The sequence below is a fragment of the Lycium ferocissimum genome, chromosome 7 (genome assembly GCF_029784015.1).
Source record: "Lycium ferocissimum isolate CSIRO_LF1 chromosome 7, AGI_CSIRO_Lferr_CH_V1, whole genome shotgun sequence".
NCBI classification, from domain to species: Eukaryota; Viridiplantae; Streptophyta; class Magnoliopsida; order Solanales; family Solanaceae; genus Lycium; species Lycium ferocissimum.
Genome location: NC_081348.1, coordinates 25,211,001 through 25,282,254, shown reverse-complemented (window position 1 = coordinate 25,282,254; position 71,254 = coordinate 25,211,001). Strand labels below are relative to the sequence as shown.

The window sequence follows — 71,254 nt, the reverse complement described above, 5'->3', positions numbered from 1 at the left end:
ACATGATTAACATGACAAGTTGGAATATCTATATGAGAACATGAAACAAATTAAGAATATATTATATTTCATATAAGACTAATAATATAATATTTCAAAATAAAAATAAGAGTTATAATATAATATTTTAAAATAAGTATTATAGTAATGAAAATTCTATACCTTTTGCATGAGAAACAAAAAGACCTCGATAGTATGAAAATGGAAATGCCAAAAATTGCACACTACATATATAAGAATAGATAACTAAAAATAAAGAGAAAAAATTTACAATATCTTTATTTTTTAAATATATGATTTAATTAGAAATTTTAAAAGTTAAACCAGTACGAATGTAATTTTTGTGTCATATGTGTAATCATATTTTAATGTGGAAAAAATATGCTATTTAAAAAAACTTGAATTTGAATAGAAAGATTAAATTACTTGAACTTTAATTTAAATTGAAAGAAAATATATTTGAATCGAGATTAAAAAGAATTTAGATTTGAAAAAGTGGCTTAATAAAAAGTATGGTTTATTTTTTTTGCCGCTTTTTAACCATGTTATATTTAATTGGGTATAAAATATGAATTTGGTTAAATGAGTTTGATGAGTTAAATATGTCTATTATTAAAATAAAAAAAGGGGGCTTTAGTGACATGGCATGCCAACTGGGAGAGAATGGAGCTTTTGAGGTGTTTAGGTACTTTTTGAGGAAAATAATGATACTTGAGTGACCTTATTGTCCTAAATGAAACAAAAGTGACTTTTGTAGAAAATTCTCTAAATTTGGGTGACCATCCAAGGAATTAACTCTTTAATAAATACATAAAGTAATAGTAGTCAAATTTAGATTTCCAAAGCATAATTAAGAAGGTTAGTTTTGTAAAATAAAAGCCTAATAATTACTTTCTTAAGAGGAATGCCAAATCAACATAAGCCAAGTGAAATGAAACGAAGGAGTATTTCATAAGCTTTTTACACCATCTTTATCAATTGGACAAAATTAATGATAAGAGCATATATGAGATCAAATTTAAAGAGGGGGTAAATTTGTTCAATTATTCATAGTTGAGGGACAAATCTAAACTAGTCCGCCAATAATAGGAGCATAATAGTAAACTTTAGAAAGTATCCTCTCTTTGTATTGAATTGTTTGGAAGCATCGTCATTGATAAGATCTAGACAAGGTGTATACAAAAATCTCAAGTAGAAAGAAGACAAACGCAAGTGCTCATACCGAGGGTATTTGCACCAGTGGAGCTTGGTCGGAAGAAGTTTGAAGAAAATCGTATGGTCCGATTTATCCGAGGATTACTTCTTGGCGTAATTGGTCCGGTTTCTTCGTAGTCGGGTTGATCATGGCCGTTGGTCCGGTTCATACATCGCTGAGCCAGTTGTGGCCGTTAGCCCGGTTTCTTCATGACCGTTATGATTGTGGCGAGAAAAAAATCGCTATTCAATCGCCACTTGTGAGATCGTTCGGTTTGGTTACGCCCCAACCTTATTCATATTAGGGCTTCCTTTATTCTAAAGGGCCCATGATGTAAAAGAAAAACTATAAATAGGGGCACTTCCTTACTTTTAGGGGTTGGTTTTTCAGATTCAAGAACATTGTATTTGAATATATATTGAAGCTTTCTCTCTCTCCCTCATTTTATCTGATTTTGGTCCGGTTTATAGCTTATATAATTCATTGAATCATATTATTCAAATATTGCACGGAATATACACAAAGATCTTAGCTCAAATCCATAATCCCAACACATTTATCCAATCATTAACATACAGATTCACACACATTTAAGTCATTTATAAGTATTCATATATTTTTTCTTCATTAACTAAAAATAGATTAGAGTACCCATGTATCCTATACCCCATTTACAAATCCAACTCATTACCCAATTTCGGGGTAAACAGTAGGGGTGTACAAAGCAAACCGACAAACCGATAATCCGAATCAAATCGAGAAAAAAACCCGATTAATGGTTTGGTTTGACTTGGTTTGGTTTTAAAAAGAAAAACCTGAATACTATTCGTTTGGTTTGATTTTAACTAAAAAAAGTCAAACCGAATCAAACCAACCCGACATTACATTTATAAAATTTCAAACATATTTTATACATAAAAATATTTATTTATAATGTAATTTATAAATGTTTCTTTAACCTTTTCATAGTTTTTGTCTTTTAACATATTATTTCAAGCTTGGAATTAGAATTTTGAATGGTCCAATAAGTTTTATAGCCCAATGATCTATATTAGTAACTCAAAAAAAATTCAACAAAAATCAAATCAATACTAATGCTAACAAAAGTAATTCCTATGTAACATGGAATGACAATAATGTTGATATCTATTTTTTAGTTTTATATTAGTTTAGAAAGTGAAAATACATATCTTAATTTTTTTTTCTTTAATATCTAGTCATGTAATTAATACTTATTAGCCATACTTATTTTAGCATGACTTAGTACTTTTACATTATGATCACTTTCTACATGCCTTATAAATTAGCCGTATTTAATGTAGCATGACTTAGTACTTTAGATTATGATCATTCTATTTTATGCAATTTCATTAATTTTTTTTCGTTGAATATTTTAATACAATGTCATCTCTCATCTCACGTCTTGTGTTATTTTCTTAATAAATATCTTAATTAGATAGTCATATCTTACAAGGACTAAAGAGATATTTGAAGTACAAGTTATATGTTTTGTATGAATACTTTATCGGGAAAAATCCGAGCAACCCGAAAAAATCGAGAAAACCCGAGGTTGAAAAATCCGACTTTTGTTGGTTTGATTTGGTTTATAGATTTAAAAACCCGATGCAATTGGTTTGATTTGGTCTTTAAAAAACCCGAACTAACCCGGTCCATGTACACCCCGACACTCAAGATATGAAGGGTTGGACATCAAAACCTTGGAGTGCCTCAAGAGGATGTGTAAGCTAAGCTTCAAGTTACTTTTCTATTTATTGGCCTAATTGTACTTTAAAGGCCTTATTAGTTGGTAATTTTGGTAATATTAGATACCAGGTCTAGATTTTGATGAATGAGTGTATTCTTTAGTGAGTGGTGAGGAAATGTCTCTTCTATCTCTTTAGTGAACTCATTTGAATTTTCCTTGTAATGGATCCATTATAAGTTCAATCACTTCTCCCTTGGATTTTATCCATCTTTCTTCTAAGTTTTGTTTTCCCTTTGTCTAATTTTTGTGCTATCCCCTTTATCTTGTCTTGTTTCTTTACTTGTCTATGTTATTTGTTTTCGCCTATTTGAGTTTGTATCAGTCATTGAGTATCCTTTATGATTAAACTGTCTTTTTGTCTCTTCTATCACACCTACAACATTCAAACTTGGATGTCATTTCACATGCATTAAGAATCAAACAAGACTGACGTTTATCCAAATAAGTAGCAGTAATGACGTAGTTTTCTTTTTTGAAGTGTAAATAAAAAAATGAAATGATCTCTTTTGTCTTTTCTTTTAACTTATTGAGTATATTAGTGAGAGTAGGTGGATGTTGGGCTTTCTGACTACTTATTGACATTTGCAAACTCATAATCATAACTCATAACAAGAAAGACCTAACTATAACATTTTTTTTTTTTTCCAAAAATAAATGTGGGAAAAGGTTGAACGTGGGTGAAAATTGACACAGACAGAAAATATGACCTTTCGTCAATTTTTCATTTGAAAAATGTAAAAGATTCAACTTTTATTGGAGAATCTGAATCAATATGTAAGCATTAGTATCACATTATTATTTAGCTTTCAATCGTCAAGTTCCAGTATGTTAGGTTCATAAAATCGAACTGAACCAATCAAATTGCGGTTCAATATTGATATATACAATCGAAAAATCTGAAAATCGAAACATCGAATCGAAGTTCATAAAAATCAAATGGAAGCACCGAACGCCCAACCGTACACAAAAGTTGCCAATGAATTCTAAGTTTTTTTTTTTTTTTTCCTGATACATTTCAAACTTCAGAAATTTTTTATCGAGTTTTAAGTTGACATGGTTCAAACTCCAAGACTTTTTTTGGAGCTTGAAATACTTTAGAATTTTTTTTTGGAGTTTGAACTTTATTGAACAAACACAAATTCAAATTATAAGATTTTCACCGAATTATAATATTTTTGAAATTTGACCAAAGGTGTGAAGAAGGAGAATCAAGTTTTTGCGGCTTTTTTCTGTTATAAATATTTTACTTATTTTGTTATTGGTGTCTATATTTTACCAAGCGATCCTAAAGGTGCCACTGAGGCTACTTGATACTCTGTCCATTTCATTTTCACATGCATTAATTTGATTAAGCATGGAATTTTAAAAAAGTATGAAATACTTTTGAATCTTATAGTCTATTAAAGATGTACGTAATTTATCCAAATACTTTGAATGGTGTAGTCTTAGAAATCTCAATTAAAATGTCAAAATCAAAGAATTACACTAAATTAGAATATGTTATTTAGTTAATATATTAAAGGAGAGTAAAGCACACGAATTGAAACACAAAAAAGCTTAATGTTTACGGCATCATACTTACCCAATTACTCTGAGTCTTGTAGCGTTAAAAACGTCAATTAAAATGTTAAAATTAAAGAATTACACTAAATATATAAAATATTTATAATATATTAAAGGAGAGTAAAACACACGAATTGAAACACAAAAAAGCTTAATGTTTACGGCATCATACATACCCAATTACTCTGAGTCTTGTAGCGTTAAAAACGTCAATTAAAATGTTAAAATTAAAGAATTACACTAAATATATAAAATATTAAAGGAGAGTAAAACACACGAATTGAAACACAAAAAAGCTTAATGTTTACAGCATCATACTTTGAATTGGCTTATTTTAGATGCTTTTAAGTCAAAATAACTTCTAAGCATTTTTATAGAGTTTGAATAAAATAAAAAATTACTTTTAAATTAAAATAACAAAAATAAATCAAAAGTCATAAACTAAAATTCCCAACTTCGTAAGCTCATCCAAGCGGGCTCTACGTGAAGATAGATCTACATAAGTCCAGATTAGGTTCGGTCCAGGAACCAGATCGATTAAATTAAAAAATTAATTGATTAATTAATCAAACGTGCAGAGCAAATTCTAATAATTCTTTACTGGTTAATGAAAACTGTAGAAATAATTTCATCCACCAATTAAATTTGGAAGCTTCAAAAAAAAAAAAAAAACCATGTATGGGTGATTGAAGGTATTTGTAATGACCGAATACATTTTCACAATAATTTATGTGTGGACAACAGCTTCTATTTCTAGATTTCTCTATGCATTTCTAGGGTTTTCTTCTGTTTCTTCAATTCAAAAGGTACAAAGTTTCTTCCTTTTTTTCACTCTTTCTATTGGTTGACATTTTTGTTCAATGCTTTCTTGATTTTATTGGGTTAATCACAGAATTTAGATTGTTCTTGAGTTGTATGCTACTTTTCTTTGCATTTTTTGAGCCCCATTTATTAAATATTTCATATGTTTAGAATTTAGATTGTTCTTGAGTTGTATGCTACTTTTCTTTGCATTTTTTTTTTGAGCCCCATTTGTTAAATCTTTCATATGTTTATTTTTCTTGCCTCTTTTCTGGTTTCCCATTGTAATTGGTAGCTGGATTTTTCATATTTTCTTTCTGGTTTTTGTGAATTGGAAATAAAAGTTGGTTTATTTTGTGAAAAGGTGAGATTTTTATGTGAGTGTTGACTTAACAAGCTGAAAAAGAAGAGATTGGATATAGAGATTCAAATAGCCGACTCGAAGTAATTTGGTATTGAGGTGTAGTTGAATGATGGACTTAATGTGAAAGTTTCATTCTTTGGAAGCTACTTAAGAGGAGATTTTACATGATCCGTTTTGAAACCCAAAGACAAGTATAAACTGGTATTTAGGTTCATGCATTTATCTAATTTGGTATATGTTGGCTGATTTAACTCTGAATTCCCTGTATTAGTGCGCATAACCTTGTCGTTTACTTCCTTCTCTTTTTAAAGTTTTTTGGCTTATTGTATCATTTTGTTTGTGTTTGTTGACGATTCAGGTTTTGGAACTTTGAATCTATCTATTGGATTACGCTTTGGTTGTGCCATGGAGACACGTATCGATTTTGTGGAATGGCTTGAAATTGACGTGTCTCTGAACATTATGATGCGTTTGAATGATCCAGCTGATGTGGTCCGTGCTGGATCTGTTTCACGCCTTTGGCGCCAATTTGGTAACCTAATCAAACTTTCGTTCTTCCTTAAAAGCAGTCTGTTACTGTTGTTTAGGATGTGAAACTGAACTGACATTCTTATTTTGTTTTCTTTATTATATTACATCATTTGTCGTGTTGTTAAGTTTCATAAACCGAAGAGTTTTCCTTGTTTCCATTACGCGACTCTTCCACTCTTGTTTGATATACTTGGTACACTTCATCCTGTTACATCATGTGATTACTGTGCATACAGACTCATACCTACTTTATTGGCATCTAGTATTATTACGCAATGAGGCTATATCAATTTGAATATGCCTTGATAAATTATCCGGAATGAGTACAAAATAAGTGAAGTCTCGGAAAGATGAAAGGTACAGCAAACCGAATCATAATTGCGCAGCAAACTGAATCATAATCAGATTTGTTTGATTTCAATAAAATGTCAAATACCAATCGCGCAAATGAAGTGATGTCTGAGACAAGAAACACTCTGTCTGATTTCTTGAGTTTCAAGTTTCAACAATTATGGTTAAGCTTTGACTGAAGTAATTGATATTTTAGGAACTTTAAAATCTTTCTCATAAGGTAAATTAGCTAAATTAAGGCTTTCTGCGAGAAATCTTGGCATGCTAGTTTATATCCTTGGAAGGTTTATTACCATTTGGAAGAACAAACAGGTGATGATTTACTTTATTTGCAGTGGTTAGCTACGGACTCTCTAAGCAACTGTGTGTGGGAAGGTTTCAGCAGCTTTCTAGGATTGCCCGTATAACAGAACTAGATCTGAGTGCAGCAGAAGCAAAAGATGTTGGGTCTAGCAATTCCGAGTGGGAGACTCTAAAAAGAGACCATGAAGTTTATGCTTCTCTACTTCAAGCTATTGAAACATCAAAGTCATGTCGAAATGATTGCATAGGCTATGCAGTCAGTGCTTCAAGCACGGACAATTATCCAGATGAAAGTATTGTCAATACTTTAATTCCAATGGACATATATCTAAATAGACCTTCATACTGGTCAAGTAAAGGACACAGTGATCCCAATGCCCCTGAGACACTAATTTACAAATTGAAAGCTGATCTATGTGTCATCACCCAAGTTTGTATGCAACCTTTCGAAGGTGCCCCCTCACATTTACAATCTGAATTTCACAGGCGTCTGAAGCTTTATTTGGTCCTCTTGACTAACACATAAGTTTTTCAATTCAGCTTTTTTCCAGCCCGGCAAGCCCATATATTCTGCAAAATCTGTTCGATTTCGATTAGGCTACCCCAAATCCTCAAAAGATGAGAGTGATATCCTGAAAATGCCCCAGCAACAGCCTGCTGATGACAAGTTTATATGGACATATACTTCTGAAGAATTCCCTATGACACAGGTCTTGTTTTTTTCAACTTTCTTTAGTTTTTTTCCAGAAAAATATTATCTTATTTACTCAGTTGTCTGTGTTTTTGGTGGAGTAGTAGTTGGCTTTGTTCTGTTTAAGTATTGTTGTAAGTAAAAACTAATCAAATTTTTTCTCTAAGTCTTTGAAGGGGCGTCATAGACTAATTTGCATGAGAAGGAGAATTAACAGATCAAACTTTAATGGCCAGGTAAAATGCTTTCAGCAGTTCGACCTTCCAGAACCTGTGCTTTGCATTGGTGGATATATGCAGATTCAACTTCTGGGCAGAGTTCAGAGACAAGAAATGGACAACTTGTTTTACATATGGTCTGTGTTCATCTTTTCTCTCGTTTGATTGAAAGGTCCGCTTCATATTCGCTGCTCTATCTATCAGCGAGTTGTTGTTGTGGACTTGTATGTGCACTACTAATAAAGCTCTTGATGCCTATAGTTACTAATTCATCAGGGGAAGAAGATGAAAGTGATATTTTGCTTTTCCATTACACATATATAATGAAATAATTGTTTTGAGAAAGGTAAGGTTTAGTTTTATTCATACTTTAGCACCTAGATAGTGCTTCTTTACATCATGTACGTGGCTTCACTAAAAGTTTCATTATTAGCTTCTTTAAGGAATTGATAAACTCAATCAATGCATCTGTATTCTATACTATTCACGGATCAGTTCTACACCCAAAAACTTTGTGAACAAGAAGATTTTTAATGAGTGCACTGATATTCTTGTCTTTGAAGAATTTGGTTCATTTCCCTTCCTAGCCCACATGATGCACAAAGGTATCACATGTCAAATGTCTTGTGGTTCCTAACGTCCTTTTTCATTTTCCTCATTTTCAAACTCCAAGAGCACTGCAAAATCAATCTGGCCATATTGTTGAGGTGCCACTATTGTTATACAGCCTTTATAGATTTTCATAGTTTGCGGAGGTAGGTAGGATACCACGGGGAGGATCATCCTTAAAATATTTTTTGGTGAAATCATATTATAATTTCTTAACCACAAGCCTTCTGGAAGTCAATATGGGAGTTGAAGGCTCCCAGGAACTTGTCGTTCTTCAGATGGCACAAAAGTTGAAAGACTTGATAATTTTATAGTAGTCACTGAATGTTCTCTTATTTCATTTGTTTCTTTGGTATAAACAGGAAATACCATTTCTCATAGATGGTTTATTTTTGGGATGCCAAGTACATATTTGTACTGTATTTACTATTTACCTATTCTGCTTGGTGTAGCAATGGAATTATTTGACTTATCAAATAGTTAATGTAACAACAACATACCCAGAGTAATTCCACAGGTGGGGTACGGGAGAGTACTGGGTAGTGTACGCAGACCTTACCCATATTGAAGATGTTTTATAAGAAGGCTGGTTGATTATAATCATATATATAATTTTGACGGTATTTCATTCTTATGTGCAGTGTTAGTCATGTGAAAGTTGTAGGGCGACCTCTCAGCCCTGCATTTGACGTAGAGGTCCTAGAGCTGTCTCAAGAATTTGTGTTGAAGTACAATCGAGATGTTGTCGGATGCATGTTGCAAAGCTTGTCTAATGGAGATCATCAAGACTCGAATATGCCTCCAACACTATCAGAGGAACTTGTGGTTGATGCAGGCCTTGTGGAGTTTTTTTTACAGAACCACCAGCCTGCTATCGAACACATGGGTTGGGACGACGACGGCGATGATGAAATGGATGAAGTCGGAATTTTTTAATTTAACATCGCGGTTTTCCTTTTTCACAAGTGATTGATGCATTTGGTGGTCCTTTAATAAGTAGTTTTGCAGTTCTTTGTGTACTATCAAAGTTTTAGAGCTGCATAAACCCTTGTAGATGAAACTGTATCTTTTTGGTATGATTTCTTGTACTTTGCTTTTGCATAGTTTTTCAATAACAAAGTGAAACATATAGTTCAGAGTAGAATGCAAGATCAACTTATAAATCAGTCAAGAGTTGCTCTCTTGCGCATGCAAATGACATTTACATTAGTGGGTTTCAACTATTTGTAAGAGATAGAGAAAAGACATCATTTGACCCTTAAACTTGGCACGAAAATTCAGTTTGACAACTAAATTTAACTTGTATTTATTTATCTCCCTTAACAACTTTTATCTTAATTAAATACAACCTCAAATGCTGACGTGGCAAAAAAAAAAAGTAAAAAAAAAATTAAGAGAGTGAAAAATATAAAAAGGTGGGCCCGCTGATATATATATATATATATATATATATATATATATATATATATATATATATATATATATAAAAAATATATATATATATATATAAAAAAAAAGATCAAAATGCACCCCCCACCCCCACGCGCTCCTCTCCACCCTACCCCACAGCTGGGGCTTCAAATCATCTAGCACGAATTCATTGTTATCAAGAAAACTCGGTTCATCGGAATAGCTGCTATGATTTGAGCTATCATCCCCACTGTTATTCGAATCATTTGGAAAGAATACAAATCAATCTGCATTTCTACTACCCGACATTGAATATGGTTGTAGTTTAATAACAAATGAAGGCTACTTATATAGTTGCAAAACCTCAAGTACCCTTGGGGTCCTCCTTATGACCCTACCTATTTACTTTATTATAAAAAATATTAATAGGATCACGGGGATTCATCTTCATCGGACATCTCACAGTCCGAATCCCACTTGGATCTGAATTTGACATCTTGTTGACCATATTCTACCCCGAGGTAACGTATTTTCATCGGATTGTTCTCTTCGCGAAAACGATTAAGAGCAAAATTGAACTCTTGTGGTGTGCCACGAGGCATTGACATAGCATGACTTTTTGGACGTTTGAGTCCGAGTGCCCTCAAGTTTGTTCTAGCATTTCAGCCTCCCTAACACCCCAATTCCACTCGGCTCTCATTGTATTATTGTATTCTTGATTGTATCTGTGGTTCGGGTTATTTGAGTATTTAAAATCATCCTCATTTAGTTCCCATGTCCTACCCATTGCTTCAAATATATTTGCTGGGGTAAAACATGTAATAGAACCAATATCAGAAAATTGGTTCCAAAATGCCATAATAACTTGTTATACTATGAATGCTAGTTGTTCATCATTCATGTTATATACTACTCTTTGATGTGACAACACCATGCTCAATTTCAGATGTTTTATATGACACACCTATATTGCACAACATTTATATGCGCAAATTATTGAGTTTTCATATACTTGATGTGACAACACCATGCTCAATTTCAGACGCTTTATATGACACACTTATATTGCGCAACATTTATATGCGCAAAATATTGAGTTTTCACATATTTGATGTGACAACACCATGCACAATTTCAGATGCTTTATATGACACACTTATATTGCGCAACATTTATATGCACAAAATATTGACATTTCAGATACTTGATGTGACAACACCATGCTCAATTTCAGACGCTTTATACACTTGATTTTCACATATTTTATGTGACAACACCATGCTCAATTTTAGACGCTTTATACACTTATATTGCGCAACATTTATATGCGCAAAATATGAGTTTTCACATATTTTATGTGACAACACCATGCTCAATTTTAGACGCTTTATATGACACACTTATATTGCACAACATTTATATGCGCAAAATATGAGTTTTCACATACTTGATGTGACAATACCATGCTCAATTTCATACGCTTTATGTGGCACACTTATATTGCGTAACATTTATATGCGCAAAATATGAGTTTTCACATACTTGATGTGACAACACCATGCTCAATTTCAGACTCTTTCAAACGCTCAAGTTTTTTCTATTTAATATGAATTTTGGATGAGGTAAACACTCATCCATTTCATAAATTTAAGTCATCTTTTTTCACATTCTTGAAAAAAAATAAAAACTCCAAAGTTCTTAAAAAAATGTCTTCTCCCCCTTCAACTATTAAGGTTTCTTTATTTTGGGATGGAGAGATTCTTTATATAACAATACCGTTCGTTATAGTAATAAACCCAAAAGCCCATGTTAAGTTTCCAACTAAGTTGGATTACCAAACATTACTCAATGCCTTACACAGAAGAATGAAAAGTAATCGTGAATGTGAAGTATCGCTATACCCAACCATTGCAGCACAAGGTTTAGTGCTTTATGTTGAGTGGACTATCGATGATGATGACTCTTTGAGGAACTATTTGATGGCGCCGGAAGAACAGTGGCGGATCCAGGATTTTTAATCAGGGTGTTCGAAAAAACAAATAAACCAATTTTTGCATTTGTTCAAGGTGTTCAAAAGTCAATATATGTACATGAACACATAAAATTGACCCTAAATATACACTTCAGAATTTTTTACCGAGGGTGTTCGGGTGAACACCCAGGGCCTTGACTGCATCCGCCCCTGCGGAAGAATATAGGGGGTTAGTTAACATCAATGTTCTTGAAATGTATATTGAAAGGATACCTCACAGTCGTTAGGAAGTCCCTCAAGTCCAGCCTACTCATGTTAACACTTATACGAACTTGAGTTCTTATGGAGACATTTTGAGTGGTCAAGTGCCGCTGGAAACTCTAAGGCAAATTAATCAAAATTACGGCGAAAATTGGTAAATATCCATTTTTAAATTATAATTTTGTGTAGTAGCCCATGTTTATTTTATTATACGTATGGTAATAGTAATGTTTTTTTTGTCTCTTTTTAGGGGTTATACCTGATATGAGTAATATTGGGTAATTCCCTCAGTTCGGTGAGCTGATTATTATCGGTAGGTATACTTTTTATTAATTAAATAATATATATTTTTTGATGTTTAGTATTTACAATACTTGAACTGTCTCTGTAGTGAAAATTACACACAAAACTCGCCAGTGATGTCACGCCCCGAACCATGGCCTGGGCGAAACACGGCACTCGGTGCCTTACATGCGTACGTGTGAGCAACCACATGGCTTGCTGAAGAGGCATAACATGAATAATGCATGATGAGCCTTTATAAAATGCAATAAGTCATAATACTTAATCAAAATACTTATTTAAACATGAATGCGGAAATAACATGAATGAGCCAAAGATGGCTAAACACCTTGCATGTCTAACATAACTAAACCGAAGTCTATGAAACCTCTAATCGTGAATCTTGGTGGAAAACGTAGGGACAAGGCCAAAAGATACCTTAGATGCGAACTAATCATAAAACAAAAGTTGACTAAACCCCGAATGAGATGGGGCTCACCATAGTGGCGATACGAATGCATTTGTCCCTCGGCGGTGTGTCGTCAACGTAAATCGATACACATCGTGAAATACGGGCCCCGGGTAATAAAAGGGGACGTCGGCACATTGAATGTCCGGGTATGTAAAGCAAGCGAAAGAAATAACATGGAACATGAAATAACATGGTAAGAAAAATTGAAACCTGGTGAACGCAGTAGTTAATATATATATAACATGGTAAAAATATCAATAGTAACTTATAACCGATCTCCCGCAAAGAACACTTTTTGCCGAAACATGAGATTTAATAAAATATGAAAGGATCCGGTCATTATGAGATATCGTCGGGACATGGGTGGAACGATCCTCATAGTTTCGGGCTATCGAAGCCTTCCTCGGTAATTAAAACAACTCCCAAAAACTTGAACATGTAAAATAAGTGGCACTTGCGTCCACGGTTTTCATGAATATATTGCTTGTATATGGATATCATGAATCATAGCTTACTTGCATGAACTTGTAAAACATGTATAGTATTTTCTTGAAAATAGCATAATATATCATAAACTACATGCATGAACCCATGGAATGAGATATATGGGTTTTCATGGATTACGAACGGATTCTCAATAATCATAAAGAAATATTAAGAACTCGATAACAATTCATACATAGTATAATCATGTTGGACTTATGGTATAGACCCTATTTTAGTAGAGAATCATAATTTATGTTATGAGGCAAGAAAACAATGATGTTCCCACACGTAGATAGTACTCTAAGGCAAATTAATCAAAAGATTTCCAAAATCTTGAATTCTTGAACCTTTGAGATGGGTTTTCTTGAAAACCCTTTTTAGGTAAATATCTTGTTTAGATTACATTTTAGAATTGACTTGGAATAATTAGAGTAACCTTGGTTTCTTGTGATGGGAGTAGCCCATGTGAAGTTATTTTATTATACATTTTACGCCTATTTTACGTCCCAAAAAGTTTTACGGACCGTATATGTTTTTCCGGTGATTTGGGCTTTACGGGCCAATTTTGCAGTCTCTTTTATCTGTGAGAACACTGTTTTAGTAAAATGGTTAACTTTTTGTACAGATGTCCGTTTTACCTCCATAATATACCGTTGGAAAGGTATTTCATCTACAACTTTCAAGAAGGAAATTTTTCCAAAATTCCTTACAGATTTTTCCGTAATTCGACTGGAAGGCGATATCAAAACTTATTCTATAGACTTTTAAACGCCTTACTATTAGCCATATTGAGACTTTTCCTTGCTCCGATTAATTAAATAATATATATTTTTTGATGTTTAGTATTTAATCAAAGAGTTATCCTTTAATGATGCAAAGTTGCGTCTCTTCAAACCTTCAGTTTTTTTCCGAAAAACTCTACACACTACCAAGTTCTAAGATACGAGGTGTTACAAGTGACACCAAATGTTGATTTCGGTGTAGTTGTTCTTTCTTCAAACCCTGACATTATTGAACAGTATCGGTAGGTTCATCACCATGATATTAAATAATCCATATATATTTTGATATTGGTATTTAAACTATGTTACCTATCTTTCGTGTAGCAAGAGCCCTTTTCTAGATGGTAATGATTATCCTAATTATATAGAAACATCATCGAGTGATAGCGATGATATACCGAATGCAGAGGAGTCCGACGATGATGAGGTTGATGTTAATCCTCATATGCAGGAACTGCAATTAGTAGAAATGATGCAAAGTTAGCCAAACCAGCAAGAACCGATGGCCGAAAGTCCAATTCACCAACAAGAACCGATGACCGAAAGCCCAATTCAGTGGCATTCTGACGTGATTTCATATCTTGACAATCTTCAAGGTTGTTCTGATGCCTTCGTCTACACCCAAGAAGATTATCCAGTTCGCCATAAATTGTGGAAAGAACCGGTCGATCTTGTAAATAATGAAATTCACCTTGCAAAAGACATGATGTTCGAATCCAAAAAGGCATTGCAAAAGGTCGTCAAAATTTATAGCTACTAGGGACTAAGGGAGTTTAAGGTTGATGATTCAACCCGAAAGATATTGAGACTGATTTGCAGACGACAGTATCAAGGTTGTCAATAGATGTTTCGTGGTATTGTTAAGCATGATAGTATGTGGATTATCACAAAATTCCACCCACATCACACTTGTGATATGGGAGAGAATCAAGCAGATCATTTTAATTTAGATACAAATGTGATTGCTCAAGTGTTAGTTGTTCACGTTGCCGAAACCCCAAGGTAAGCTATTTGACCAAGTTCATTATAATTTCGACATCAATTAAATTATCATATCATTGCTAAGTGTTGTTTGTTTAAGCTTATCCAGGTATCCCATCAAAGATTGCATTAGAAACGTTAAGGAAACATATCGTAAAATGATAAGTACGAGAAAGGGATATCTCGGGCGTAGGCGGGCTTTTGAGATGATTTATGGTACATGGGAGGGCTCTTTCCAACAGTTGCCGAGGCATATAACAACTCTACAGAAATTCAATCCTGGTACTGTTGTAGAGTGGAAGCTCATTGCCGGTAATATTTTCAATTTTGTGTTTTGGACATTCAAACCATGCATTGATGGTTTTGCTCATTGTCGGCCAGTCATATCCATAGATGGCACACATGTGTAAGGGGTATACGCCATCTAGCTACTGATTGCAGTAGGGATGGATGCCAATGGGTCGATATTCCCTCTTGCTTTCGCCATTGCCGCTAACGAGAGCAACGAGACATGGGTGATGTTTTTGACACATTTGAGGCGATATGTTATTAAGGATCGTATGGGCATATGCGCGCTATCTGATCGACATCAAGCCATATTACACAATATGTTTAATTTGCCGGGGTGGCAGCCTCCCTTTGCTTAACATCGATTTTGTTTAAGGCACATAAAGGCAAATTTCCAAACAAAATTTGAAAACAGCACACTAAACAAATTGATGTGGGCAGCTGCAATGGAACATCAACAAAAAAAGTTTCTTATACGGATGGAGATGATTACGACAGTGAATCCAATAGCATATAATTGGTTGAAAGATATCAACGTTGAGAAATGGACATTACATGCGGATGGAGGCAGGAGATGGGGGATGCTAACAATAGCTTGGAGTCATTCAATGGTTTGCTAAAATCTGCTCGGGGACTGCCCGTTACTGCAATAGTGAGAATGAATTTCAAGCAAGTTGTGGAGCTGTTTCCCACTAGAACAAGACATGCCAAAGCCATATTAGCATATGGTAGGAAATTGATGTCAAAACCTGCACAAAGGTTCGAGCTTCATAGGAAAAAATTTGAGCTACTCAAGATGGTAGAGTATAACTATGCTGAACGTGTGTATGAAGTCTGGACAGGTTATTACCAAGGTCGGGGAGGAAACCTTCATACCGTTTATGAGAGAACAAGAACGTAGTTGTAGTAAGTGGCAATCATACCACATGCCGTGTTCTCATGCCATCAAGTGTGTTGAGGCAATGGGAAAAACGTTATCGCTTATGTCGCATCCGAATACAACGTCGAAAATTATCTTAAAGCATATGTCAGAGGTTTCTCCCCACTTGATGATCAATCTTATTGGCCAAACGAGCCATTTTCAATGATTGCTAACAAGAAGTATATCCGTAAAATTCATGTTAACGCATGAACTCGGATTCCCAATCAAATGGATGTTCCGAATAGGACATACTCTCAAAGGTGCTCGACGTGTAAGGAGTTTGGCCATGATAAGCGTTTGTGTCACCTACGGGACCATGGTGGTGCAAGTACCTCTCGTAGTGGAAGAACCTCTCATAGTGGGAGAGCCTCTCGTGGTTGAAGATTGTCTTGAATTATGAATGTATTTTAATCCTTCTTGATGTATTAGAATTGCCTTGAATTATCAATGTATTTTAATTCTTCTTGATGTATTCGAATTGTCTTGAATTATGAACAGCAAAAAAAAAAAAAAAACTCGAAAAAAATATCGACATATCCTTAATAAAGTAATGCCTTGACTACATAATAAAACGCTTAAATCAAAACCTTATAAAATAAAATACTTAAACCTAAAGATAACAAGTTTCCAAACAAATAAAACTTACTTCGGGGCACTTTACAACCCATAAAACGTCGATGCAAAAGTTTACGTATACTTGATGTATTGAGCCTACAATATTGTTCGCAGAAAAAGATATCAGGTTCTATATAAAATATTGATATTCCGGCGTTTTAAAAGATGACTAATCTTTGTTCAAAGTATGAAAAAAACGTGAAATTTCAAAACTTTGAAATTACACAAGTTTTGGGAAAATGAAAATAACTCCTTTTGCGCACTAATTTAGTGCGCTATAGGATTAAACTGTAACATTACAGTTAAATCCTATTGCGCACTAAATTAATGCGCAAAAGGTATTTTGGTAACTTTTTTTTTTTTATGCGTTATTTTGGTCTCTAAACCCAATTTTTGGGTCATTTAAGTTGCGGACTCTACATATTACAGTGATTGCCTAGGCTAGGAACATTTTTTGTTTTTAGATACTCTTATCTAAAATTTTCTAGTCCATTTTATGTTTTATGTCGTATAAAATGCTGCAATACATAGATTCCCTTCGGCCTGTGCGTATTACTGATACAAAGTGTAGCAAAATTTATGTGGGTATTAGTGATACAATCTAAACCATATGTCGTGGTAGTTATTCAGAGGTCGTTTGGTAGCTAGTTAGGAGGCAAGTTATTCATGTTTCAAATTCTGTAAATGTAATACCATATTTGGTAGCTGGTTAGGAAGTAAGCTATTCATGTATAAAGTTAATACAGTGTTTGGTTTGCAACCTTCATAACTAATTCGCAGGGTAGAAAATGGAATAGCAAATACATAAACAACTAATACGTGAATAAGTAAACTCTACATAAATAATACGTTGATTCGCTCATAACTAATACTACATGCATAACTGTAACCAGCTACCAAACCACCAGAGTTCTGGAAAGCTAAACAATGTGCTATTAGGTATGCATAAATTAGGTTGGTAATGCAGAATTTTATGATCAGATGTAACATTAGTTACCGATTTTTTTATGTTGGGATTATATTATAGCTTATGTGGCCAACCAACCGACCTTTCCTTTTTTGAAATAGTCCTTCTTATGAATAATTCAATACTTATTAGTGTCTGACGATAAAACTACATTGTCCTAAGTCGCCTTTGTATCAGATTATTTCCTTTTGAGTTGACTGCACACTCGCCTATGCTTTTCTCCTCTTTCTTCATCTGGATTTTGCCTCTTAAAAATAAAAAACAAGCTACTGTATTAGTTTTCATCTACAAATTACCAAGTAAAGGAATTTCATTATTATACTTGTGAATATTTCCCTTTACTCCAATATTGATCAGTTTTTTGTTTCTTTTAACTTAAAAATTATAAAAAACAAGCTACTGTATTTTTACCCTCAAATAATTTTTTACCCACTAATAAAATTATTACAGCCCAAACTAATACGAAATTTTTTTTTTTTTTTTTTTTTTGTGAAAAATTATCCATATTATTTTTGGAAATTTTTTTTTTTTTTTTTGGGTCGGATTGAGTTATTTTATTAAAAAAATTATTTTGACTTGTGAATATTGATCCCATAGTATTACTCTCTCTCTCTCTCTCTAATATTGATCAACTTTTTTCAAAGTTTCTTTTAATTCCTACTGTCTTATAATGTTATAATTGAGAAATATGAAGTTGCTTAATTGTGGGAAGTGGGTAAAATTTTGCATATCCGAGTAGTGAGTTATAATGCTAATGGTTTAAAGTTTTGACTTTTTTGGCAAAATGTTATTTTAAAGGAGATAAAAAGAAATTAACAGTTTTTTCTGGACAGCTTCTAAAAGATTTTTTGTGGAGTTGTTTGCTAATTGATTACCCATTTGAGCAATTTTCTGATGTGCTGCTGGTTTGGTATGTACAACAACATACCCAGTTGGATCCCACAACGTGAGGTCTGGGGAGGGTAAAGTGTACGCAAACCTTACCCCCATCTTGGAAGGTAGGGAGGCTGTTTCCGAAAGACCCTCGGCTCAAAAGAAAACAAGGGAAACAAGGGAAAAGAGTCAGATACGGATAAGCAAATCAAAACCATGTGAAAATGAGAAATAGCAAGAGTAACGAAGTCATGATAAAATAACAGAGATAGACAAGACCAACACATAGAAGCAGGATAAAAATACTCCTAATACGAGAAAGGAAACCTCGCGGCTCCCCACTAACCCTCTACCCTGATACTCGACCTCCACCCTCTCCTATCATCGGTCATGTCCTCGGTAAGCCGAGTAATGCCATCCCGCCGAATCACTCTCCCTAGGCCTTCTTTGGCCTACCCTCCCTCTCTTCGAGCCCACCACAAACCTATCCTCTCACACCTCCTCACCGGCGCACGCCGCATCTCCGCTGCACGTGGCCGAATCACCTCAACCTCCCTTCCCGCATCTTATCCACCACAGGGGCCACACCCACCTTATCCCGAATCACTTCATTCCGAATCCTATCTCTCTTGGTATGCCCGCACATCCATCTCAGCATCCGCATCTCAGCCCACCTTCATCTTCCGGACACGCGCTTTCTTAATCGGCCGCATTCCGTCCCATCCAACATAGCGGGTCTAACCACCGCTTTGTAGAACTTTCCCTTTAGAATAAAGCGGCACCTTCTTATCACACAACACTCCCGATGCGAGCTTCCATTTCATCCATCCCGCTCCAATACGATGTGTGACATCATCGTCAATCTCGCCAGTCCCTTGGATGATCGACCCCAGGTACTTGAAACTTTCTTTCTTCGTGATGACCTGAGTATCCAGTTGCATGTCCTCGTCCTCTACTTGACTCCCATTACTAAACTTGCACTCTAAGTACTCTGTCTTATACTTGATTTGGTATGTAATATAACCAATAAATGGTTCATAGAGGTTAAAGTTTGTCTTTTTGACCTGGATTTATTGCTATATATAGTGACTTCTTCCTGCACTAGACAGCTACTTGTATAAATTTAGGGAAACGCTAGCATATCCAAGCATTAGTATCTTAAAAAGGAGAACTTTTTTCAATTCTAAATCCAGAAGAACTCTTACTTAAGTTGGTTGACCAACGAGGAGCTTAGCGTAATCAATTTAATTGCTCCCTTTCTTGTTATCAAAGAGGCCCAGAATTGTGATAGATCTGCAAGTTATAGGTCAGGCCCAGGAACAGTTTCCATCTTATGTATGATCAACTATGTTTCAGTCCCAAATTTGTTAAGATCAGTTATAAGAATCTTTTATATCCATTCTGCTCTATTTGCGTCCTTGTTATTTCCGTACTGGCTACTTGTCTTTTAAGTCAAACTAGGGGGCAGGGGCGGACTCACATGTGTCAGGTGGGTTCATATGAACCCACTTCGTTGAAAAATAGTACTGTATATACATGTATATTTAATCTATTTTTAAAATAGATACAGGTATATATTAAATTTGACTCCGCTTGTATAGAATGCAACACCTGCCCAGTGGCGAAGTGGGTTCACTTTTTGTCAAATGATCCGAGTTCGAAACCAGCCTACAACAATTGACTATCCTCTTTTCTTTTAAACATATCTAAACACGTCCTTTTGCAACTCTTTAAAATATTTAACACTTAGGAAAGTTTTGGGGGCAAACTAGAGTTTCTTTTATTTTTTATTTTTTTAAAAAAATAATAGAACTTAAAATAAAAAAGGATCCCATGTCCCAATCTAAAACAGCAAATAATCCCCAATTCCCATTTCCCAAGCCCTTACGTCGAGAAAAGGCCATAAATAGTCCCTTATCTATGGGAGTAGGTCTAAAATGGTCCCTCAACTATACACTTACCGGTTTTAGTCCTTTAATAATTCAAAAACTTATCAAATTTGGTCTCCATCTATTTTTTATACAAACAACGTACAAACCCATAAACCTCCGTGATATTAATGTTAAACCATTCTTCAAACCTGTCTCTCTCTCTCTCCCCGCTTCTTTTTCCTCGAGTTCCTCTTGTTAAAAAAAAAAAAAAAAAAGAGCATTCTGGCACTGGTGTCGCTCTCGAGTCTCTGAAATTCGAAAAGACAAACTCAGGCACACAATTTCTGTAACCATTCTTCTCAAACACTACTAAAAAACTGGCAAAAACCGACGGATGACGTCAGTTTTTTTTCTGCGTCGCGAGAAAAAATATAATTATTTTCTAAAATAAATCGATGGAGTCTGTCAGTTTTTTTTTTTTTAAATTTTTTTTATTAAAAAATCGACCGACTCCGTCGATTTTTAGAGCAAAAAAAAGTCTAAATTAAATCAATGTAAGTATATGAACAAAAAATATCAGTGATCTAGTGGTAAAGCCCTTTAATGCCAAGGAACATACCCGAGTTCTATTCTAAGTTCCTATATTTCATTCTTTAATTTTCAAAAAAAAAAAAAAAAAAAACCGACGGAGTCCGTCGGTTTTCTTAATTTTTTTTTTTTGTTTTACAAAACCGATGGACTCCGTAGTTTTAACCGACGCAGATCCGTCGGTTCTGCGAGAGAAACTTGAGGAAAAAAGTTGAGGTTAAAGAATGAACTTGAGGGAAAAGAAGCGGGGAGAGAGAGAGACAGATTTGAGGAATGGTTTAACATTAATCTCATGGAGGTTTATAAGTTTGTACGCTATTTATATAAAAAATAGATGAAGGCTAAATTTGATAAGTTTTTAAATAGTTAAAGGATTAAAATCGGTAAGTGTATAGTTAAGGGAGCATTTTAGACCTAATAGATAGGGTACTATTTATGGCCTTTTCTCCCCTTACGTCTCTGGTCTGTTTTGCTTAAATTCGAAACACAACCTTGCTCCATAAATCTTCCAGATTGCTGAAATTTCACCCACTCCGTTATCAATCAAGGTTTGCTCAATATCTTGTGGAGTTAATTTCCTTATGTCATGAAATATTAGTCTCACAAGGACCAAGCAACCACCTTTAATTCCCTTTTTTTCTAGTAAAGGATATCTCTTGTCTCTTTCCCTGTTGCATTAGATGGTGGCTTTTGGTTTTGTTCTCTTGTTTTCCTGGTTACTCCTAATTTTAAGTTCTTGTAATGGGATTTAGGTCTTTTTAAGTTGTACCTTTCACTGCTCTCTTGTGTAATTTTGTCAATAATATGAATTAAATTGGTACTTTCTAAAGAAAATGTTTAGATTGGTACTTTCTAAAGAAAATGTTTAGTTCTTTTGTAGTAGATGTGAGAGAAATTATTTATAAGATCTAAATATGGTTGAACTTTGAACATGTCAAAAAATAAAGTGAAAAATAGATTGCTTGACTAATTGAGAAATTTGGGACTCAGTAAGTAGTGTCGCTTCTCGGAGGCTGAAACCCATTACGTTATGCCTAGTATTGCTTTTACGATGAGTTACTATCGTGGACTTTAGTTTTTTTTTTTTTTTTTTTTGAACCCCCTTGCACGAAATCCTGGGTCCGCCACTGCTAGGGGGTTTCGAAAATAAGGTTCTTTAATGTAACACTTGTCCTAACGCTGGTGCACAAAGCTGTAGCCAGATTATAGAGACTTTTCTCAACTCAGTGGACCTCAGGATAATAAGAATAGCTAAACTTAAGTGATATCACCTATATGGATCCTTTGTTTCTTGTTTTGTTCTATTCTTAGCTAAATCTTCACTGATTCATATAGATTGCAAGTCTTCTAAGACAATTTTTTCCATATGATTTTAGGTCTACTTTGTCTTGTTTCAGCACATTCAATCATCATAGTTTTGCACCTACTCACCAATGCATTTGCATGTCTATGTAGGACATGGTTAAAACGATCACAGTCAATCATTTATCCTCTATGTGTGCAACTTGCATTTTCTTCCAGATGTGATCAATTATACACCAGTCTAACATTATGTGACTGCAATTCGATCTTAATATCAATATTTTGCGACACTATTCTTGTGGATATGTTGGGTCTTGGAGGCCTAGCATTTGCACTCATATAACATTGTAGGTCTCGATCACAATCCTTCTGTATTCTTGCATTTCAGTTTCGTAGGTATCTTATATCAACTTATTCTCATAATACGCTCATAATATCATATTTCAGTTCTATGTGGTATGTCTCCATCAATCATGTCTTTCTCTTGGAAGACACAACACCATAATCACGTCTAATTTCAATTTATTCTTTTTGTGGCATCTAAACTGAGAAGGCATTTATTATTACTTCTATTATTCTAAAATTTTACTCTCATTAGTGCTTCCCTATTGTTTAACTCTCCTGTTGGTTTTGTCAGGAAAAACAATATCTATCTACAAGTGGCATGTACGATAAAACCTCATGCTTGCTATTATTAGTTAACCATATGCTGTAATCCCACAGTTGCAAAGTGACTTCTCTACAGCGTCCTCAGTGCTAAGAGAAAAACTTAGAAATTAGTTTATCCATGAATATAGTTTTGAGGCTTCCAAAGTTTACAGGGTAATTTCAGCCATTGTGATGTCAAACCCACTTCTAGAATAGGGTGGAAACAGTGGCCATTTCTCTATCCCTATATGCATATTGTTCCATTCTCTAGGTTTTGTTCTGTTTCTTCAATCCAAAAGGTACAAAGTCCCTTCCTTTTCTACTCCCTGCTGGTCTTTGTTTAATTTTTTGGGTGAACGCCAGATGTGTAGGTTTTTTTTTTTTTTTTTTTTTGTTGAGTAAGATAACAATAATGTGTGGGCTATTCTTGGTTGCATGCTAATTTTCCTTCCTTTTATTAAAGCCCCAAACTGTTAATATCTTCCCTATGCTTATTTCTCTTGCCTCATTTTTGCTTTCTCATTTCATTGGTTAGATGGTTTTCTAGATTTTTGTTCTTGGTGTTTGTGAATTGGAAATTGGTCAATGTTATGAAGGATGAGAATTTTTATGCGAATATTGACTTGATGAGAAAGTTTCATTCCTTGAAAGCAGCTTAAGAGAAACCATTCTCGTGAGCCTTTCAATATCCCCATGCACAAACATATACTGGCTTCATTTTTATCTGTTTTACTTACTTCTCTGCCTTTTCCAAAATAATTTTTTTTGCTTATTGCGTGAATTATGTGTTTTGTGATGATTCAGAGTTTGGAACTTTGAGTAATTTGCTTTAGTATGGACACACGTGTTGATTTTGTGCAACGGCTTGGAGCTGATGTGTCTCTGAACATTCTGCGGCGTTTGAATGATCCAGCTGATGTGGTCCGTGCTGCTTCTGTTTCATGCCTTTGGCACCAATTTGGTCAGTCGTTCAAACCTTCAGCTTTTTCTTTAAAGCAGTTATTGCCTTGTTCAGTACTCTTATTTAGGCAGTGAGACTGAAGAACTGTTTTTTTTCTTCCTATCATCATAATACTACACTTTTAATGATGTTATGTTTCACAAATGATAAGTCATAGATTGCATTTTCCTATTTCCATTCTCTTCTGATCTTTTTCCTATGCTTGGTATATTTAATGTGCCTAAAAGCTCATAGTTGCTCTTTGTTTTCATTGTTGTAGATACTTAAGTAAAGAGCCTTTCTGCATTAATAACATTTTCTTTCTTTGCATCTACACTTACTACGAGCATTGACACTCATTGACACTCAATCTGCAATTTGAACATGCCTGGAATGAGTACAAATAAGTAGAGCCTCAGAAAGAAGAAGGATAATCCTTTTAAGGGTACAGCCAACCCAATCATAATCAAATTTCTTTGTTTTGTTCTCGAAATACCATGTGCAAATTATTTGACGCATGAGACAAAGAACATTGCATATGAGAATCTCCTGAGGTTAAAAATGTCAGGTTAGAGCTTGACCAAATTACCTGGTCTCTTTTGTTTATCCTGATATCTACAAATATCATGTGAAGTAAAATTTTACCGAAGTTGAAATACTGTAATATGTTTCCAACATCTCTGTTTCTTGTGTCTCTATTTCTCTTTTATATTTTTAGAAATTTTGCATTGATCTCTAGATTATTTTTTTCACAAGTCCTGCTTTTTTATGACTTGATGCCTAAGTGGCTAAGTTAGGAAATAATTGAGATAGATATTACATGAACACCAAATTAATCAGTCCTTGAACTTGAATGTTGCTCCTTTTCGCGGTTATAGTATCAACAGGGCTTTCAGATAAAAAACGGTTTGGTTTGTTTTCTTCTTTCCTTTTGGGGTTCTTTTTTTGTGGAGACATAGTGAGTGTTGGATTTGGTTGTAGAAGAACTGGTTTTGGGTTTGTTTTTGGGGAGAACTAACTCTAGAGCTCTAAAACTTTTTAACTCTAAAGGTCTAAAACTTTTTCAAACTTTCATATACTGTAATTAATAAAATTTAAACCGACTGGACTTGTTTTTTGAATAAAAGATTCTTTTTTGGTTGAAGAAAAAAGATTGTTCCGGGAAGAAAAAAAAAATGGAATCTTTTGGTGACAATGCAATTCTGCAAAAGCTGAAAGGGTAACCCCGCTTGACGTTCCATCTCAATTGACGTTCCATCTCAAAATATTTATATCCCATCTTTCAAATTCATTAAAATTTCATGTACCTATTCTTGAATGCTCGATATGGTAGAATATTCATGTGGGACTTTCTCAGATTTTACACGTGTGATACATGTTCCTTCTATTTCTCCAAGTAAAGCTCTTCGCATCGCAATGCCTATTGTGTCGGCTTGGCCTTTCATAAGTGGAGACAGAATTCCAGTTATCTAGAAACATTGATTTGTTTGCTTCGAAAACAAAAACAATTGATTTTACTTTGAAAACAAACATCATCATTTTTTGGTTTGCTAGTTGATCATTCTCTTAGAAGTATGATTGTGTGACAACACACTTGGTCTTTTTGCTTTCCTCAAATGTCGTCTGATCTATCTAGTTGAGTGTAGCTTTCCCAGTTGCTTGTTGTAAATTTGCCTCTGAGTTTGTATCCAGTAATTAATTAATCAATTGGTAGTTTTATTTAAACTCTTTTTGATAAATTACTAATTGGACACACTACACTACATATCATATTTTTCTTCTGTGAGTGGTGTGCAATCTTACTAATTTATTTTGAAGTTGGAAACTTAGTAATTGTACCTTGGACTGTTGGCGCTCCAATTTCATCACTTCTTCTGGCTTTATGACGTGCCATCAATTTCTTTGATACTTAAAGTGTATGCTATATTAAGCATTTATTCAAAAAATCTAGGGATGCCAATTTTTGCTACTTGAAGGTTTATTATCATTTGGGAGAACAAATGAGTTGAAGGTCCGCTTATTTGTTTGCAGTGGCTACTAGTGGAATTTCCAAGCAACTGTGTCTGAGAAAGTTTCCGCAGCTTTCTAGAATTGCACGTATAACAGAACCAGGTTTGAGAGTAGTAGAAAGAAAAGATGTCGAGTCTAGCAATTCCAGTTGGGAGACTCTAAAAAGAGACCATAATGTTTATGCTACTCTACTTCAAGATATTGAAATATCAAACTCTTGTACAAGTGATTGCATAGGTAATGCAGTTAGCGCTTCAAGTACGGACCATTATCCAGGTGAAAGTATTGTGAATACTCTAGTTCCTAGAGAGAGATTTCACAATATACCTGCATACTGGTCAAGTATAGGGCACAGTGATCCCAATGCTTCCGAGACGCTAATTTACAAATTGAAGGCTGATCTTTGTGTCATCACTGAAATTAACATACAACCTTTCAAAGGTGATTGTTCATTCTCTCTTATCATTACCTTGGGGCTCTAGATTCCCTCTCGATTATTCATGATCAGACTTCCAAACCTTTCTTTTGTGCTCTTTTGCTAATATGCAAACATTTCCAAATCAGTTTGTTTCCATCGAGGCAAGCCCATATACTCTGCAAACTCTGTTCGGTTTCGATTAGGACACCCCAAATCCTCTAGAGATAAGAGTGATCTCCTGCACTTGCCCCAGCAACAGCCTGCTGATGACAAGTTTATATGGACGTATACCTCGGAAGAATTCCCTATGAGACAGGTGCAGTTATTAACTTTACTTTTTACCAACACAGGTGATCTTATTTGCTGAGTTGTCTTTTTACTGGTGGAGGCATGAATAAGCTTTATTTTGGTCAAGGCGCAAAGTCTTGTCCCAAAGAGGTGGAATAGTTCTAAAAAAAAGTAGGTGGAATAGTTCTCCAATGATGGGGATCACTTGTAGGCGTTATTCTGGCCAAGGCTTCCAAGTCTTGTCATAAGTAAAAAGTATACTAGGTTAAACATCATTTACAGGCCTTTCAAAGGAGTGTCATAGAGTTATTTGCATAGGAGAATTAACAGATCAAACTTTGATGGCCAGGAAAATTGCTTGCAGCAATTCAAGCTACCAGAATCAGTGCTTTGCATTGGTGGATATCTGCAGATTGAACTGTTGGGCATAGCTGAGAGATGTGATATTGACGACTTGTTTTACATATGGTTAGTGTTCTACACTTTCCTCTCTTAATTGAAAGTTTTGTTTCGTATTTATTGGTCTCTCCATTAGCAAGATGATGTAGCTGACTTGTCTCTGCACTAAGGTTATATTATGCATTCTTCTGAATGGCAATTGGAAGAATGTGGATGAACTTTGATTTCCATAGTGACAATCAATATTCACTACCTTCCCAGTTTATTTACAACCCAAAGTAGTACTGAATTAAGAAGACTTTCAGATTAGGAAACATGAAGCAGACTAGGACGGGGAGAAAACAAGAAGTGCTCAGGTCATCACTCCAAGATACTAAAATCTTAAGATTAACACTGGAAAGCAAAAAAGCGGTCTTCATCAAGAAAAATGGAAATTATTCTATCGTGCTACCATTTAAGATTTACAGAAAAGGGAAAAAGAAGGGGAAACAGCAGGAACTTGTTCTCACTGGAAACTAAGATTATTTAAGATATAATATCAAATGTCAGATTTGGATTCATTTAAGGACTTTCTGGACGATTGATTTTTTTTTTTTTTTTTTAAATCTTCATAACTAGACAGATGTCATTGTTGTTGTTATTGAGGGTGTCAAATGAATGAGTTGGGCTGAAATTGGCTCAATGAAAATGGGTTAAGGTAATAAATGGGTTGGGCTAACATTGGCCCAAAAGTTAGCTGGGTTGAAACGGGCTGGGTCATGATCCGCCCAACTTAACCCAGTTTTTTTGAAGGGTCTATGTTTTCCAGAAGAATATTTTTGCAGATTTTTCGTGGAAAATATTTTTGAGGAAAACATTTTCCGTGGAAAATATTTTCGAGAAAAACATTTTTAGTGAAAAAATATTTCCCTTCATATCAAACACACTATAAACTTAAAAGATACCTGGTATAAGAAAAGTGTATACATAAAAAAATAAAGTAAATTTCAAGCAGTAAACCAAAATTTAAGTAAATCTTAAAAGGGGCTAATATTGGGCTAAGTTGGGATCACTTTAAAATGGGTTATATTGAGTTGGGCTAAAATCAGCCCAATATAAAACTATCTTGAGTCCAACTCATAAAATTTTGGGCGGGCCATCATCTTGTGGGCCATATTTGACACCCTTAGTGCTTGCTTCTTATCCATATGATCAGAATGCAGTTGATTCGTATGTGCAGCATTCGGCATGTGAAAGTTAGAGGGAGGCCACTCAGCCCTGCCTTTGGCGTACAGAACGTTGAACCGTCTGGAGACTTTGTGCTCGAGTACAAAAGAGAGGTTTTCTAATCCGTGTTGCAAATGGAATCCAAGATTCAAGTGTACCTCCAACTATATTCGAAGAAGTCGTGCTTGGACATGCTGGTTTATTGAAGTATTTAAAGAAATTTGGTGTGTTTGGTATGACAGAGAATGTTTCCAGGAAATAAGGAACGACTTTCTTAGCTTATTTTTTTCTCCATACCCCATTTGAAATAGTTTCTTTTGTGTGTGATAGGTGAAATGTTTTGATTTTAGAAAGTGTTGCATAGTGAGGCAAGGTTTCCACCATACCAAACACCCTTTGTAACTTAACGTTATGATTTTCTTTTCTTTTAGTTTTCTACATTACTTTCCAAGAAACACCCTTTATTCTCTCTGATGGTCCGTTACTACATAGTTTCGCACCACTTCTTTTTAGTTTTAAAGCTGCTGAAACCCTTTTGTAGATGAGTTTGTCATACTTGTGTATTTTATCAACTCACGCACATTGCATTTGTTTTATTATAATAGTCAGGTTTCATGTGTTTTTTGTTTCTATTTAACAACTATCAGGTTTCAATGGACTCTATCCAAGCTTTTACGGACTGTTAAATTCTTCTTCTCTCTTCCTGTTTTTGGTTTGTTTCCTGTTTTCATCAATATGATATCTGACCTCAGTATCAGGACTAGTTGAGAGTTCAAGCACTGGGTTTAGCGCATCATTTAAATGTAATACACTACTACTACATAATGTACAGTCAAACCTCTCTATAATGGTAGCGTTTATCCGAAAATTTCATGGCTTGCTATAGTGAGATGTTGTTATGTATGTATACTGGCATTTGATGTTTAGATCTCATTTAGTTGTTATAAATAAAAGTACGCAAACAATTATTTTTTTGTACTTTTTATGTTATAAACGAAAACAATATACTTGTTAATTTTAAAATCTCAATTGATTTTCATATCTCATTAATTAAAAATAGAAAAGATTAATAAATTACTAATTAATCCATAACATTGTACCATACCAATGAAGAATTAAAATTTAAGAAAAATATGCATTTAAAATTAATTGAGAAATTAAATATTTCAAGTTTTAAGTAAGAATTCTACAATTGTAGGTTGTTACGTAAATTCCAATCTCTTAGAGATAATATAATGCTTGAGTTGACAAAGAATTTTATCCAAATTTTCACTAAAAGGGAATTTAATAGCTTTCCTTTGAAGGCAGTCTAAGAGCTTAACAATTGATTCTTATATCTCACCCTAATATTTGAGTATGGTTGTTATAGAGAGGTAATTTTATAAAGAAAGATACCGTTATAATGAATGTCACTGCTATTATAGATAGAATGTTGTTATAGAGAAGTAAAATATAACATGAAAAATCGGATCCGGAGAAAATCAGGGTGTTCTAGTAAAATATTGTTATAACGAATGACAATTATAGAGAGGTTTGACTTATACTCTTATCTAAACTTTGTTAAATGATTTTATGTTTTACCTCGTATAAAATACTGCAATACATAGATTCCCTGTGGGTATTAGTGATACAAACTCTAATAGGATGAACCAAATGCCGCGGTTGTTATTCAGAGTTTTGTAACCAAACAAATGTATTATTAGGTTGGTAATGAAGAGTTCAATACTTATGTTGTATTTGGTACAAAGTAAAAAGGAAAACATTGGTTGGTCAGGAAAATGATGAAAGTTGGAAAAACAAGTTGCATAAGTAAAAATTCAAATTAATTGTCTCGTCTCCACCCACCCAACGCTCCCAACTCCATCCCGAACCCCCACACCTAACCCCATTCCACCTCCATAATATTTTGCTAGATTACATAGACATACTCTTATACTCTTGAGATAATTTTTTTGCTTACTTACCAAACACTAAAAAATAAATAAAAAACCGCTTTGTTTTCCAAAAAGGAAAATGTTAAGATACACCCCAACCTTTGCCTGAATTTGCTGTAACACACCTAACCTTTACGGGGGTCTTATTACCCCCGGATATACTTTTAAGGAATTTCTTTGGCATTTATAAATTGTGCTGGATAACAATTCAAACACGTGCTGAATAAAATGCTAAAAAACAAAGGAATCCATTCATTTTCAGGTCATTTCACTCTTCGAACAAAACAAAAAATTAGAATTCTCTCCTACACTTTTAATTTTTTCATGGAGAAAACAGTTGATTCTCTTGGAATATGATCTTGTGAATCACTATATTCTTTCATAATCGAGTCTTTGTTTTTGTCGCGTTGGGTTTTGGTTTGATTTTTCTAGATAAATGCCAAGAAATGCTTTAAAAATATATTCAGGGGGTAATAGGACCACCATATAGGTGTCACACCCCAACCTTGGGGGTGTGGCCGGCACCCGACACCCGAAGGGGCCGAGCGAACCAACTGTGATATCTAAACTCTATAACGTGAATCATAGGCCGATGAGGCCAGCCGAATAACAATAGTAAGAAGTATATCATAACAACTTTGCTTAAAAAAGGCCCAACAACACATATATGCATAACTAAGGCCGACAAGGCCACAACCAAGAAAGACAACTAGTCGGAAGGCCGGCAAGGCGTACACAATACGCCGTACGGCGATGATACCGCAAGCCTCTAAGAGCACTAATATGCATCAATTGGTCGGGACAGTACCAGTGGCCTCGATGTACCCATAGCCATACTCTCTCTATATATATGGATGCATCCTATTTAATGACTCTGACCAGCAACTCCGGAGAATGGAGTGCGAACATCCCTGCTAAACTTTGTACAACAATCCGTCTACTGTACCTGTGGGCATGATCACAATGCATAAAATGCGTCAGTACGAAAGATGTACCGAGTATGTAAGGCAGTAAGCATAAACATAACATAAGCATAAGAGACACAGATAACTTGGGAAAAGATGTAGAGACAACACAGAAACTACGAACGAGGCCAGAGGGCGACCATAATCATGACATAAATGTAAATGCATGCCCGTAAAATCATTCCTCACTGTGGAGGCATATATCATATCATATAATAATAATAAATCCATCTGTGGGGTGAGCTCATCATCATAACATCATCTATGCCCAACTGATCAGTGGCAATGCACAGCTACGTGCCTACTCGACCGCCTACAACACGGCTCGGTAAAGAAAGAAATACATTTAGGTGCATAGCTACGTGCCTACCTGGCCGCCTACAATACGGCTCGGTAAAGAAAGAAACATGTCTAGGTGCACATATAAGTGCCTATCCGGCCGACTATAGAGCGGCTCGGTAATGAAAATAAATACATATATATAAGTGCAATGAAAGACTGACCTCAGAAGAAATATCATGGAAAGAGTTGGAGTGACCTATCGTCGTTATCCTCCGACTATCATTATTGTCGCTACGTTTATCATTATTTGATCATTAGGCCAAAGAAGTAAAAGTACAAGGAAACATCTTGTTATGAATTATTCACGAAACCAAAGTTAGCCAAAATCTTATGAAATATGATTGACACAACTTTTATAGGAAAGAGTGTGCCAACGAGAGGTTCGTCACTTTGGAGCAATAGACAAGAAGATAAGGATTAACTCAATTAAAGGAAGTACAATCAACTCAACTTTGATGTGAAAAGTACCATAACTAATATCATTCTTCATTCGATAAATAAAAGGGATACGAAATGTGAAAGGTACTTCAATACAAGCTATTCATGAGAAAAGGGTAAGCTTAACCATTTTGGGACATAATCGACACAAGTTGAATGGAAAGTCTTTTAATCGATAGCCAAAAGGAGATGTGGACCATAATTTGGTACAAGGTATAGATGAGTATGTGTCAGCTCAATTATCATGGAACGCGATCGATCCAAGTTAGCGGAACAACTTTTCAGTGAAAGGTCGTTTGAAATCTAGTCACGCCACAAAGAGAATAAAAAGCCCTACATACCTCGTCGATGGAGTTATATAGTCCTCGACCGTCTTACGAATGATGTCCTACATAATATAGACTATTCAAGATCAAAACCAAGGTCGTAGCTTATAGAAATCTTCATTTAGACATTTAATCGAGCAACTTATGGGCATGAATTTACAGGCCCTTTTTGTAGCGAAATTTTCCCATATAACGCTACCAAATTCTACTTTTCTACTCCTCCTCGTCAATATGATCCAATCCATATCAACACAGCTCCAAACAACACGTTAAAACCACATAAAATAGCCCAACTATCAAGCCAAGTCCATAAGAGTTCACAAGAATTGTCAAAGCTTATTCTATGGGGGTTTTCACCAAATTTCTAGGTTTAATTACTTGTAGAAGTTCAAAGAGATCAAAAGGAAGTTAAAATATACCTTAGATGATCAAAATCACTCCAAACTCCAAGTTACTTCAAGGTGAAGTTCTTATCCGAGAAGCAAATTAGCGAAGAAATCACAATTCCATAATTGCCATGGTTTTCTCCATGTTAAAGTTATTTGATTTGCTTTCAGGAGTGTTTGTGATTGATGGGAGAAGGTTTGAGAATATTGCTTAGGGTTTGCTGGTCCTTTTATGGTGAAGAAATGAAGGAAATTTCGTCCAAGGCTATGTGTATATATAGGGGCAAGATAAAGCCACCGACTGTGTTCACTGTTCACGCAGCAGTTTGCGTCCTTGGACGAAAACGCGAATATCTCTCTACTACGAAGTCGTATTGATGAACAGTAAAATGCCCTGGAAACTAGACTCATAGACCTTCGATTTGATAGGTGGATCACCCCGTAACTCCAAGTATATTGAGAGAAAAGCTCCGTGACATATGACCCAAATTTCAGTGAAATTTACAAACTTAACTTGCGACGCCCTTTGTCGACTTTTGTATTACAACTCGTTTGACTTCCAAACTTAACAAACGACCATTATACGATTAAAAACTTCATATTATTATTTTCTTAGCATGTGAAGAACTCCTAATCTCACCCAAAAGTACAAGTTATCATTCTCCCAACTTGCCGACTTTTGACGAAACTCATGCTTCTTTGATTCATTCACCCTCTAAATCTTCCGCCACTTATTAATGTTATTTATAGACTCTTGTAACCATTTATATTAATAAGTTCAATCCCTTTTAAATTTAAGATAATTTCTTTTTGAACTTGCATCGACTAACTCATGATGCGACTTTAACGTGCGAAAGTCTGAGGTGTAACAACAGGTTAGATGTGTTACAGCAAATCCAGACAAAGGTTGAGGTGTGTTTTAGACATTTTCCCTTTCCAAAATTTCTTTTCATGAAAAACATTTTCTTTCATACAAAACGCACCCGCAATGTTTGACGAAAAAAATAAATTTTCCAGTCGCCTTCTGTATTAGATTCTTTGCTTTTGCGTAGATTGTAGACCCGCCTATCTCAAAGGTTAGCCTTTTCTCCGCTTTCTTCATCTGGGTTTTGCCTCTTAAAAGTAAAAATCTAAAAAGGCTACTCCGTTAGTTTTCACTTACAAATTACCGACTAAAGGAATTTCCCTTCACTCCAGTATAGGTTAGTTTATTCTTTCTTCTTTTCTTTTAATTTCTACTGTCTTACAATGTTACTACCGCTGCCTCAGTTTATGAGCATGATGAGTGTGTATATTCGAGAAATATGAAGTTGCTTAATTGTGGCAAGTGGGTAAAATTTTTCATGTCCATAACGTTTTGATTTTTGGATAATGATATTTTAAAAGACAATAAAAGAAACTAGGACAGCCATTGTAAAAAGTATCCCGCGTTAGAAAGGTCCGGTGAAGGACCGCACCCAAGGGCTGTTATATAGACAATAACAACATATCCCGTGTCCTACAAGTGGGGTTTGGGGAGTATAAGATGTATACAGACAATACCCTATCTTTGTGGGGTGGAGGCTGTTTTTGATAGACCCTCAAGAAGGGGTATGATTTAGACAGCCTACCCTAATACAAGTATTAGTGGCTGCTTTCATGACTCGAACTCATGACCTATAGATCACACGGAGACAACCTTATAGTTGCTCCAAGGTTCCCCATCGAGAATAAAAGAAACTAAAGGTTCTTTCTGGGCAGCTTCTAAAAGATTTCTAGTAAGTCGTGGAGTTTGTCTGCTAATTGATTTGTTTATTGCACATTTGAGCAATTTTCTGGGCTCTAGACACAGATGTCCTGCTGGTTTGGTATGTATAATAATAGCCAATAAATGGTTCATAGAGTTCGAAGATTGTCTTTTGACCATGATTGTTTGTCTTTTGACCATGATTATTGCAATATAATGACTTCTGTGAAAACTGAGTTGTAGGGGAATAAACCATAGTATAACTGTTCTTACTTCTATTTATTCTAAAACTTTTACTCTCCAGTGCTTCCCTATACCTATAGTTTAACTTTTGATTAACTCTCCTGTTAGTTTTGTCAAGTAACACAATATCTATCTACAAGTAGCATGTACCATAAAGCCTCATCCTCATTATCACTAGTGAACCATATGCTGTAAGCCCACAGTTGCAAAGTGTGATTCCTCAATGCTTATTGAAAAGCTCAGAAATTAGTTTATCCATGAACAAAATTTTGGGGGCATCCAAAGTTTGCAGGGGTAATTGCAGTCATTGTGATGGCAAACCTCCTCCTAAAATAGGGAGAAAACAGTGGCCATTTTTGTATCCTTGTAATGTATATTGTTTCGTTCTCTAGGTTCTTTTCATTTTCTTCAATCCAAAAGGTACCAAGCCCCTTGCTTTACTACTCTCTGCTGGTCTTTGTGTTCAATTGGCCTTCATTCTTTTTTTTTTTTTTGCATTTTTTTGGGTGAACTCCAGATGTGTAAGTTATTCTTGGTTGCATGCTAATTTTCCTTCCTTTTCTTAAAGCCCGAAACTTGTAGTATCTTTCCGTTTGTTTATTTTCTTGCCTAATTTTTGCTTTCTCATTTCATAGGTTAGATCGTAGCCCAGATTTTTCTTCTTTGGTGTTTGTGAATTTGAAAATTGGTTAATGTTATGAAGGATGAGATTCTTATGTGAGTATTGACTTGATGAGAAAGATTCGTTCTTTTAAAGCGCCTTAAGAGAAGCTATTTTCCTGAGCCTTTCAGTAACACCAAACTCAAATAAAACTGGCATTTAAATTCAACTTTTATCAAGTTTACTCACTTCCCTCTCTGTCTTTATTAAAATAAATGTTTTTTGTCATGAAGTATGTGTTTGTGATGATTCAGAGTTTGGGACTTTGAAAAAATGCGCTTTCGCCGAAAAAGACGCACAAAACTAGGAGAAGGAAGCAGCATCCAGCTCGATGAATCTGAAGCAGCAGATCTGCAAGTGGAGGCACGTGTTGATTTTGTGCTGTGGCTTGAAAATGACGTGTCTCTGAACATTCTAATGCGTTTGGATGATCCAACTGATGTGCTCTGTGCTGGCGCTGTTTCACGCCTTTGGCACCAATTTGGTGAGTTGTTCAAGCTTTCAATTTTTTCTTTGTATCCTTGTTTAGTACTCTTATTTTAGGGGTAAGGCTCCCCAGATCCCACTTTGTGTGATTTCACTGGGTATGTTGTTGTTGTATTTTAGGCAGTGAGACTGAAAAACTGTTATTTTTCTCTCTGATCATGATACTACAGTCCCTAATGATGCTAATTTTCACTAATGGTAAGTCATAGACTGCATTTTCCTATTTCTATTGTGAGACTCTTCTTCTTTTTCCTATGCTTGCTATAATTAATGATCCTAAAAGCTCATAGTTTCTCTTTCTTCATGTTCTTTCATCGTTATTGATACTTAAGTAGAGAGCCTTACCAATCAAAAAAAGTTAGAGAGCCTTTCTGCAGTAATGAGCAATGCCACTAAATCCACAATTTGAATATACCTGGAATGAGTACAAATAAGTGAAGCCTCAGAAAGAGGAAGGAGAATCCTCTTAAGGGTACAGCCAATCCAACCATAATCAAATTTCTTTGATTTTTTCTTACAATACCATGTGCAAATTAATTCACGCATGTGACAAGGAACACTGTATATGAGAAGCTCTTGAGGTTCAAAAAATAAGGTTAGACCTTGACCAAATTACCTGGTCATTCTTGTCCAAAAAGTAAGGTTAATCTGTGCATTTGAGAAGCTTGTCTCTTGTCCAGTAAAATTGAAAGAAGGAATATCTGTTTTCTCTAAGTAATTGTCAGAATAAAAGTTCTTCCCGTAAGCTGTATGGATTTGATGAAGATCTTTGGATATAATTGTTAAACTAGTATATGACTTCTACTTCATAGCATTGTTGTCCATTATCTTGTCTTCTCCAAGTATCAGAAATTCAAGCACAATGTGCTGGTATTAGAATCCTTTGATGGTCTAGGTGAATTTTCCTGAGAATTGCGTTAGAAGATGAAAGTACCAATTGATGAATTCTCATCCTCCTTGTTTGCTACTTTTCTGAAATCTGGTGTGAGTGATAGTATCGCAATGCTATAGAACGTAATTGTGTCTACTTGTTTTCCTAATCAAGTTTTGGTTCAAATTTCAGAAAGTTCAGGTCCTTATTAGTTATTGCCACTACTTACTACATGGTTTAAAGGTTAAATGGTCAATTTTCTTAACTTCAGATGAACTGATTGCCCTTTCTTTGTTCTTTCCCGGGTGAATTGACTCACACTAAGCCCCAGAGTAGCTCCTTAGACATGAAAATGATAGGGTAACAAATGTCTCTCTCTGTAAATTAGTCATAATGTGGTATTCTTTCTTCTTTTACGCGCTCCCAATTTGTGAGATGCATTAATTGCAAATGATCGGCTTTAACTATCAACCAATCAATTATGCCTTAACCCTAATTAATTTTGTCAACTACGGAATCCTTTGTATCCATTCTGCTGTATTCAGGTCTACTTCGTCCAATTCTCTACAATTCTCTCTTATAATTTAGAGGTTTTCTAAAAGTAGACTAGATATTCTATATATTTCATGCTTATCCTACAATTCTCTCTTATAATTTAGAGGTTTTCTAAAAGTAGACTAGATATTCTATATATTTCATGCTTATCCTACATGGGTCCTTTGCTTTATTATTTTCTATCCTTGGCTAAATCCATGTTGATTCTGTGAAGAACTATACTCCATGTAATTTAAAGAGTACCAACTACATCTCTTCTTCTGGCTATATGATGTGGCATCAATTTTTCAGAATTTCACAATTTCTTTCATACAAAATTGATGCTATATTAAGCATTTCTTCAAGAAATCTAGGGATGCCATTTTTTGCTACTTGAAGGTCATTGGGAGAACAAATGAGTTGATGGTCTACTTTTTGTTTGCAGTTGTTACTAATGGAATTTCCAAGCAACTCTGTCTGAGAAAGTTTCCGCAGCTTTCTACAATTGCACGTATAACAGAACCATATGTGAGAGTAGCAGAAAGAAAAGATGTCGAGTCTAGCAATTCCGGCTGGGAGACTCTAAACAGAGACCATAATGTGTATGCTTATCTACTTCATGATATTGGAAAATTAAACATTTGTACAAGTGATTGCATCGGTAATGCAGTTACCGATTCAATTAGGGACAATGATGATCTAGATGAAAGTATTTTCAATACTTTAATTCCAATGAACATGTATCGAAATAGACCTTCATACTGGTCAAGTAAAGGACACAGTGATCCCAATGCTCCCGAGATGCTAATTTACAAATTGAAAGCTGATCTTTGTGTCATCACTGAGATAAATATACAACCTTTTGAAGGTGATTGTTTAGCTTCTTTCAATTTTTCTTATCATCACCTTGGGCACTAAATGCCCTCTCCCGTATTCGCGATCAAACTTCCATTTTTTTGTTGCTCTTTTGCTAATATGAAACGTTTCCGAATCAGTTTGGTTCCATTCAGGCAAGCCCATACACTCCGCAAAATCTGTTCGATTTCGATTAGGCCACCTCAAGTCCTCAAGAGATAAGCGTGATCTCCTGCACTTGCCTGAGCAACAGCCTGCTGATGACGAGTTTGTTTGGACGTATACCTCGGAAGAATTCCCTATGAGACAGGTGTGGTATAAACTTTACTTTTTCCCAACTCAGACAATCTTATTAACTAAATTGTCTGCTTCTTTTTTTTTTCCTGCCTAGTCTCCCACTGGTGGAGGCACTAAGCTTTACTCTGGTCAAGGCGCAAAGTCTTGTCCTAAGTAGGTGGAATAGTTCTCCACTGAGGGGAGCACTGGTAGGCCTTATTCTGGCCAAGGCTTCAAACTCTTGTCTTAAGTAAAAGGTATACTAGGTTAAACATCGTCTCCAGATCTTCCAAAGGAGTGTCAGAGAAAATTAACAGATCAAACTTTGATGGCCAGGAGAACCGCTTGCAACAGTTCAAGCCACCAGAACCGGTGCTTTGCATTGGTGGGTATCTGCAGATTGAACTGTTGGGCAGCGCTCTGAGATGTGACATCGACGACTTATTTTACATACTGTCAGTGTTCAACACTTCTCTTTCTTAATTGAAAGTTATTTATTGGTCTAATCATTAGCAAGATGTTGTAGCTGACTTGTCTCTGTACTAATAAGGCTGGTTATAGTATGCAATCTTCTGAATGGCATTTTGGAGGAATGTAGATGAACGTTGGTTTCCATAGTGACAATCAATATTTACTACCATTCCAGTTTATTTACGACCCAAAGTTCTACCGAATTAAAAAAACTTTCCGATTAGGAAACATAAAGCAAACTAGGAGGGAAAAAAAGAAGAAGTGCTCCAGGTCATCACACCAAGGTACAAAAATCTTAAGATTGACACTGGAAAGCAAAAAAGCGGTCTTTACTAGAAACTGAGATTATTTAAGATCTAATATCAAATGTCAGATTTGGATTCACTAAAGAACTGTCTGGACAAACTTGATATAATAAAACAGATGTTATTGTTGTTATTATTATTATTTTTAAAAGCACATCCGAATACTCTATAAAGAGGGATGGTGCTTTTCCTTTCCTATATGATCTGAATGCAGTTGATTCATATGTGCAGCATTTGCCATGTGAAAGCTAGAGGGCGGCCACTTTATTCCTTTGGCGTAAAGAACATCAAACCGTCTGGAGACTTTGTGCTCGAGCACTAATTCTGAGCCATGTTGCAAAGCTTGTCTAAAGGAATTCATCCAAGATACGAGTGCTCCTGCAGTAACGTTTGAAGAAGTTGTGCTTGAACATGCAGGTCTATTCAAGTTTAGTAAAAGGATTACCTGCCGTGTTTTTGGACCCATGACGTGGAATGATGACGGCAATTAGATGGACCAGAAAGTAATTCGATGTATTTGATATGAAAGAGAATGTTCTCTGGTAGTTCATTTGAAATAGTTTCTAAATTTTAGAAAGTATTAGATGGTGAGAGAAAGTTTCTCCATATCAAACACCCTTTGTAGCTTAATGTCATGGTTTTCCCTTCTTTTAGTTCTCTACATCACTTTCCAAGTAAATTCCCTCCATTCTCTCTGATCATCTGTTACTAAGTTTTGCACCGGTGCTTTTTAGTTCTAGAGCTGCATAAATTCCTTTGTAGGTGATATTATGCTGCCTGTGTATTATTCTTTCTTTCATAGTTAAACCTAATTGTTCAGGTGGGGAATGCAAGATGAAAAATATATCAAGAAATAATTGGTTTCTCATTGAAAGTTCATCAGCGCTGGAGTAACACAAATATCTACTATGATTACTTCTGAGTTCAGGAATCCAAATAGGGATGCAGCATGGAGCTCAGGTTTGTTTGCGCTGTGTGTTCCTGCTAAATTGCACACATGTTAATCGTAGGAAGAATGGTTCTGAAAGTAAATTCGATTTGCTAGTTCAGGCTCAACCAGTGTTATTAAAGGCGAGCGCCTTCTCGCCTTTGGCGAGAGGCGAGGCAAGGCGTGGCTGCTGCGCCTTTCATGGCCATGGCGAGCAGACCTTCAAAAGGCGCGCCAATGGCGAGAAAGGCGAGGATGGCGCCATGGCGAGGCGAGCAGCTAGGGTTTTAAAAAAAAACAAATAAAAAAAGTGGAGGACTAAATAAAAATAGCAGCTAGGGTTTTTTGTTTGCCTCCTCCTCTCTTCTCCTTCAAGGTTTCAGGTATGTCTCTTTCTCCTTCTTCTTTTTCTTCAGTTCTTCTTCTTTCTTCCTCCTGTATTTTCGACTTCTGCTTCTTCATCTGTTCTTCTTCTTTCTTCTTCTTTTTTTCCGGCGACAACTGCCCTATTTCCGGCCACCTCTGGTTTTTTTTTTTTTTTTTTTGACTGATTCTATTCTCTTCTTCGTTTTCTGGTTTTTCTCCTCTGTTTTTTTACCCTCAGTTTTTTTCACCTCTGTTAATTGCTCTGTTTTTTTCTCCTCTGTTTCTTCCTCTGTTTTTTTTTTTTCTCTGTTTGGATATCAAGAATTTGGAAATCTTGAAGATCTTGAATTTGAATAGACTTTTAGTATTGCACTATTGCTTTAATTTTAGTATTGCTTGTCTTGTCACTTATGAATTATTGAGTCATTGACTCATTCAAGTTCTAGACTTTTAGTATCTACTATCTACTTTTAATTTTTGAATTGAAATATTTGCTAATATGTTATTGCTAGTGAGATTTTGATTATTTACATATGCAATTAAATATTTTAATTTTTTGGTATTTATTGGCGCCGCACTTCAAAAAGGCGAGCGCCTCGCCGCGCGCCGCGCCTTAAGGCGAGGCAGGCCCTTGTCGCCTTCGCCGCGCGCCGCGCCTTAAGGCGAGGCAGGCCCTTGTCGCCTTTAGTCACCGCGCGCCGTCCAAAACACTGGGCTCAACTCCTCGCTTTACGTTATTGGATCTACTTATATGTTAGTTTCGGGCTTTGCGAAAGCCCTCTTCTTTCTATATGGGACGATACAGGGCAGGGAAGAGAATGTGTCGAGGCGGCGGACAAAACAATTGCATTTTGGCTTTTCCTTGATGAGATCATCCCAGGGCATTACCAATGAATAAGAGAATTGAGCTGGCCTAAAAAGCGGGAACTAATTAAGCACTATTTCAAAACTTTTATGGGCTTTAACTTTGTTTTGGAAAAAGATTACTGTTGTTATAGGTTCTTCTAGATCCATGGAGTCAATACGCTTATCTCAGGAGATATTTTTCTTATTTAATACTCCATTAGGATAAAAAAAAAAAAAAGTTCACTTAGCCTTTTTTTTTGGGTTAAAAAGAGTGTACACTTATCAAATTAACAAAGAATTAATATGATTTTTTCAAATTTGCTTCTATTAAGTCTTATGTGATAAAGTCTTAATATCTATTTAATTAGAGACAGTTTAATCAAATTACTTTTTTTTTTGTACGAATTAATATTTTCTCAATGATTGCGCAAATAACTAAGTGAACACTCTTTTTTACGTTTGAGGGAGTACAAATCATGCGAACTTTAATGAACTCTTGAAAGGGGAAGTTGCGGCATTCAGCCTCTTGTAACTTCTGTCTAAATACAAATCTAGTCCACTATCTGAGAGATCCTCACCCCTAGTCCCACTAAAGACACTTGGATTTACTTTTGACTATGATCTGGACATGTTCTTGCAGTACAATATCTGGCCTTGAAATGTCATACCATTCAAATGTAGTAAATCCAAGACACTACATATCATTATTGAAGTTCTGTACCAAAATGAAAGATGCAGAAAACCAGGTAACATTTTCACTGCAACATGTAGACAAACTATTGACTCGGGTTATTTATGAATTGGGTCTAATATCTTATCACATATTTAGCTGAACCCCACATATCTCACATTATAATTCCAATTAGAAGAGAAACATTTTTAATCGTAAAGGATAATTCGGATTCAATCGGTGGAAGAAGGGTCGTTTTTAATCGGAGAATTGATGTTAGGGCCTGTAACTTAGGGGCTATAGGGGTTCAATAGGTGGAACGAGGACAAATTTACTTTTTTTGCGCGGATTGCCCTTCATTTGGGGTGGTCTTTAATTTTTACCCTTCGTCTAATACGGTTCGGGGTTCGCCCAGCTTAGTAAAAAAAAAAAAATGGAATTTTCGCAAAGCAGATGTTTGGATTCGCAAAATAGCAAAACTCTGTCTTGCGAATTTAAACTCTACCTTGCGAATTTTTTTTAAAATTTTCGACTGAGCGAAAATTCAAACTGAAAACCAAATTTTTTTTTGTGAAGGACAAAAATTAAAGGCCACCCCCAGCGAACGGCAATCCTGCAAATTGCCCACAAATTTAAATCATTTCAATAAGTGAGGGGCATTTTGGCCCTTTTCCATTCTGAAATGATAACTAGATAATCCCATTATTGTGATTATAATACATTGTGTTTGACAAAAAAATAATTACTCATAGTTAAATTATATTCTGAAATCGGCCCCTTTAGTGTCCTAGTGGCCTATGCATCAGATTATTTCCTTTTGAGTTGACCGTAGCCCTGCCCATCTCTAAGGTTGTTTTTTCTCCTATTTCTTCATCTATAAATTTTCATTCTTGTATGTGTGAATATTTCCCTTTACTCCAAATATTGTTTAAAGTTTTAATTTTTGGATAATGCTGTTTTTAAAGAGAAGAAAAGGAACTAACGGTTCTTTCTGGGCAGCTTCTAAATAATTTCTTGTAACTTGTGTGGAGTTGTCTGTACTAATAAATGGTTCATAGAGGTTGAAGTTTGTCTTTTAACCTGGATTTATAATGACTTCTTCTGTAGGAATAAACCATTTGTATTACTGTTCTTGCTGTGACTTTATATACATTTAGTGAAACACTAGCATATCCAAGCATTAATATCTTAAAAAGGATAAACTTTTTACAAATTCCAAATCCAGAAGAACTCTTATTTAAGTTCATTGACCTATGAGGAGCTATCCGTGATCATTTTTATTGCTTATTGTGCTAATGTTGTGTTCTTGTTATCAAGAACTTTGAACACACTTTTTTAAGACATGCCTAATTGGTGTGATAGATATGCAAGTTATAGGTTTTGCCCAGGAACCGTCTTGATCTTAACTATCAATCAACTACTTTTCAAAATCAGTTATAAGAATCTTTTGTATCCATTCTGGTCTATTTGAGTCCATTTATTTCCATACTAGATAATTGTCGTTTAAGTCAAAACAGAGAATTTCTAAAATAAGATTCTTTAATATAACCTTGTCCTAACACTGGTGCACAATGCTCTAGCCAGACTACAAAGGCTTTTGGAAAATCGCTGGACCTCAGGTTAATACGAATAGCTAAACTTTAGTTCTAACTAGGTGATATCGCCTATATGGATCCGCTGTTTCTAGTTCGTTCTATTCTTAGCTAAATCCTTAGATTATAAGTCTTTTAAGACAATTTCTTTCCATATGATTTTAGATGTACTTCATCTTCTTTCAGCAATTTCAATCATTATTGTGTTGCACCTACTCACCAATGCATTTGCATGTCTATGCGGGACATGGGAAAAACCATCTCACTCAATCATTTATCCTTTATTTGTGCTACTTGCACTCTATGTCGGATTTGATCAATCATACACTTGTCTAACATTATATGACTGCATTTCTATCTCAATAGCAGTATTTTTACGACACTCTTCTTGTGGATATGTTGGGTCTTAGAGGTCCAGTATTCACTCTCGTATAACATTGTTGGTCTCTCAATCCTTCTGTATGCTTGCATTTCAGTTTGTTAGGTATCTTATATCCGTCTATTCTCATAATACACTCATAATATCATATATCAATCATCAAATTTCAGTTCTATGTGTTGTGTCTCCGTCAATCATGTCATTCTCTTAGAAGACACAAAACCACAATGACTTCTAATTTCACTTCATTCTTTTTATGGAGTCTAACTTACGCCGCATTTGTTCTTACTTCTACTTATTCTAAAACTTTTAATCTCATTAGTGCTTCCCTATAGTTTAACTTTTGATTAACTCTCCTGTTAGTTTCGTCAAGTAACACAATATCGATCTACAAGTAGCATAAGATAAAACCTCATCCTCACCATTATTAGTTAACCATCTGTGTAATCCCGCAGTTGCAAAGTGACCCCTCTACAATGATTCCTCGGTGCTTATAGGAAAACTCAGAAATTAGTTTATCCATGATTGAAGTTTTGAGGCTTCCAATGTTTGCACGGATAGTTGCAGCCATTGGGATGTCAAACCTACTAACAGAATAGGGTGGAAACAGTGGCCATTTTGTATCCTTGTAATGCATATTGTTTCGTTCTCTAGGTTCTGTTCATTTTCTTCAATCCAAAAGGTACAAAGTCCGTTGCTTTACTACTCTCTGCTGGTCTTTGTGTTCAATTGGCCTTCATTCTTTTGTTGAATTTTTTTGGTGAACTCCAGATGTGTAGGTTTCTTGGTTGCATGCTAATTTTCCTTCCTTTTCTTAAAGCCCCAAATTGGTAGTATCTTCCGGTTGTTTATTTTTCTTGCCTCATGTTTGCTTTCTCATTTCATAGGTTAGATGGTATTCCAGAATTTTCTTCTTGGTGTTTATGAATTGGATAATTGGTTAATGTTATGAAGGATGAGATTTTTTATGTGAGTATTGACTTGATGAGAAAGTTTGTTCTTTTAAAGCGCCTTAAGAGAAGCCATTTTCGTGAGCCTTTCAGTAACACCAAAAGCAAACATAAACTGCCATTTAAATTCATTTTTATCAATTTACTTACTTCCCTCTCAGCGTTCCTCAAAAAAAATGTTTTTGTCATAAATTATGTGTTTGTGATGATTCAGAGTTTGAAACTTTGGGAAAATGCACTTTTGTGTGGAGACAGGTGTTGATTTTGTGCTGTGGCTTGAAACTGATGTGTCCCTGAACATTCTAATGCGTTTGGATGATCCAGCTGATGTGGTCTGTGCTGGTGCTGTTTCACGCCTCTGGCGCAAATTTGGTGAGTCGTTCAAGCTTTCGCCTTTTTCTTTATACAATTTCTCTCTCTCATCACTCCTAATGATGTTAATTTTCCACAAAAAGTAGTCATAGATTGCAATTTCCTATTTCTATTGTGAGACTCTTCTACTCATTTTCCATGCTTGCTATACTTATGAGCCTAAAAGCTCATTCTTGCTCTTTCTTTATATTCTTTCATCGTTATAGATACTTAAGTATAGAGTCTTACCGATCAAAAAAGTAAATTAAAGAGCCTTTGGCTTTCTGCAGTGATAACATATTCTTTGTTTACATCTAGACCTAGTATGAGCAATGCCACTAAATCCACCATATGAATATACCTGGAATGAGTACAAATAAGTGAAGCCTCAGAAAGAGGAAGGAGAATCCTCTTAAGGGTACAACCAACCGAATCATAATCAAATTTCTTTGCTTTCTTCTCAAATACCATGTGCAAATTAATTCACGTATGAGACAAATAACACTGTATATGAGAATCTCTCGAGGTTCAAAAAATAAGGTTAGACCTTGACCAAATTACCTGGTCCTTTTTGGTTTTCCCATGCGATATCAAGAACCTAAAATGTTATGTAAGTTGAAATATTGTAATATGTCTCCGACCTAGGCTGTGAAGAACCTCTAATATGCGTCCATCTCTTGTGTCCCTATTTCTCTTTTATATTTTAGAAACTTTTGAGTTGATCGTTGAAATTATACTTGACAAGTCCAGATTTCTAATGACTTGATTCCAAAGTGTCTAAGTTAGGAAAGAGCTGAGATGGATATTACATGAACGCCAGATTAATCGGTCCTTAAACTTGAATATTGTTCCTTTTCAAAATTTATGGTATCAACAGCAGATCACAAAACCTAGAATAAGCTGATTAGGATATGTTTCTGATCCTGGCAGGGTAAAGTTAATTACTATATGCCTCTTTCTCTGTTTCTCATATGTGCGCCGTGTACCTTATGGTTCTTCTGTGCATTTTAGAAGCTTGTCTCCTCATCCAGAAAAATTGAAAGAATGAAGATCTGCTTTCTCTAAGTAATTGTCAGAATAAAGTTCTTCCGATAAGCTGTATGGACTTGATGAAGATCTTTGGATTTAATTATTAGACTAGTGTATAACTTCTACTACATAGCATTGTTGTCTGTTATCTTGTCTTCTCCATGTTTCTTGGTTAATCCAAGTATCAGAAATTCAAGCACAATGTGCCGGTATTAGAATACTTTGATGGTCTAGGTGAATTCCTAGGAATTGGGTTAGAAGATGAAAGTACTAACTGATGAATTTTCATCCTCCTGGTTTGCTAGTTTTCTGAAATCTGTTGTGAGTGATTGTATCACAATGATGTAGATGTCTTGACGTAATTGTGTCTACTTGTTTTCCTATTCTAGTTCTGGTTCAAATTTCAAAAAGTTCAGATCCTTATTGCCACTATTTACATGCATGATTTAAAGGTTAAATGGTTAATTTTCTTAACTTCAGATGAACTGATTGCTCTTTCTTTGTTCTTTCCCGGGTGAATTTACTCACACTAAGCCCAGGAGTAGCTCCTTGCTTAGGCAGATTCATCTCCTTCCTTTTCTTGAGGGAATTGTTGTGGGAAATTCGCTGTTCTGATGGGGAAAACTATAGGGTAACATATATCTTTCTCTGTAAATTAGTAATAATGCATTAATGTGGTATTGTTTCTTCTTTTATGCACTCCCAATTTGTCAGATGTATTAATGCAAATGATCGGCTTTAACAATTAATCAATCAATTATGCCTTAACCCTAATTAATTTGTCAGCTATGGGAATCCTTTTTATCCATTCTGCTCTATTCAGGACTACTTCGTCTAATCATATATATATATATATAAAAGCAAGACAAAGGCCAGGTGACGTGGCGCAACTAAAATGCAGGAATCCTATTTATCTATTTTTGCAAATTTTTGACAATTAATTCCATTTTTCAAGGGCAAACATTTAGGCCCGCCAAACTAAAACACCTCTTCCCTGATTCGCAAAAGCTGCGACGATAAAAAACAACGCTTTACCAAATCTGCCTTCTTTCATTATCATCACCCTATTCTTTCTTCCTATTCTCCCTGTTTGCCAACATCATTCTGCTGAGAAATTTGAATCTCCTCTTTGAAATTCTTCTTCGCGGCACACCAAATCCCTCCAGGTCGCCCATGTATGGTGCTTTTCCATTCTAAAACACTTTGTTTTAGTTCTACCACATCAAATATTTCCAGATTTCCTCTGACTTTTTTCGTTTACTTACAATTAGACTCCCATATTTAATTCTTCTTCGCGACGTTCAAAATCCCTCCTGACTTTGATATTCTTCGTCACGGCACAGAAAATCCCTCCGGGCCGCCCAGGTAGGCTGTTTTTCCATTGTCAACCACTTTCTTTTACTACTGCCACATCAATTATCATGTAGATTTACTATGGTTCCTTTCATTTACTTATAGTTCGACTCTGTATGTTTTGAATAGAGAAAAAATCTGAACTCACAAGAACTTTAAGATTTCATGTCTGTTGGATAAATTGTTCTTTGCAAATTTGTAAGGAAAAGTGCATCCTTTTAGCTTTTCAAGGTTATCGATTTTGAAATCTGCCTTTTCGCTTTATATCCACTTCTGCCGAATACTTGCCCTCTCTTAAGGTGTGATTACTGATAGTACACATGCTGCGTCATGTTCGTTTCCCAACCAGTAATAGCAGATGTTGAACCATGCTCTATTTATTGGACAAAAACCTCTCATTTTGTTCCTCTGAATATTTGCCATTTGAACTGATTTATTATAACTAACCATTTCCGTTATTGTTTTCTTTGTCATATTTTTGCGTTTATTTGATTTATTTTATGCAGCCCAAAAATCATGTCTTCTGATGTTCATAACCCCATCATCGCACCCCTTTTAACGGGTTAAATCTGTTTCTAACCTTCTACTGCCATCCCTTTAAGATATTTTCGGTGTGTAATTTCTACTATGCATACGCCCCTTGGAGGTTCTAGAGTTTCTGGTACATATTTCAGTGTTTTTGATTTGAACGCCACATAGTACATGACAATTGCTTGTGTTCTCAACTATGTAACTATATTTCTGTCAGCTCTTAACTTCTAAAAAATTAGTGAATTTAGAGCATGTAGGAGTGAGTGTAGAAAAGAGGTTCCTTTTCTGGTGGCTGTAAAACTATGATTGTATTTATATTTGTAATCTGCATTATGATACATTTAGACTTTAGAGTGTATTACGACTTTAGGTATGCTTTGAAGAATTACAACTACTATTTTATTTGATAAAATGCTTCGTCATCTTCTAATTAAAGTTTTCGGCTTGCAAGGATATACATTTATCCCTCCCTCTGTTTCCATGAATATATTCATATACTATCTTTTTCCGACCAGTAATAGGAGATGGTGAACCATGCTCTCCTTCAAACAGTTTTTGGTAAAATCTTATTTGGGCAGGATTTCTCATTTTCTTCCTCTTAATATTTGCTTCACTCTTTTGTAACTACATCTATGATTCAAATATATATACGTAGTGAACTTTAGGTACGCTTCGAAGAATTACAACTATTAGGACCCAATTTCTCATTTTCTTCCTCTGAAATTTTTGTTTTACACGTTTAATACGTTACCATTTTCGTTCTGTCTCCAGACATCTTAAATTTGTTTAATGATTGATTATGTCAAACATGTTAAACTCCATTAATATGATAAAAATACTATGTTAGTCTATTAGACTTGGAACATGTGACCATATGCTTATGTTTAATGAGCTCTTCTTTCCCAGAATCATATGTTTAGTTCATCAAATCTCATAGACTTCACTTCATTACCTTAAAAAGATTAAATCCTCAAACCCCTTTTGGTCGATGGATATTAACAGTGAAAATCTTGCAAACAATGGACTAATCTGTAGGAGTTTGAAACACGATCATGAAGTAGTTGTAGTGATTGTCCCACTTCAAGCTCAAGGCCATTTCAGTAGGCTTCTCCAATTTGTCTGTCTAATTTCCTCATATGGTCTCTCTGTTTACGATGTCGGCTTAGCAAACTACGACGGGCCAGGGTTCGAGCTAACGCCTTAAATCCTTCGACATAGCCAATATCCACTTTCATGACCTCCCAAGTAGTCCTGATTTTGCCTCGGGCAAAATCCCGACGAACTGGAATGCTTGCGTACTTCTACGCGAGCCCATTGTTTCCTTCTTTCGAGGCATTTCTTCTAAAGCAAGACGATTTGTCGTTGTTCATGATTTTTTATTGCCCTGTAAGATATTGAACTACTATTTTATTTGATAAAATGCTTTGTCGCCTTCTAATTTAAGTTTGTCGTCGTCGTTGTATTATTCATGATTAGGATATTTTTTGAATGCGTCTCTATTAACAGTAAGACCTGCATCAACTAAAAAGGTGAGGCCTATGGATTTCTTGAACACTCTAGGTCTATGGGTGCTTAAGCACTCTCCCTCGCGATACTCTCTTTTCTGTATTTTTAGTTTTCCTCAAGGAAATTATATAACCACTGATGCACCTTGCTGCTTTCCTTCTCTCTTCGTATCCCATCTTTTTGAATCTGCCCGTGTTTCCACCTCTTTTACTGCTGCATTATAGGATGTGCTATGAACTTTACTGTGGGAAAGTTTCATAATTTTCCTTTAAGTAGTATCAGTTTGCATTCTGCCATTGTGCCAATATTTTGAAAATGAATGTGAAGGAGGCGTTGAATAAATGAATATTTTGCTGCTTGGTCATTATTTTAGTTTTTTATCGATGGTGGTTTCGCCTACTTACAAAGTCTACCCAATATAGCCAAGTGCAAGTTCTATCTTTACTTTTCTTGAGGCTGCATCATGTTTTGGGAAAGGAAAGAGCTGGATTTTACTAGGATTAAATCTGCTTAAATTAGAAGTTAAAACTTTATCCAGACTCCTAATCGGTGCTTTTCAACAACACATGAATGACTTCCTGTTCGTCCTTTCACTATTTTATTTTGTGTTTGAATTGAGCTGATACTTTTAAACCTTCTATTTGATGATTTATATGCATGTACGTAGTGAAAATCAACGATGCCTCTCCCTGCACTTTTCCTCTTCTTGATTGTTTATTTTTTCGGAGAATTTTTCCCTGAATTTCCTCAGAACTGGTATGGGCTGTCGCTAACTGCAATGGGAAGTCTGCAAATACTGAAATCTACAGTAACAGTGCATGGACTGTTTAAAACATAGGACAAGGAAGGAATTATTGAATCTTTCAGGACAAGTAGAGAACGCCAGCCATGATCACAAGGTTGGTAATATAGGAGATATTTTTCTGAGCAAATATGAAGACAAAGTTAGGAATGACATTACAAGATATGAGCTTCTACCTTGAGTAGTGTAGCAATTAGGCCATGTTGGCCAAAAGGTTTTGACGGGTTTTCCCTTTCTCTTGAGCTGTTAATTTTGACACTAGGTAATATTCACACTTTAATAAAAGAAGCAGTCTCAAGGATGGTTGTTGTCTTATAACGTTTCATATTCCATTAATTATAGACCGTTGCAACTTTTCAAGTTCCATATTTATGGAGGAAACAAGCATCCCTACGGTCTTCGTATTCAGTCATATTTTGATTATTTTTTTTAATGCCCGCGCGAAGCGCGGGCATGTACACTAGTTTAGAAATAATTTAACTTAAAACTTTCTCTTAATAAAATAATTTACAGCCATTTATGACTTATTTTAAATCACAAGCTTCAAAAGTCTTTCTTCCTTTTTTTTTAACTTTGTGCCTAGTTGAAATAATTTACGGCCATCCACGGCTTATTTTGAACACAAGCTTTATATTCTGACGCAATAGTCGAATGAGTCAGCAGGAGGAGGAAGAACATCTTATTCCTGCTTTGCATTAGACTTCAGCGCTGGGTTTTTATTACGGGTCCGAAAAAGGGTTCCCAGAGATCCAATTGGAGCTTGTACCCATGTTCACTTGTATACGACTTGTACGTTGCCGCTTCCTAATTCTTCCTTCACCTCTTTTCACATCCTTCATCTCTTCTTCTTTCCCTTCTTCAATGGAAAACACGGGTGGTTTCCACAAGCCTTCTTCATCCTCTGCCTTTTCTCATTCCAATCCAAGGTAAATAAAAAAAAATTCCTCTTTGTTGCCTATGGTTTCTCTGTGAAGTTTCAATCTTTAATTGGAATCAATGGCAGCGGTGGTAGAGGAAGAGGAAGAGGAGTGGACACGAGGGATAACAAGGAAAGATCAGGGGGCCGTGGCAGCTCCGGCAAAGATAAAATTGATGCTCTTGGTAGACTCTTGTATGTATTTCTCCATTTTCCCTTCAGGCTTATTTGATCTTTATTTATTATCTTGCCTATGCTAATCAATCCTATTAAACAACTACAAGCCTCAATTCGAAATTAGTTGTTAAACTATATGAATTCTATGTTTCCATTTAGCTCTTTTTTTTATGCTGCCACAACTCTCCAATTTTATGTGACCCATGATAGTAAAAAGAAAATGTAATCAATCAATCCCAATTAGTTGGCTTTGGCTTTATCAATCCGGTGTGCATATTTTACTTTATTTTAGGCCTTCATTGTTCAAACATTCATAATAATTCAAAGGTAGATTATTTTGCACTTTAACTTACACGAGCCTCGTCTTTTTATCCTGGTTTGGGACTGACAATGCTCATAGCTCATTTTGGGGTTAGTGGGAGTTAATAAATGAAAACATAATAATTAGAAAATAATTTCTAGCCATGATGATCACTAGAAGTGATTAGTTCCAGGCTTCTAGGTAGTAGGGGTATGTACGTATTGAAGTGTTTGGAGATATAGTTCGTCGAGAACCAAGTGTCACTTGCCTTAAACTTTCTAAAGTTATAAAACCCCAAACTTTTTCTAAACTAAAATGATTCTCACGAATATTCGGTAATGTTTTTTTATCCTCAGGACACGCATTTTGCGGCACATGGCCTCTGAGCTAAACTTGAATATGAGGAATGATGGGTATGTGAAGGTGCAAGATCTGTTAAAGTTAAACTTGAAAACATTTGCGAACGTCCCATTGAGGTCTCACACAATTGATGATGTCAAAGAGGTTAGTTATGTGAAGCTTCATGCTCCTCTAATTTGTTGCCTCTGTTCTTGTATGATGTTGATGAAAAGTCTGATTTGCTTCTTGTTTGGATTACAAAAGGTTTTCGAATTAATTTAGTTGACAAAGATTGAACCTTCTGATACTAAACGGAAATTTGACAGTGGCTGGCTTTTCATTGTCACAACCCACAATTGAATGAACTTCCTTTCTTTCAATTGAATTGATTGCTCCTTTTTCTCTTATTTGACATTTCTGTTACATATAGATGAATTTTTGCTTGCTTTCTTATAGGCAGTACGGAAGGATAACAAGCAAAGAATGGGCCTATTGGAAGAAAATGGAGAGTAAAGGTACTTTTTTCTCCGTAAAGTGGATTAATGTTATTTCCTTGGATATTTCAGATGGAAATTAGTTGGATTAATCAGTCTATGAGTTATGGCATTCAGAGTGGAGGAGCCTCTAGAGGGTACTTCTACTATAGTTGGATGAATTCTGATGAATGAAGAAGTTAATTCTCAACATAATTGGAAATGAGAAGAGAAAGAGGGGGAGAACGAAAGGCTGGAACGTGAGAGATCGAACATGGATTTTATTCTGTCCGTGCACGTTTGAAAGCACATTAGTGGAGTTTCTTTTATACCTCTAAGCATATTTCATTTAATGCAAGCAATTACACCCTTATTTTGTCACCTAACCGACGAGACAGCAGTAAAGAAAGTAAATACATTTAGACATTTAAATATGCATCTTTTCTGCTAGAAATTTGTATTAGCAATGAAACACTATGATGTAATTCTCAGTGCATCTGTGTGTTACTCTTGATTTTAAAATTCCAATTCCCATCTTTTCATCATTGAAAGGCTCATGATATGCAGACCAATTTGATACGTATTTTGTCCTTGTATGAAAAATGAAAGTAATATTGCAGACATCCAATTGATGATATTCAGCTCACAAGTTAGCAGTACCATTGGTAGCTGAAAAATATTTGTGTGCCACTTTGCAGATAGTTGAAACTGAAAGCTTATTGAAACCGATCCTTTCAGCTGATGAAGTTCAAGGTAAGATAATTTTGTCCATTTAATGACTTATAAAAAAGAAAAAAAGAAAGAGGAAACATGTTTGGTCATGGCTCGAGTATAGAAAGTGATACTTATATCATAGAACTTTGTCATGTAACTGGTCCTCAGTAACATCTTAGTAACCTATAGCAATTTCATAAGGATCTTAGTAACATGTAGTATTGAAGCTTTGGCTCCTATGTACAATGAATGCCTAAAACGCGTCATAAGCATTGTGGGGAACTTTACTAACAAAATATGGAAGGCGTTATTAAAATATGTCCTGTTGAGAGATGATGCTTTGGGATTGATCTTTTCTGTTGAGAGTCACTACAAAGCAATACAAATGTACAGGAATTGGCAAAGAGGCCTACCTTCTTTTAACTGTGACATCATATCTGTTTTTTCCCCAAGGAAATCTCTATATCTATTTATCGCCATATGATTGCTCCTCTCTTTACCCAATGCTCTTGATTTCTATGGTTTTTCTTCTTTTAAGATTATCATCGTTCAAGTCAACCTCAAATCATTGATAAGTAGTATCTTTCAGGATTAATTTTGAGAAAAGGAACATATTTGAACTGAATGCTTGTAGCAAGTTGTTGATTATTGTGTCTTTCTAGTGTAAATTTACTCCCGCCGTCTCTGATTTTCACTGACTTGACAGTCAATTCTTGACCAATTTTGGATCAAAGTTCAACACGGACTGGTTAGGACTTTATAATGTTAGTGACTCAACAATTTTACGGAAATACTACTACGAAGAATTTTCCTTCCTTTGGGTAAAATAGAGTGAATTTGGACATGTTACCAGTTTCAAAAAAAGAAAAAACAAATAGAGTGAATTTGGATCTTTCCTCTCCCCCAACTCATCTGTCAAAATCTTAAGTTGTCAACAGTTTTCCTGAAAAGATCATGCTTTTCCTGAGTTACTTTTTTGGATAAAGTACTAAAATCTGAGTATTAATGTTAATTACAATGTGTAATATATATTTACAAAAGTTCTGAGTTTCATTTTCAAGTTCTCGCTTTATATACGGTAATACCAATACCAAATTGGATGATATTGACCTCAATAGAAATGTATAATGTAAGTTCACAAAATTATTCAAGATTCATTTTTAAATTCTCATTTTGAATATTGTAAAACCAAGACAAAAATGGTTGATGTTGACCTCAATTAATAGTTATATATATAAAATGATATCATTTTCTCGTCTAATGCTGAAGAATAATTTTTATATCAAAATCTTCCGGGACCTTTAGAATTTTTCTATCTCTGACTCTGAAGCTGTGGTTTTCAATTGTGGCAATGTGCAGTTTGTGTACATGGCACTTACAAGAAGAATTTGGAATCAATTTTGGAGCATGGGCTCAAACGCATGAAAAGGTTACATGTTCATTTCTCATGTGGCTTGCCAACAGATGGCGAAGTAATTAGTGGTAAGATACCTTATAGGAGCCTGAATCTGTTGCCATCTTCACAATTTACAGATTCGTTGGATTTCATGCTACTGTCATAAATCCACCGACTGATTTTTTTCTTCTTCTGGCATGAAAACAGTAGTTGTTCTAGGAGAACCCTGACATGGTGCACTTTTAAGAATCATTTCTTGCAATTTCTTAGATATTCGGCTTTCTGATCTCCATGTGTAAACTTATGGATTATTGTTTATCTTTGACCTTCAGTATCTTCCTCTATCAGCAGAGAACCCTTTCTTTTAGGCACTTCACCCGAACTTCAACATTCTTGGTTGACTAAAGTATTCTTTGTTGCTGAACAGGAATGAGGCGAGATGTTAATGTCCTCATCTTTCTTGATGTGAGAAAAGCTTTGGAAGGTAATTGGTTTTGATTTGTCGAATTCTAGTCAAGGTTCTCTAAAGTATTATGACAATCCCAATAAAATGGAACCAATTAAAGTATAAGTTGGATCAAACACATTGGAACTTATAATAGGTTCTCAAGTCAGTAATATCTATGGTGAGATATTAGGAAACAATATTCTAACTCTCTTTTCTCGAAGTGAAGTCTTAAGCTTATTTTTGTAGTTTTTCTCGATTAAAAAACTAACCTCAAAATCACAGAAAGTAAAAAGTGTATTTCAGAAGTCGATACATGTGTGAAAGTCATCAAAATTCGAAAACCCTACTTTTTCGTTGTTTCTCACAGTTGGTGTTGCATTGCTTCAGATGGGATGAAGCTTTATATCTCAGAAAACAGAGTTATCTTGACCGAGGGTATTGATGGTGTGGTGCCAGTGAAGTACTTCCAGAAAGTGGAGTCATGGCCAGATAGAAAACCTTTGTCATTATAGAATAGAATGTCACTTTTCACTCTTTTCTTTCCCTTTTGCACCAGTTTTTCTCTTACTCCCATTCGCTACACTGAGCCCTCCATTCCCAGGAGGATAAAGCAAGCAGGTTTAGTGCCCTTTGGTATTCTCCATCCTATTTCCCTTTTATCACCATGATGTCCTTAAACTTTTATTGTGATTGGATTCATGATCTAACATATAATGTTGTGGAGTTGAGTAGTTAAGTTCTACACCACAAAAATGAACTCCAGCTCATCTTGGGTAGAAAGGAAGTTTATATTTACGGTGAAGGGTTCAGAATACTGGCAGGTTGTTCAAATGCTTGTAAACATTGTGATAGAAGATAGAAGAAAAGAACCCTTTCAATTAAAGGAAAGAATAACTGACAAAAGCATCCCACGAGCTGGTTTATCTGTTTTTATTGACGGGAAAAGAGAAAGTGCTAATAGAATTCCTGATTGAACTCTCGCAATCTGTGAATGTATGATTACTGTTTGGACATTATATTATTTCACTATTTAAAATACTCAATTTTAATATTCGCAAATACTATTTTTGACCATCAAGGTTTGAAGTAATAGTGAAATACTAAGTCTTCAGGAATAAGAGGGGTATATTAAGTGAGATACTGATTTCCACTCACATGTCTATTAACTTTCACAAACTTTTTCTTTTTTACAAGGGAAGGCTATACCCAAAAACAACTTCCAATCAATTTTGGAAGATCCTTTAACACCTTAGACTTTTATCACTTCTTTTTAAATTTTATATCATACATTATCCAAACGCCTTCGTCTATTAGAATAGGCAGGCAATCAAGCAACAAAATGACAATACCAAAGATCCAAAACCAGAGTTACTAGGGATAATTACAAAAGGAACTTTAACTACCAGGGGATAACATGGTGAAGGGTTAGGAATGGCAAGTTGCATCAATCAAATAGATAACAATGCAAATGCTTTGTCAGTTAACCATTTGCAACTGTCAAAACTTATCCGACAAGTGGCTCCAGAATGGAAACAAGAACTATACATTGTCTACTTTTGAATTAGTCTGCTCAAGCTGAAAATAATATACGCCATTTCATGAGATACTTAAACTAAAAATGGTTAGGCCTAACATTCAAACTGCTCAACGGGAACTTGCATAATTAGACAGGATTTGCAAACTGACAAGAATAATGGCGATGTGAAAGATGCACAAACTTTTCATTGCTACAGATGCCAAAAATGCTGCATGTGATTTGTCTGAAAATGGGTTGAAGCATGAAATCCAAGGAAAGCTCTTGCCACAAGCTCCAAGAGGATCCCAAATATTTGTAAATGCTTAGAAAGAGATTGAAGTATGGGGAGATCTTTCACTCTAGCGTTCAACATGAGATATCTCATGAAATGAAATGGATCAAAACAAAGTGCAGATGAATTCTAATGCAAACCTTAACGTCATGAAAGGGCCAAAAGTTTAGCTGAATCCTTCTATTTACTAGAATTTCCAAGGATCAGGTTGGTTACTGAGGAGGTAAATGTTTAGGAGGAGGTAAATGGATTACGAATGAGCACATAAGCTTTCACATCCGAGTTCCCAATTCGGAAATTCTCATTTTCTATTTGACAGATAAAAGATCTCAAATTACATTACCGCATCAGCATCTTCGTCCGCCTGTTACAGAGGCCAGAAGTGCTGCTTTCTAGAAGTAAAGTTGATAATACCTATACAGAACTTCTCAAAAACAGCTAATACCTCCAAGAGAAGCACATTCATAGCCATTCGATAGTCTGGTTACTTCTTCAAAATGACTGACAGCCGTAACTATCCAAATAATCAATGGAATGGACATTTTTGTAAAATAAAATGACTTCTAGCGGAAGATAAAGGTGGAAGTTAGTCAGACATGCTTGATGCTACTTCCTCTCTTTCCATTGGAGAGGAGTAAAAATAGGTCCAAGACATAATTTGTATGAGCCATCAACAAGGTTCTCTATAATATCAGCATAAGAAAGATTGTGAAAGTTAAATTCCAGAAAGGATGAGTTGTTCATGGATATACACAATTATAACAACTATCACATCTCACAATAGCACATATCTTGAGGTATGAGTGTTTGCATGTTACTACTGAAGATTGTCCAAAAAGGGAATCGAAAATGTAATAGGTAGAAGGAGATGAAAGGCAAATTTTGTCACCTTGATCTTGTACTAACTAGTTCTAAATAATTTCTCTTATAAGCTAGAGGTTCTCTAAAACAAGAGATTCTATAAATTTCATGTTTATCCCAACATGGGTCCTTTGCTGTATTAAATTTCTATTTTTAGCTAAATCCATGTTGATTCTGTGACAGAGGCAACTATACTCCATGTAATTTTATGCGTACCAACTACATCACTTCTTCTGGCTTTATGATGTTACATCAATTTTTCACAATTTCACAATTTCCTTCATATAGAAAATTGATGCTATATTGAGCGTTTCTTCAAGAAATCTAGGGATGCCATTTTTTGCTACTTAAAGGTCATTGATGGTTTACTATCATTGGGAGAACGAATGAGTTGAACGTCTACTTATTTGTTTGCAGTGGCTACTAATGGAATTTCCAAGCATCTGTGTCTGAGAAAGTTCCGCAGCTTTCTAGAATTGCACGTATAGCAGAACCAGATTTGAGGGTAGCAGAAGGAAAAGATGTTGAGTCTAGCAATTCCAGTTGGGAGACTCTAAAAAGAGACCATAATGTTTATGCTTCTCTACTTCAAGCTATTGAAACATCAAATTCATGTCCAAGTAATTGCATAGGTAATGCAGTTAGCGCTAAGTACGGACCATTATCCAGATCAAAGTATTGTGCATACTCTAGTTCCAAGAGACAGATATCAAGATTTACCTTCATACTGGTCAAGTATAGGACACAGTGATCCCAATGCTTCCGAGATGCTAGTTTACAAATTGAAAGCTGATCTTTGTGTCATCACTGAAATAAAGATACAACCTTTTAAAGGTGATTTGTTCATTCTCTCTTATCATCACCTTGGGCACTAAATTCCCTCTCGACTATTCCCAATCAGACTTCCAAACTTTTTTTTGTTGCTCTTTTGCTAAGATACAAACATTTCCAAATCAGTTTATTTCCATCAAGGAAAGCCCATATACTCCGCAAAATCTGTTCGGTTTCGATTAGGACACCCCAAATCCTCAAGAGATAAGAGTGATCTTCTGCACTTGCCCGAGCGACAGCCTGCTGATGACAAGTTTATATGGACGTATACCTCAAAAGAATTCCCTCTAACAGTTACTTTACTTTTTCCCAACACAGACAAATCTTATGTGCTAATTTTTTATTTTTTTTTCCCTGGTGGAGGCACTAAGCTTTATTCTGGTCAAGGCGCAAAGTCTTGTCCTAAGTAGGTGGAATAGTTCTCCACTGATTGGGAACACTTGTAGGCATTATTCTGGCCAAGGCTTCCAAGTCTTGTCATAAGTAAAAATTATACTAAGTTAAACATCAACTACAGGTACAGGCCTTTCCAAGGAGTGTCATAGAGTAATTTGCATAGGAGAATTAACAGATAAAACTTTGATGGCCAGGAAAACCGCTTGCAGCAGTTCAAGCTACCAGAATCGGTACTTTGCATTGATGGATATCTGCAGATTGAACTGTTGGGCATAGCTGAGAGATGTGAGATTGACGACTTGTTTTAGATATGGTTAGAGTTCAACACTTTCCCCGTCTTAATTGAAAGTTCTGTTCCGTTGGTCTATTCAGCAGCAAGATTTTGTAGCTGTCTTCTCTATGTACTACTGATGAGGCTTGACATACCTCGAGTAACTAATTTCATCTACCAAAGAAATTAAACCCATATTTTCTCTTCAAAACATACATTTCTAACTCAAGAAATGAGACGTAAATTTGTAAATTAGGACAATTTTGAAAGTACTAGAGAACAATGTAACTTCTTTGGATATTCAATTGCCAATTATACTAACGAAATATTGATCTGTACTTGAAATGTTCCTTTTTCCTGTCCATTCCTAATCTAAGTCCATGTTTATCATTCATCAACTTCTTTCTTTTAGACAAAAGACTCATCCTTTTTGGTTATATTATGCATTCTTCTATTTCCCGTCATTCTTTTGAATGGCATTGTGGAGGAACCTTTTGTTTTCCATAGTGACAATCAATATTCACACTACCTTCCCAGTTTATTTACAACCCAAATTACAGAATTAAGAGAACTTTCCAATTAGGAAACATGAAGCATGTAGAAGGAGGAATCTGGTCATCACTCCAGGTACTAAAATCTTAAGATTAACACTGGAAAGCAAAAAATTTGGTCTTCAACAAGAAAAGGGGAAATTATTCTATCCTGCTAGCATTTAAGATAACAAAAAGCAGAAAAAGGAACAGAGGGTGCTTGTTTTCACTGGAAACTAAGATTATTTAATATATAATGTCAAATGTAAGTGCTTGCTCCTTTCGTATGTGATCTGAAGACAGTTGATTCATATGTGCAGCATTCGCTATGTGGAAGTTAGAGGGCGGCCACTCTGTCCTGCCTTTGGTGTACAGGACATCGACCCGTCTGGAGACTTTGTGCTCAAGTACAAAAGAGAGGTTCTCTAATCAATGTTGCAAAGCTTGTTAACAGAATTTATCCAAGATGCAAATGTACCTCCCATAACATTCGAAGAAGTAGTGCTTGAACATGCAGGTCTATTGAAATATTAAGTAAAAGAATTACCTGCCTAGCTTTGGACCCATGAAGTGGAATGACGACGACAAGTAAATGGACCATAGAGAAGTTTGGTGTGCTTGATATGAATGATAACATTCTCCAATAGTTCATTTGAAATAGTTTTTAACTGTTATTAGTGTTGGATAGTGAGATAAAGTTTCTTCTGGAAAAATAGTTTTCGGAAGATATTTTCTTTCATACCAATCACCCTTTGTAATATAACGCTATGATTTTCTCTTCTTTTAGTTTTCTACATTACTTTTCAAGTAATATCCTGCATTCTCCTTTGTAGATTCACACCAGTTCTTTTTAATTTTAGAGGCTGGAGCTGCATAAACTCCTTTGTAGATGAGATGATCCTGCTTGCGTATTTTCCTTTCTATCACAGAGTTAAACCTAATCGTTCAGGTGGATATGCAAGATGAAAAATATTTCGGGAAATAATTTGTCTATCATTGAAAGTTCATCAGGAGCTGAATAAATACGCCCCTATCAGAAGATAGTTTTTCTAATTTTTAATACAAATCATGTCACCTTTAGGAACTCTTGAAAGGGGAAGTTATAACATTCATTTCAACCTCTTTGTATCTTCTGCTAAATACAAATCTAGTCCACTAATTGAGATATCCTCACTCCTGGTCCTTACCACTAACGACACTTGGATTTAGTGTTGATCTGGAAATCTGTTTGCAGTACAATATCTGGCCTAGAAATGCCACACCATTCAAATGTAGTAAAATCTAAGACACATCATATCATTATTAAAGTACTGTACCAAAATGAAATATGCAGAAAACAAGGTAATATTTTACTGCAACATGTAGACAAACTGCTGAGACTTCATAAGCAGTATGCATATCACAAATAATTATTCTAGTGATCTTGGGAATTCATCAACGGCATTAGAGCCTTTCACGGCGTCTTGGCCTTTGGCGGTGCTGGAAGCAACTGCACAAGGAAAATAAGGCATCTCAATACACTAGCTAGAAGTTTTGATAAGCTTTAATTCCTTTTGAAAAGATTAATTGAAGTTAGGTCAATCTAAGATATCCAAAATCTTCTCCTTATTTATCATGCTTTTTCTTCTTTAATTGTAAATCATTTCCACTGTAGTTGATAGTATCACCCATAGCTTAAGTAGACCAGGAGAAGATGAATACATAAGTGATATGTACCTGATAACATGATATCAAGGAGCTAACAAATCCAAAGGCTCCTGTTACACGAGGAGTGACCTTCTTAGGTGCCAATTGGAGTAATCCAACAGCAACTACTATGTCAATGCCTGCTTTAATCAGGGCTAGGGACCTCTCATTTGACTTCTGAAGCTTACTCCGGTATTGCTCGTTCTACAATGCAAAATTTACCAAACATCACAAATGTAGAATAATCTTCAAAGGGAAATTCCACAGAGCTACCAAATAAACATAACGCACGATGCTTGGAATTGGCAAACCTTGTATTTTTCGCTACTCTTGAGTTCCTTCTCCAGCTTTTTCATTGATGCTGAAAGTCTCCCAAGCTCACCAATCTGTGGTAATTAGCAAAGTGTTAGACAAACTATTGGCATAAAAGCAAATACTAGGAGCAATGATCAAGCACTAGTTTCACATGCCGAATAGTAAGGTGAGGAGCAACCTCCACTAAAGTGGTACAGATCGAGGAACCCATCCAACAAAAGAGAGAGATCCTGCCAAGTAACTCAGTGCGTTCTTTGTTCTGTGTAAAACAAAACAAGAATGTTAGGACATTTACCATTCATTGTCTTATCTCTAGAGAAACTGAACGACTGCATAATACAAAAAAATTAATACCTTGTAAATGCCTGTCCTTCCAAGCCACACGAATTGATCCAGAAACAAGAAAGTCGATAGCAATGCATTTTTTGACTGCAATCACCAGCACTGTTAGACAGGTAACACTACAATAAAAATTATGGATCACAAGAAGAGAGAGTGGGTATTTACCTTTCCCAGCAAGATGAGTGGAAGTGGGGTTCCTGGGGCAGGTGGACTAATAAGCCCATGCAGATCATTTATAAACTGTAGCAGAAAAGGACACAAGACTCAAAAGACATAATAGATAATGGTGAAAATAAATGCTATTATAATTAGTACCACTGTTTGAATAATAGAAATGCTCTTAATATGAATATGTCAAAATACATTGAATGCTAACCTTGAAAAGACGGAATACTTTCCTTGCTAAGCTAGTTGTTTTGTCAACATTTTGAGCAGTGCCAGGCTCTCCATTACTCAGGAATTTTGAACCATATTGTATTGCCCTACATATTTTGTCCCTTGCCTCTGCTTTGTTTAAGTACAAAACTGCAAGGGCAAGTTCTGCTCTGGCTGCATCTAGGCCGCTCATTTTACTCTACAACTACTGCAAAATAAGAAACGCACAAGGTTAACATCATAAGAAAACCGGATATGTGGTAGGAGGACAAGATGCAGCCCTTGATATGCTTCGGCCACTGTTCAGAAGCAAACTGAGTACTTCTCTAATAGAGAACCATTTTGTATTTGTTGCAAAGAAACGTGACAAACTAGTGAACTACAATGGGCCCCTAGGATGTGCCTATCAATCTGGGTGTCTGGACTATTATGTCCATTGCTTGTAAGTTTCCCTTTCAAAAAGGGATAGAGAGGAGGAAAAAGAAGTGACCAGTTTTGGAGAAAAGTTAATACTTGGGAACATGACTTGACATCTTAAATACAGGAGAACTAATAAGAGATAAGAGCTCAAAACCAAGATTAACAAACAAACGACTCTGATAACCAACGAAGTAATATCAAATGACGATATTTATCAAATCTCAGTTTCGATCATAATACTCTTATTTTATTGTAAGAGAGGAAGAAGCACATTATATGAGCTATGCAAAGTGCAAACAAAGGTTCTTCCATCTAACTATGCTGGAAGGAGATAGCCTTTATAGCAAATGAAACAATGACTACCATCTCCAGAGTCTTTAATTTTGCATATCCCGCATTTAGAATTCCCCTGCCTAAACCAGGATTGCAATACTTGGGGCATAAATAATTCTGTACGTCTACCTTTCCTTTCCTTGGAGGTGGAAAGCTTAGTAGAAACTAGAGTGGGCTTATTCGATGTCTCATGGCACTTCAAGATAATCCCTTTTTTCACCAGAGAAATTATTATTTGAAAAGACAAAGGAACATTGAAACAGATATCGATATAGATTATGGCGTCGTTATTGAAAAAGGCTGTCCATCGCGGTATTTTTTATCAACTCAATGTGAATTTGTGTAAATTATAGCTTGTAGCTCTCTTGTTTTCTAGAGATAGGCTCTATCCAAGCTTCTACGGGCTATTTCAAATATATCTCATTGATATTCCCTTCCTCAATATTACAGTATTTTTTCTCAGCATCAAAAAGAATGTTACTGGTTTGGCAAAGCCATCAACCATGTACTCTTTGCCCCAATAGTCCTAAAGTGATATCCTCCAAGTTCCATTGCCACATCTTGAATCATTCGACGTACCAATAGACTAACCCAGACTACATAAACGAAACCAGACAGGATGGAAGAAGATCAAACTTCCAAAGATCAAAGAAGAAGAGAAAAAGGAACCGAGACATGCTGAATTGATTCAAAAACACAACCGAAATCCTTCGAAATCTAGGTATTTAGAATTTTCAGCAGCTCACATGCTTTATCATACAGTCAATATCACTCTAAGTTAAGCTCAAATATGCTCAAGAACAAAGTCAAACTTGAAAATCCTAGACTCAACCATCACTGACAAACAAAAGCATTAGACTATTTGGAAAGAAAAAAAAAAAACTGGCTCAGGGACTAATAAACATCAACATATGTATAAATATATGAAACGAATCAACAGAAACACGGCCAGTGACAACAAATGGAGCTGATAATTAACTAAAAACCAATCTTTTCGTAGAAGTAAACTATAATCCAGTCATTAAAGATTATTAAACTAACACCCAAGGATTAAGGATTCAATAGAATCAGAAAAACTATAAAACTGAAACCTGGGAATTAAAGATCCAAATAGAATAGAACCCCAATAAAAGGCATATGATGTTGACAATCCCATAAATTGGGACCAAACAAAACCAATAAAAGAAAATTCTGATTCAAAACATAAAAAAGTGAATCTATAGGAATAAAAAGCATAGATTTTGATACCTGATGAAGGGAAGAGTCAAAAGCAAAGAGATAGGGCTCGTCAAATGAAAAAAAAAAAAAAAAGAGAGAAGTATGTCCTCTTGAAAGCAAGAAAGTTTATATATAGAGAGTTGGCTTACCGGGAGTTGTGCCACACCCTTTGCCTTGAAAGTTACAACAAAATTTACTAAAAAAGAAAAGTTTATCGTATAGAGAGAGAGAGAGAGAGCTGTGTCTGAGCTGTTTGTTCAATCTTGGTTGTTGTTGATTTTAGAATGTGGACTGAGGTGCCTTTTTTTTTTCGGGTAAAACAGATAAGGCCTTACTTGGTCCTCTCTTTTTTCTCTCCTAAACTTCACTATCCAAAATTTTGTTTTTAATGTTACGCGTACTGAAACAGATCTTTATATAATCAATGCTATTTAGTAATTTATTATTTTTTCTGTCTCAATTTATGTGATACTATCAGTTTTCCGAAATTCACAAAAGAGAATGTTTTTAAAAGTTATTCCGCCTCATAAATCAATATACAATATTCTCTTGCGATTTACACACGCCTTAAAAAATACTAATTTTTAAAGAGAAAAAAGGTAATTTTATTGAATTGCCCCTAATTAAATAGGTATTGGGATTTGATCACATAACACTTAATAAGGACAAATCTAAAAAAAATAAGATTAATTCTTTCTTGATTTGATAAGTGGACGCTTTTTTTTACCTAAGAAAAAAGGGCTAAGTGGACACTCTTTTTTATTTGGAGGGAGTATTATACAATATTATATCTAGGGGCAGACATTATCAACCTTCTATAAAGTGTATATACAAAAGGTGTCTATACACAAATATGAGCTAAATCGGGTAACAAACTCAAAATATGCGCTATGTGGCGTAAATATTTTCAAAAATAGCCATAGAGCGTAATTTTCCCTTCAAAATATGTGAATTATATTCAGTATTTTAAAATACTTTTTTATTGCATTGTATAATTTTTAAGTGTATATATATTAAAATATTAAATTTATCAAATTTAATTAGCTTTGAAAATTAATTAAATTAACTCTCGACAAGCGAGAAAAATCACATAATTGAGACGGAAGGAATCATTTTTGTCATGCTGCTGAAATATTTATTATGAAAAATTATCTATGTGTTACTTTATAAATGAATTAATTTCCTATTTTTTTTTCATTATAAATATGTAGAAGTTAAACTCCAATAATTTTATTTTACTAGTGATTTGAGTTGGCTATCTATTTCTATAAGCGGACAGATGCGGTGCACAGCAAATATGACTTTGCAATTGTGATAGGCTTAGGGCGTCAGCTAAGGCTAATTTTCTCTTGTGGGCTCCACTAAGAGGCACGATTAAAAAATGAGAACTCAAAAACGAATAATGATTTAATAATATGTGATAAATAATTTAATCTGATGTGATAATTTGTCTGTGAAGGATATTTTGACCATTTTAATATTATTATTATTATATTAAAGTGGCTGATTAAAGCATTTACTATCTTTTCGTTGTGGCCATAAAGTGGCAGAGAAATGATCTCTTTTGCTCTTACGTTATGGTGCCTTAATATACCATTACTTTTTATTCTTTCACTATCTCATTATTTATATGAGTTATGGATGAATGTGGTCTTATTTTTCTTTGTAATCTCTTACTGATTATCAGAGGCGAATTCAGGATTTAAATTTTATGGGTTCAATCTTAAGATTTTTAGCATTGAACCCATTATACTTTTAAAGTTAGGGGTTCATATCTACTATTTATTACAATTTTAATAATTTTATACACATAAATTTAAGCTCCGCATCGAAAGTTTGGGATTCAGTTGAACCCTACCTTGTAGGCTAGATACGCCTCTGCTCATTACTCACCCTTATTCATTCTCTTTAGTATTGTAACTCATGTAACCTCCAAATAATAATTTTTTCATTATCTACCTACTTTACTACCCCATTCATACCTTATTCAATTCAAGGATGATTTTCCTAGCTATAAATAGTCAGTCATTCTTACTTTGTGAGGGTAGAGATAAAAATATAGAGTGCATGAAAAGTGAGTTAGGAAAAAGAGAGTTTTATTTAGTTGAAGGAATGTGCTCTTTTTGGTGGAGCTTTGGACTCAACATCTTATCCAGAGTTTGTTGAGTTATACGACATGATCGGGCTGCTGTATCCTAGAGCGGACAAGTCAGAAAGATTACTGCTGGACCGGTAAAGATTTATTGCAGTGGGTTTGAATCTCCTTAAAGAGAGCGAGATATCAGCGCCTCAGCCGAAGATATTTTTTATTTTATTTTTCAATTGTAATTATAATTTCAGTTGTGATTTCACCAACAATTTTAAAGAGATTCAAATGGCTACAATTGAAAAATCCGCGGATGTCAAAGTGGGAGATTATTAAGTCATTTCGGTTCAACGGTACTCATTTTAAGAGATGGAAGGGTAAAGTACTTTTCTACTTAAGTCTTCTCAATGTTTCTTATGCGTTAACGGAGAAGAATCCAAACAAAGTAGATAACTCTTCCATGAATGATGAAGAACTTATTTCTCTTCAAGAAAAAGTTGAAAAGTACGATGAAGATTCATACAAATGTCGGTATTATCTACTTAATTGTCTATCAGATAATTTTTATGATTATTATGATAGAACTTACTCTACTGCAAAGAAAATTTGGAAAGCCTTTGCGCAGTAAATATGATACCGAGGAGGCTGGAGCGAAAAAATATGCTGCTAGTAGATTTTTTCGTTTCCAAATGGTGGACAACAAATCAGTGGTAGACCAAGCTCAAGATTTTATAATGATCGTTGGGGAGCTAAGGTCTGAGGAGATCAAAATTGGAGATAACCTTATTGTTTGGGGCATAATAGATAAACTTCCACCTTCATGGAAGGAATTTCAAAAACTATGCACTACAAACAAAAGGAAACTACACTTAAGACGTTGATTATGCGAATCCGCATGGAAGAAGAGGCAAGGGGCCAAGATGCGCTGTTGCAAACGAAAGAGAGCAACTTACCACCCGTCACAAATAAGGTAAATTTAATTACTTCAAATAATGTTGCTCCTAATGCTAACAAAAATACCTCTATGGAGCCTAAGAAGAAAATATTCAAGAAAAATAATGGTAGACCTCCCAAGAAAAATAATGGCGGTAATAACCAAGCACAAAATCAACATGCACAAAATGGATGACCATGCTTTGTCTGTGGCAAAAGTGGGCATATTGCTCGATTTTGCAAGTTTCGAAAACGTGGTTCTACACCTCAGGCAAACGTTACAGAAGAGCCACTTGTGGCGGTGATAACAAACATAAATATGTTTGAAAATGTTGATGGATGGTGGGCTGATTCTGGTGCAAACAGTCATGTCTGCTATGACAAAGGTTGGTTCAAAGTGTATACTCCATTTGAGGATCCCAAAGCCATCATGCTTGGTGATTCTCACACTACTCAAGTGCTTGGAAAGAGAGATGTCGAGTTGAGCTTCACTTCTGGAAGGGTATTAACTTTAAAAGATGTACTTTTTACTCCTTCCATGAGAAAAAATTTGATGTCTAGTTTTCAAAAAATTATTGAGTCTAATCAATATGTAATAGTGAAAAAATGTATTTTTATGGGAAAGGGGTATGCTTGTGATAGGATGTTTAAGTTGAATGTTGAGATGAACAAAATTACTAATTCTGTTTACATGCTTTCTTCTACTACTTTTTGGCATGCTCGTTTGTGTCATATTAATAATCGTTATGTGGGAATCCTGAGTAATTTAGGATTAATCCCAATGATTCAAAAGGATATTGAAAAATGTGAGGCTTGTAGTAAAGCCAAAATCACAAAAAGGCCTCATTTTCAAGTTGAAAGAAAAACTGAGTTGTTAGAATTAATTCATACTGATATTTGTGAATTTGGTGGAATTTTAACTCATGGAGGAAATAGATATTTTATCATTTTTATCGATGATTTTTCTAAGTATACATATGTTTTCTTGATGAAAAGTAAAAGTAATGCTTTTGAAAATTTTAAAATTTATATCCATGAAATTGAAAATCAATTTGGTAGAAAAATAAAAAGAATTAGAAGTGATAGAGGCCGTGAATATGAGTCTAATGAGTTTAATTCTTTTGTTAGATCATTATTCCCGAAACTACTCCACCTTATTCTCCTGCAACTAATGGTGTAGCAGAAAGAAAAATTAGAACCTTAGTTGAGTTCACAAATGCCATGCTTATTGAGTCAAGTGCACCTCTAAACTTTTAGGGTGAAGCTATTCTGACTGTTTGTTAGGTGTTGAATCGTGTGCCTCATAAAAAGACAAAATTAACACCATTTGAGTTGTGGAAAGGTCACAAGTCATATTTGGGATATTTAAGAGTTTGGGGTTTCTAGCGTAAGGCTAATGGATCCCAAAATTTTTAAGTTGGGTAAAAAAGTTACTACTTCTGTTTTTCTTGGTTATGCTTCAAATAATATAGCCTATAGATTTTTAAGTCTTGAAGATAATATAATAATAGAATTGGGTAGTGCTATTTTTCATGAAAATAAATTTTCATTTGATTCTAAAAATAGTGAGGGTCATGGGACTAACGAAAATATTTTGTTACTACCTAGTTCTTCTACTTCTATTTTGTAAAATAAAGAAAATGATGATTTTGAGTTAAGAAGAAGTAAAAGAGCTTGAGTAGAAAAAGATTTTGTCCTAACTTTTATGTTTTTAATGTTGGAGATGACCCTTTCACTTTACAAGAAGTTTTATCTTCAGATGATGCTATTTTTTGGAAAGAGGTTGTAAATGATGAAATGAAATCACTTATTTCCAATAAAAATTGGAAGTTAGTTGATTTACCATCGGGTTGTAAATGGGTCCTACGAAAAAAACTAAAACTGGATGGTTCTGCTGATAAATATAAGGCTAGACTAGTTGCTTAGGGTTTTAAACAGCTAGAAGGCCTAGAATTTTTTGGTACTTTTTCTCCGGTAACTAGAATTACATCCATAAGGCTTTTAATTGCTATTGCTGCAATTTTTGATATGCATATTCATCAAATGGATATAAAAATTATTTTTTTAAATGGGGACCTAAATGAGGAAATATATATGGAACAACCTGAAGGTTTTGTTGAAGCAGGCCAAGAAAGCAAAGTATGTAAACCTACTAAATCCCTATATGACTTGAAACAGGCACCAAAGCAATGGCATGAGAAATTTGATTCCTGCATGATTGAAAATGGTTTTAAAACAAACTAGTGTGATAAGTGCATCTATCATAAGTCTTGAATAATTCAGTCTTCGGAATTGATCTTTAGGGCTAATTCACATTATTAATTCGGTATTTAATTCGGTCGGTATTCGGGAGTAAAAATTTAAAATTACGGTATTCGGGATTGAGTTTGTGAGATATTAGTACCGTTTGGTATTCCTAGTATTTCACGGATACTGAATTATTTAGTAATACTATGGGGTTTCTTCATCTATTTCCTCCTATTCCCTGCTCTTCTTCACTTCTTTTTTCCCTTTGTTCTGCTTGTCCCAAAACTATACTTCTTCAATTTAAATATGAAAGGGATAGACATTTAGAATTATATGCATTTGCTTTTTCCGGAGATATGAACCATAAATATTTCTCTCTATTCTTTTCTTTTTCAGATTTTTTTTTTTTTTTTGCTTTCTAAGAAAATTGTATCTAGCACACATAATGTTTAGCTGCCCAAATTTTTTGCAATTCCATTAGTTTGTCACCTAATTTCAAATACACATTAGGTGAAAGATGGGTTTGCATTTAGGGCCTCTGAAGTAAATGATAATATCTTATTACTCATTCTCTTTAATATTGTAACTCATGTAACCTCCAAATAATAATTTTTTCATTATCTATCTACTTTACTACCTCATTCATACCTCATTCAATTCAAGGATGATTTTCCTAACTATAAATAATCAGTCATTCTTACTTTGTGAGGGTAGAGATAAAAATATAGAGCGCATGAAAATTGAGTTAGAAAAAAGAGAGTTTTATTTAGTTGAAGGAATGTGTTCTTTTTTATGGAGCTTTGGACTCAACATCTTGTCCAGAGTTTGTTGAGTTATATGACGTGATCGGGCTGTTGTATCCTGGAGGGGACAAGTCGAAAGATTACTTTTGGACCAAGAAAGATTTGTCTGCAGCTGGGCTTGAATCTCCTTAAAGAGAGTGAGATATCTGCGCCTCAGCCGAAGATATTTTTTATTTTATTTTTCAATTGTAATTATAATTTCAGTTGTAATTTCACCAACAATTTTAAGGAGATTCAAATGGCTACAATTGAAAAATCCGTGGATGTCAAAGTGGGAGATCTTAACAAGCCATTTCGGTTCAACGGTACTCATTTTAAGAGATGGAAGGGTAAAGTACTTTTCTACTTAAGTCTTCTCAATGTTTCTTATGTGTTAACGGAGAAGAATCCAAACAAAGTAGATAACTCTTCCATGAATGATGAAGAACTTATTTCTCTTCAAGAAAAAGTTGAAAAGTACGATGAAGATTCATACAAATGTCGGTATTATCTACTTAATTATCTATCAGATAATTTTTATGATTATTATGATAGAACTTAC

At 35.1% G+C, this 71,254-nt stretch overlaps 4 protein-coding genes, 1 long non-coding RNA gene and 1 pseudogene across 17 annotated transcripts; 5 read left to right on the top strand and 1 right to left on the bottom strand.

The window, feature by feature from the left end:
* The first annotated feature begins 5,089 nt into the window (after positions 1-5,089).
* On the top strand, positions 5,090-9,611 carry LOC132064009 (F-box protein At4g00755-like). 3 transcript variants are annotated; one of them, XM_059456857.1, is made up of 6 exons: positions 5,090-5,329; positions 6,047-6,220; positions 6,906-7,325; positions 7,414-7,583; positions 7,801-7,919; positions 9,033-9,611. In XM_059456857.1, exons 2-6 carry the CDS (start codon positions 6,094-6,096, stop codon positions 9,325-9,327), a joined length of 1,131 nt encoding a protein of 376 aa, XP_059312840.1. In that variant the 5' UTR covers positions 5,090-5,329; positions 6,047-6,093; the 3' UTR covers positions 9,328-9,611. The 3 variants fall into 3 exon arrangements, with proteins under 3 accessions (XP_059312840.1, XP_059312842.1, XP_059312841.1); XM_059456859.1 differs by lacking the exon at positions 5,090-5,329 and adding an exon at positions 5,413-5,436; XM_059456858.1 differs by lacking the exon at positions 5,090-5,329 and adding an exon at positions 5,517-5,889.
* Positions 9,612-17,967: 8,356 nt separating this feature from the next.
* LOC132064005 (F-box protein At4g00755-like) lies at positions 17,968-28,762 on the top strand. Of its 3 annotated transcripts, none has more exons than XM_059456851.1 (6): positions 17,968-18,128; positions 23,916-24,072; positions 26,083-26,502; positions 26,626-26,795; positions 27,117-27,235; positions 28,386-28,762. In XM_059456851.1, the coding sequence occupies exons 2-6, from the start codon at positions 23,946-23,948 to the stop codon at positions 28,492-28,494; spliced, it is 945 nt and encodes a 314-aa protein (XP_059312834.1). In that variant the 5' UTR covers positions 17,968-18,128; positions 23,916-23,945; the 3' UTR covers positions 28,495-28,762. The 3 variants fall into 3 exon arrangements, with proteins under 3 accessions (XP_059312834.1, XP_059312835.1, XP_059312836.1); XM_059456852.1 differs by having other exon boundaries at positions 28,369-28,762; XM_059456853.1 differs by having other exon boundaries at positions 28,362-28,483.
* A 5,595-nt stretch (positions 28,763-34,357) lies between these two features.
* LOC132064003 (F-box protein At4g00755-like) lies at positions 34,358-60,843 on the top strand. 7 transcript variants are annotated; one of them, XR_009416483.1, is made up of 7 exons: positions 34,358-34,610; positions 35,648-35,877; positions 37,730-38,152; positions 38,280-38,449; positions 38,531-38,593; positions 59,169-59,229; positions 59,349-59,467. XR_009416483.1 is itself a non-coding variant. In XM_059456849.1 (6 exons), exons 2-5 carry the CDS (start codon positions 35,667-35,669, stop codon positions 38,591-38,593), a joined length of 867 nt encoding a protein of 288 aa, XP_059312832.1. In that variant the 5' UTR covers positions 34,358-34,610; positions 35,648-35,666; the 3' UTR covers positions 59,169-59,342. The 7 variants fall into 7 exon arrangements, 4 of the variants coding, with proteins under 4 accessions (XP_059312832.1, XP_059312830.1, XP_059312833.1 ...); XM_059456849.1 differs by lacking the exon at positions 59,349-59,467 and having other exon boundaries at positions 59,169-59,342; XR_009416481.1 differs by lacking the exons at positions 59,169-59,229; positions 59,349-59,467 and adding an exon at positions 39,423-39,452 and having other exon boundaries at positions 34,359-34,610; positions 38,531-38,870.
* Positions 42,785-59,028, top strand: LOC132064008 (uncharacterized). 2 transcript variants are annotated; one of them, XR_009416484.1, is made up of 3 exons: positions 42,785-42,850; positions 45,178-45,294; positions 58,345-59,028. It is a non-coding gene; the product is annotated as an uncharacterized LOC132064008 (long non-coding RNA). The 2 variants fall into 2 exon arrangements; XR_009416485.1 differs by lacking the exon at positions 42,785-42,850 and adding an exon at positions 42,892-44,654.
* LOC132064007 (uncharacterized) lies at positions 51,154-56,317 on the top strand (annotated as a pseudogene).
* Positions 60,844-61,225: 382 nt separating the features above from the next.
* On the bottom strand, positions 61,226-64,953 carry LOC132064006 (peroxisomal membrane protein 11D). 2 transcript variants are annotated; one of them, XM_059456855.1, is made up of 8 exons: positions 64,794-64,953; positions 62,675-62,881; positions 62,464-62,538; positions 62,311-62,385; positions 62,135-62,215; positions 61,953-62,027; positions 61,672-61,845; positions 61,226-61,444 (listed from the first exon to the last, which is right to left on the bottom strand). In XM_059456855.1, exons 2-8 carry the CDS (start codon positions 62,864-62,866, stop codon positions 61,409-61,411), a joined length of 708 nt encoding a protein of 235 aa, XP_059312838.1. In that variant the 5' UTR covers positions 62,867-62,881; positions 64,794-64,953; the 3' UTR covers positions 61,226-61,408. The 2 variants fall into 2 exon arrangements, with proteins under 2 accessions (XP_059312838.1, XP_059312839.1); XM_059456856.1 differs by having other exon boundaries at positions 64,675-64,809.
* Between the last annotated feature and the right edge of the window lie 6,301 nt (positions 64,954-71,254).

Bases quoted from the DNA above. Each gene is read 5' to 3' on its own strand.
- LOC132064009 (XM_059456857.1), top strand. From the start codon at position 6,094: ATGGAGACACGTATCGATTTTGTGGAATGGCTTGAAATTGACGTGTCT. The intron at 6,221-6,905 runs GTAACCTAATCA...CTTTATTTGCAG, and splicing joins ACGCCTTTGGCGCCAATTTG to TGGTTAGCTACGGACTCTCT. The intron at 7,920-9,032 runs GTCTGTGTTCAT...TCTTATGTGCAG, and splicing joins GACAACTTGTTTTACATATG to TGTTAGTCATGTGAAAGTTG.
- LOC132064003 (XM_059456847.1), top strand. From the start codon at position 35,667: ATGCGCTTTCGCCGAAAAAGACGCACAAAACTAGGAGAAGGAAGCAGC. The intron at 38,450-38,751 runs GTGTGGTATAAA...TTTGATGGCCAG, and splicing joins AAGAATTCCCTATGAGACAG to GAGAACCGCTTGCAACAGTT. The intron at 38,871-39,422 runs GTCAGTGTTCAA...TCATATGTGCAG, and splicing joins GACGACTTATTTTACATACT to CATTTGCCATGTGAAAGCTA.
- LOC132064006 (XM_059456855.1), bottom strand. From the start codon at position 62,866: ATGAGCGGCCTAGATGCAGCCAGAGCAGAACTTGCCCTTGCAGTTTTG. The intron at 62,386-62,463 runs GTAAATACCCAC...TGGTGATTGCAG, and splicing joins CACTCATCTTGCTGGGAAAG to TCAAAAAATGCATTGCTATC. The intron at 61,445-61,671 runs GTACATATCACT...TTCCTTGTGCAG, and splicing joins CCTTGATATCATGTTATCAG to TTGCTTCCAGCACCGCCAAA.
- LOC132064005 (XM_059456851.1), top strand. From the start codon at position 23,946: ATGGACACACGTGTTGATTTTGTGCAACGGCTTGGAGCTGATGTGTCT. The intron at 26,503-26,625 runs GTGATTGTTCAT...TTTCCAAATCAG, and splicing joins TAACATACAACCTTTCAAAG to TTTGTTTCCATCGAGGCAAG. The intron at 27,236-28,385 runs GTTAGTGTTCTA...TCGTATGTGCAG, and splicing joins GACGACTTGTTTTACATATG to CATTCGGCATGTGAAAGTTA.